Source organism: Pseudophryne corroboree, chromosome 6 (genome assembly GCF_028390025.1).
Source record: "Pseudophryne corroboree isolate aPseCor3 chromosome 6, aPseCor3.hap2, whole genome shotgun sequence".
Lineage (NCBI taxonomy): Eukaryota > Metazoa > Chordata > Amphibia > Anura > Myobatrachidae > Pseudophryne > Pseudophryne corroboree.
The window spans coordinates 40,155,511-40,227,599 of record NC_086449.1 but is presented as its reverse complement, the minus strand read 5'-3'; the positions used below and the strand labels follow the sequence as shown (position 1 = coordinate 40,227,599).

Here is a 72,089-nt window from a genome sequence, read left to right as displayed (position 1 = left end):
AGTCCAACTTAGTGGCGGATTACCTGAGCAGACACGATGTATTACCAGGAGAATGGGAGCTGAATCCTCAAGTGTTCCACTTAATAACACAGAGGTTTGGGTACCCTCAGATAGACCTGATGGCCACATCCCAGAATACGAAAGTGGAACATTTCTTTTCAAGGTACCGGTCCCCAAAATCCAGCGGGACAGATGCTCTCTCCCAGAGGTGGAACTTCAGTCTCAGTTATGTGTTCCCTCCACTACCAATGATACCTCGAGTTCTACGGAAAATCAGAGAGGAGAAAGCGGTAGTTATAATAGTTCTACCCCATTGGCCAAACAGAGTGTGGTTTCCCACAGTCCTCAGAATGGCGATACAGGGTCCATGGATCTTACCGGTAGAACCAGAGTTACTACGACAAGGACCAGTCTGTCATCCGAACCCACAGAGTCTTCATTTGACGGCGTGGAAGTTGAGAGGTCAATCCTGAAAAGTAAAGGCCTTTCAGAACAGGTTGTCACCTTACTTATGAAAGCAAGGAAGAACATCTCTTCAAAATCCTATTATAGAGTGTGGAGAAAGTTTGGCGATTGGTTGGGAGATTACGCAGAAATCGCTAAGGTTGAAGTTCCGCAGGTACTGCAGTTTCTAAGCGAAGGCTTTGAGATGGGACTTGCAGTATCAACCATCAAGGTGCAAATATCAGCCTTAAGTATATTGCTGGATAGGAAGTTGTCGGAGGATAACCTGGTACAGAGATTCTGTCAAGCCATCAAGAGGGAACGTCCTAGAGTCTGATCAGTCATGCCAACCTGGGATCTGAACCTTGTTCTGAATACGCTGATGGATTCACCTTTCGAACCTCTGCGGGAAATCTCTTTAAAAATGCTTACCTGGAAAGTAGTTTTCCTCACAGCAATAACCTCGGCGAGAAGGGTTGGAGAACTACAGGCTCTCTGGGCTGAGGAGCCCTACCTGAATATTCTTCCAGACAGAATAATATTAAGGAATAATCCTGAATTTCTGCCAAAAGTAGTATCAAACTTCCATATGAGTCAAGAGATCATTCTACCATCTTTCTTTCCGTACCCAACGGATGATTTCGAAGAAAGACTGTATATGCTGGATGTCTTGCGGGCAGTCTCTATATACTTAGAGAGAGTGAAAGACTTCCGGAAAGTTAAGAATCTGTTCGTTCTACACTCTGGAGTCAAAAAAGGTGAATCACCTTCTAAAAACACGATTGCTAGGTAAATCACGAAATTGATTACATTCACCTATCAAGAAAATGGTCGACCAGTTCCAGACCACATTAAGGCACACTCTACGAGGGCTGTGGCTACATCCTGGGCAAGAAGAGCGCAGGTATCGATAAAAGAGATATGTACGGCAGCGACATGGTCGTCCATCCATACATTCACCAGACACTATGGCTTAGATGTCTCTGGTGGTCACTTTGGAGAAGCAGTACTGAAAGAAGCAACTGCATAAATTTTTTTACTTTAAGCATCATTTGGGCTCTGTGTGGTTTATTTCCCTCCCTACTAGGATGCTTTGGTATATCCCAGAGTAATGGCTGCCATGGAGTAGCGTAGAAGAAAGTAGCAAATTATACTTACCGATAATTTCATTTCTTCGAGATACTCCATGGCAGCCTAGTTTTTCCCACCTCAATATATCTTTGTTTTTTCTTAGGCTCCGTTAAGGAGACACTCAAAGACTGGGGAAGCCAGGGGCGGTCGGACCTATATTCCCAGAGGGGCGGAGCCTAAAATAGAAAAAACTTCCTGTCTAAAATCTAGGAGTAGGGATAAATCCCAGAGTAATGGCTGCCATGGAGTATCTCGAAGAAATGAAATTATCGGTAAGTATAATTTGCTACTTTCTTTGAATCCACAGGGGGCACTGGAGTACTCTTGGGATATGGACGGGCGTTAGCAGGACAGGCACTAAATATTTTAATTAGTAACTCTCCTCCCCTCCATACTCCCAGAGTACCGCAGTGTTTTTTACTGAGCCGAACAGGAGCGATAGAGAAGATTAACAATGGAGAATTACATATAACATTATAACATAACGGACAACAATGAAGTTGACACATAACGTAACGGACAACTAAACAGTTGACACAATAATCGATATAACCTGAACATTTGAACAAGTCGGTGAGAATGTGTTACCATAAGATCCACTGAACTTACCACAGGACAGATAAAACTGCTCTGGGTGGGCGTCCAGTGCCTCCTGTGGATTCAAAGAAAAGGATTTATCTGGTAAGTACCAAAATCATATTTTCTTCTTAATCCACTAGGGGTCACTGGAGTACTCTTGGGACGTACCAAAGTTTCCCCCTTGGGCGGGAGAGCTGTTTGGCACCTGTAACACCAGACGGCCAAAGCTAGATGCTGATGCCGCAAACGTATCAAACTTGTAAAAGCGCACAAACGTGTGCAATGATGACCATGTAGCCGCACGGCAAAGCTGCGTCGTAGAAGCCCCATGACCTGCTGCCCATGACGTTCCCACAGAACGTGTAGAATGAGCTGACACTGATGCCGGTGGCTGTAGCCTGGCATGAAGATAAGCCTGACGTATGGTCAGCTTAATCCATCTGGATAAGGTCTGCTTGGAAGCTGGCCAATCCATCTTGGCAGCATCATAGAGAACAAACAATGTATCCGTTTTACGTACTGTAGACGTTCGGGCTACATAAACGCGTAGTGTGCGTACCACGTCCAAAGTAGCTGAAGTTCCTGAACCTTCTGATAACACAGGAACTACGATTGATTGATGTGAAAAGATACTACCTTTGGTAGGAAAGCGGGATTCGTCCGAAGTTCCGCTCTATCATCATGAAACACCAGATAGGGTGGCTTGGATGACAAGGCACCCAATTCTGAAACACGCCTTGCTGAAGCTAAGGCTCGGAGAAAAACTTTTCCAAGTGAGAAACTTAACATCCACTTGTTGTAAGGGTTAAAAATATGAAGACTGTAAAAAATCTAAAACCAGATTCAAGTCCCAAGGCTCTGTAGGTGGTATAAATGGAGGTTGTACTCTGAGGACACCTTGCAGGAAGGTGTGTACAGTTGGCAAAAGAGCCAAACGCCTTTGAAAGTAAATTGACAAGGCAGAAACCTGCACCTTTAGTGTAGAGAAACGTAGTCCTCCATCTCACCCCGTCTGTAAAAATAACAAAAGACGGGATAACTTGAAAGAGGATGTCGGAAACTTCCAAACTTCACACCAACCTATATAGGCACGCCAAATTCTGTGATAATGAGCTGCCGTAACTGGCTTCCTAGCATGTAACATGGTTGGTATAATGGATTCCGGAATACCCTCTCTTCTTAAGAGTGCGGTTTCAACAGCCACCCCGTCAAACGCAGCCGCGCTAAATCGGGGTAAAGGAATGGACCCTGTTGTAACCGGTCCGGACGTAGCGGGAGCAGCCAAGGATCGTCTGCGAGTAGCCCACGGAGATCCGAGAACCATGCTCTCCGTGGCCAATGAGGCGCCACTAGTATGACTGTGGTGGACTCTCGTTCGATCTGCTTTAGCAACAGAGGAAGCAGCGAAAACGGTGGAAACAGATACACAAGGCTGTACGGCCACGCGATCGTGAGAGCATCCACTGCCTTTGGATCTCGTGTTCTGGACACATACTGGGGTGTTTGATGATTTTTTCGAGATGCCATCAGGTCCACCTGTGGGTAACCCCACCTCTGGACCAACATGTGAAACACTTCTGGATTTAATGCCCATTCTCCTGGATGAAAATCCCGACGGCTGAGATAATCCACCTCCCAGTTGTCCACTCCCGGAATGAACTCTGCCGACAATATCACCTGGTGATGGTCGGCCCAATTGAGGATTCGAGCTACTTCCCGCATGGCGATGCGGCTGCTTGTTCCTCCTTGTTTGTTGATGTACGCGACTGCCGTCGTGTTGTCTGACTGTACCTGGACAGTCTGAGACCGGAGCATGTGCACTGCTTGTCGCAGTGCATTGTAAAATGCCCGGAGTTCCAGGACATTTATAGACAGCATCTTTCGCAAACTGTCCAGAGACCCTGAAGCTGACAATTTTGGATCACAGCTCCCCAACCTCTGAGACTCGCGTCCGTTGTTAGAATTATCCAATTCCAGATGCCGAACCTTTTTCCTGCGGTGAGATTGTGTACTTGGAGTCACCAGAGTAGTGATACCCAGAGTAGTGATACTCTGGCCCGTGGAGACAACCGCACCCTCTGGTGAATCTGCAGATGCGAGCCTGACCACTGTGCGAGCACATCCAGTTGAAAAGGACGTGAGTGAAATCTTCCGAACTGGAGCACTTTGAAAGCCGCCACCATTTTTCCTAACAGTCGAATGCACAAATGTACCGAGACTGTGCGTGGCTTGAGCACTAACTGTACCAGATGATGAATACTCTGTACCTTCTATACCTGAGGCGCTGACGAGAGGCCAAACGGTAGAGCCTGAAATTGATAATGGTTTTGCTGTACCGCAAACCTTAAGTACTTCTGATGCGGTGGCCAAATTGGAATGTGTAAGTACGCATCCTTGAGATCGAGCGCAATCATGAATTTCTGTGGCACTGTCCGCAGGGATTCCATCTTGAATCTGTAGTAAGTGACGTACTGATTGAGCCCCTTCAGGTTCAATATTGGTCTGACAAAGCCATCCGGCTTTGGAACTACAAAAAGACTGGAATAAAAACCTTGACCTTGTTGGTGAACTGGGACTGGAATGAACACTGCTGAATCTAGCAGAGATTGAATCGCGATCTGCAGAACTGCCTTCTTGTCTTCTGACACAGGCAGTCCTGTCTTGAAAAAGCGCTCTGGAGGGAGACAATCGAACTCTATTTTGTAACCTTTTAACACTAAATTGCGGACCCACCCATCTGTGGATGTCTGGAACCACGCCAAATGGAATGTCTGAAGGCGTGCCCCCACAACTGAAGATCCGAGATGAGCTGGGAGCCCGTCATGCCACTGGCTTGTCGGTGGTCTTAACGTCCTGACGACGGGTGGTGGTTTGTGGAAACCCACGTCCTCTACCACGTCTACCCTGTGTGGTTGTTGCTCTACCACGGCCTCGAAAGGGCTGAGGTCTAAAGGATTTTTCTCGCCGGCGTAAGGTAACGCTTCTATTCCTCATTTGACCTCTGCCTCCGCCTGCCAAGAACGCAGCCAGAGAGCCTGTCGTGCCGTAACTAGTGACGCCGAAAGGTGAGAAGTGACCTGGCAGACGTCCGTAGAAGCTATACATAGGTATTCAGCAGCTTCACAGATTTGATCATCGAGAAGTATAAGGTGGTCGTCTTGTAGGGCGGACCTGAGCTCTGTTATCCATATAATCATAGCCTTAGTTACCCAAATTCCAACCGAACCAGGTCTAAGCAGCACCCCTGCTGCTGTATACATTGACTTTAGCATAGCTTCTAGCTTACGCTCTGACGGGTCTTTAAGCGTAGTGGCAATTGGTACTGGAATGGTTAACTTTTTAGAAAGTTTTGACACCGACGAATCCACCATTGGAGGATTTTCCCATTTAGATGTCACCGACTCTGGAAACGGGTAACTAGACAGAAACCAGCGAGGTATAGAAAACGTTTATCTGGATTCTTCCATGCCTCTATGAACTGCTTATTAAGAGATTCTGAAAAACGAAAACATACTGGAGATCTCTGTCGTTTAGCAAATACCACCTCATAATTTGTAAGAGGGTCTTCAGTCTCTGTAAAATTCAGAGACTGACGTACCGCCCTGATGAGATTATCAATGTCCGGGCTGTCAATACCCTCACTATCTGACTGCTGGTGCAATTCACCTTCCTCATGTTCATCTTGCGCAGTGAGGTCTGGCATTGAATCGTCAGAATGCAACACAGCAGAAACTGGTGAATTATAAGACAAATGATAACTATCTTTGTGACCTGAACTAGACTTGGACCTTTGCAAGGACTGAGACATTTCCCGAGAACCTTCTGGTATCTCTGGCGGTTTCACCCGAGCCTCAGATCTTGCCGCTTCCTGCTCTTGTCGAGCAGCGGCCAATTCTGATTGCAACCCAGCCATTACATCTGCTAGTATTGCCCATTGAGGATCAGGAGACGAAATCGGAGTAGAAATCGTATTCGTAGCTGAATTTACAAAACATACTGTGCATGTGGTAGATCCATCAGGTAACACACTCTTACAGACATTGCAGTTAAACTGCTTTTTTTATTTTGTCGGTGTCTTACTCATTATGTACACAGACAACACAAATATACAAAAAGACAGACAAGTCCCACGACTCAGTAAAATGTTACTAAGGTGTGTATACGGCCGAAGTGCAATGCACGTGGCCAGACTATATGAAACCTGATCCAAAGTCCTACTAACACCCCTTCGCCATCCGGTGGAGTATTGTTGTAGGACAGCCCTTCCTGGAAGAAAAAGCAGGAAGCATGGTTAAAATGGCCTCCAGCCATGTGCTTACATTGTATAACATGGCAAAACCAGGTTATAAAGACATGCCCTTAACAGTGACAGGTTAACATAAAGCAGCCTTTTCTTCATATAATGCAGTATTTCTCAATATAAGCTTAACAGCCTGCATAGTGCTGCATGGGCATTATCCCCCCCCCCCCCGCAGCTGCGTTGCCTGTAATAGGGACAGACCTCGGCAGCAGTGAGCGCTGTCCGCTGTCTGAGTGAGGGCTTGAGCTGCCGCAGCTTCCCCCTCTGCTCCCCCCCGAATGTGCTACCTTAGTGAGCGATGAGCCAGGGAGCGCTAGCAGCGGCGTCTGGCAGCGAGCACTGCTGTGGCACTATCTCCCCCTGTACAGCGGGCGGGAGTTGGGGAGCGGGGCAGACTGGGGAGCGGCGGCGGACAGCGTGTATTAGCGGCCTGGCGCTGCTCGGAATTTGCCGTTGTCAGCATCCTGACTGCGGGACCGTCGGAGAGGTATGCCGCGGGATGGGGGGGGGGGGGTTAGGGGGCACTGGAGAAAGGAAAGTACTGTATACTTGCCTTGCCCCTGTTGGGCTCCCCAACTTGTATTCTGACTGCCAGTATATCAAACCCAACCCATCTGCACCTGTACTGCTTGCTGCTGTATGCATTGACATGCTTCTGCCACATCACCTGACTGATTTTCGGTTGACATTCACTGGCCCAGGCCCTGCATGGTAGCTTGGCAGAGGGCGGAGCTTAGAGATGCTGGGCTTACCCTAGGACAGGTGAACAGGACTGCATTTGTCGCTTTCCTATTGGTCGCAAGATGAAGGTATTTGTCTCGAGGCAATGATATTTATTTGCCCAAATGGCCTTACAAAAAAAAAAACCCTCCCTTGTTGCCAGGGGTAACAGCATACAAGGATGTTTACAGCAGTTCAATCTCTCTTGATGTCACAGCAGATGTAGCTACACAGGGCCTTCCTTTTATTTTACTCCAGCACACAATACCACAGGGTGGTAGCTCCGTCCTGTTCTCTTTAACCAATCAGTTTAAGTGCATGAGTCGTACATACCTTGGGCGCGTGCACATCTAACATTGTCCCCTATGGACAGTGGGGAGTAGTCACTCCCCTGTGCCTGAGCTTACCTGGAGTTTGTCACCACCCAGGAGTCTGCTCCTCAAGGGTTGGGTCAAGGTTCCCGCCAAAAATACTTCCATGAATCTACTCAGGGACCCAGCTCACCATCTCTAGACTGAATCCAAGCTAAAGAGATGGGCAACCAGGGGCCTTTAGCAGGGTTTCCTGCCTGAGTGGAAGCTCTTAGGAGCTCCTTGAAAACACTTAGCTGGCAGGGTGGCCAGCTCTTTTCTCTGTCTTCCCATGCAACTCCCAAGGGGGAGGCTATAGGGGAAGGCATTCCATTTCCTTGGATTCCCCTAGAACACCAGGAAACCAGGTAAGTGCACTTCACTTTAAATACATTCCATATGTTTAAAAATACACTGAGTCTGTGCCTTGCACCAGGCTCTATACCACACAGCAGTGCAGCTGGGGTGCCCAAGCAGTTGTTGCACCAAACCCTGCAGCTCCTGGGTGAGTCTCCAGGCTCAGCATCACCATGGTCACTCTTCCCTACACTGCCAACTTCCCCGGTCCTCCCAGCGGCAGCTCTGCATTCACTTATAGCCCTGCAGCCTGGTACCAAGTCCCGGATGCAGCAGCTCCCTATACTCTGTAACCTGTTCCACGTACCAGGGGTTAACATTTTTAGCACCTACCGCTGGTAATACAGTATAACAATGGCGCCTGGTGCCGATAGGTCTATTTAAAATTGGTGCCGGCAGCACACCTTCAGTGCCGCGGCCGCACCCGTCTCTGGACACGCCACCTTTCCGGCAATCCTCACTAATCAGGCCCAACCCTGCGCTCTATAGCTAACTGCACTGCCCTCGTCATCTCTGGAATAATAAGTCGTTAGGGTTTTTATTTTCTCTTTCATCCACTAGGGGACACTGGAGCAACGATTACATTAGGGGTGTGAAGCTTGCAACCGGAGGTGTGGCACAATCTAAAATGAGCCTTGTGTGCTCAGCCGGCTCCTCCCCCTTCACATCCCTCCTCCCCCAGTTTGGAAAATTGTGCCAAGGAGGTACAAGCACAAGAAGGGAGCTCTTGCTCCTTGAAGATTTATTTATTTATGTTTATTTATTTTTTTATTTCATTTATACTGGTCCAATTCCTCCTAACTAAAGGGAGGGTGCAGACTTTCAAAGACAAAAATGCCCGATCCCACCTAATGAAAGGGGTGCAGGCTTTACAAAAGAAAAAAGGCTGTGTCCCCCTAATAAAAGGGGGGACTAAGTTAAACATTGAGGGACAAGGATTCCTGCTAAAGGGATCTGCATCTCTCTGAAGACGCCAACTGTGAGTACAGGTTGTTGTTAGACAACAGGAAGAAAGGCTGCGTTTAACATAAGGGGCTAAAAATATTAATTCACTTTCCCAGCACAGAGGCCAGCGGTCACATAGTGTGGGGCGTCCCCTATCAGCAGGCGCCACTACGGGGCTTAGAGAAGATCAATCCCGGAGCGCGCTGACCTGCGGTCACGCTGTGTAGAGCGGGCCGGTATCCTTTAGTCAGCAGGCGCCGCTACGGGACTGAAGGAGAGCAGTCCTGGCGCGAGCGGGCCAGCGGTAACGCAGTGTGGGGTGTCCCCTATCATCAGTCCCGGAGCGCGCTGAACTGCGGTCACGCTCTGTGGAGCGGGCCAGTATCCGTTAGTCAGACGCCGCCGCCCAGTGGTATCGCAGTGTGAGGGCCTGTATCCCCTGTCAGCAGCCGCTACGGGACTAGGAAGAGAGCGGTCCCGGAGAGTGAGTGCCGCACGGCGGGGGTGATTCCTTCGGTCGTGTGCGGGGGCGGATAGCGGGGATCGAGAGTGCACAGTGCGCTCTGTCAACTTCCCTTTGGTCAGCGGCTCAGAGAGTGTTTAGAAACTGTCTCAGGGAAATGAGGTGTACAGAATTTTTTAAAGGTGCCCATCTTTTTATGTACAGTCAGGCGCCAAATATACGGGGCATGGATGAGCCCTCCCCTTCTTTAAAAGAAAGGGATAAACGAGGGATTTTTGTGTAGTTACAACTCCCTCTGCTGGCGAAACTAGATATTAACTCCCTCTGCTGGGGAAATTTATATAAATTCTATGAGGATCTAACCTGAAACATGAGTCTTATTATCAATATTTTCAATGGATTTCTATTGCAAAGATCCTGACGAAAATACGAGGAAGCAAGTGGATTCCAACTCTACCATCGTAACTGACCTACAGTTGGGTGTGTGAGGGTTGCAAGTCGGCTGGTTTAAAAATGTATTTATTTATTTATTTATTGTTTGTTTCTTTTTTGTTCTCTTCCATTTTAGAGAAGCAAAAGTTACCAGCCGGACAATCCAATACCCTTGCTTCCGTCTTCTATCACAGTCTTTCTCTTCCTAGTTTAAAGGGTGAAAGCGCTGCGACACAGTCTGGTACGGGGTTTAGTCAACACGCCAAAGACGGGTTGGCAGCTCCGGGGTGTGCGATTCCTGCTTAAACATGGATGCTCCACCTGGGAGCAGTGCTCCGTCTGGGTCATGAGAAGACAACCTTGCAGATAGATTCTCCAAGGTGATGACAGAATCACGCAAGCAGCAATCGGATGGGCTGCGGGATTCTCAAAAAAGATGGAAGAATTTCTCATCAAAATGACACCGCCCGCACACAAAAAAAAAATGCCCAAGGCAGTTAAAAGACCTCTTCCTATTATGCGGAAAGAGGAGGAGGGTCTTCTCATTAATACAGAGGGTGAGTTAATTAAATCTCACCTGGACGCAGATTTTCCGAAAGAGGACACTGAAATCTCTGGTTTGGATCCCTTAATTGACGCAGTGAAAGAGATCCTAAACTTTCAGGTAGAAGACGTTACGGATCCAGAGGATTTCGAGTGATTCGACTCTCGAACACCGCTTTCAGTAGGATTTCCCATTCCTAAACCTCTTCTATCTCAAATGGAGGAGGTTTAAGGACGAACCCTGATAAATGTCTACAATTTCCGAAGCAGTTTAAGTACTTACGCCTTACCTAAGGGTGTAATGAATAAGTGGGAGACTCCATCAGTAGTGGATGTTTACCTAGGAAGGTGTCAAAGAATACAATCTTACCAATTCCTAAGGTAACGACTTTAAAGGATGCTTCAGATCATAAGGTTGACACAGCTTTAAAGTCGATTTTTATAACAAGGAGTGCAACACAGAGAACTACAATCGTCTATGTTTGGGTAAACAAGGCTATGGGAGCATGGTCTGGAACACAGCTTGGAAGAGATTCCCAACTGGCGGATGACATTCGGGAATCCGCTTCATACTTGCTCAAGCCTCTAAGGATATTAGCACAAGGAGCCTCTGATGCCAAGAAGGCGGTAGAATCCATCCCCTTTTGGGGGTGAGATACCTTTCGGTCCACAGTTGGACAAGTGCATTTCACATGCTACAATGTCCACATTTCTGCCTACTCCTTATACAAGAACCATTCCATAGGTTGAGAGTGGTTATTCGGGACCAGCGTTTAATAAATTGAGATCGCTGTTCTTTCCAGCGGGGTCAGAGGTAGAGACCGCTCATAGGCAGCAAACAGAAAACAGGCTACACCTGACAAAACCGTGGCATGACGACCTACCAACTCACCCGGGGGCCCCCCTGGGTGAGCGCACGTCTGAAAGGTTTTCGGGACATCTAGGCCAAAACCACACCTGAACTTTGAATAACCAACCTTATCTCCCAGGGGTACAAACTGGATTTTCAACAGAGGCCTGACTACCAGTTTTGTTTTGGTTTTTTTTTTACAACGGGTCTGCCTCGGGCTTTCAGAAAGCAAAAGCTTTACGGACAGCAATTCCAGATTTGCTACGGTCAGGGGTCATACTCCAGTTCCCGTCTCTCAGAGAGGAACGGGTTTTCTATTCCGATCTTTTTGTCATGCTGAAAGCCAGACAGAACGGTCAGACCGATACTCAATTTAATGGTTTTAAACCAATTTCTAAGGGTCTATGAATTCCGGATGGAATCATTCCAGTCGGTCATGGCAGGCTTAGAACAAGGCCAGTGCATGGTATCCATGGACATAAAGGATTATCTGCATATCCCAGTCTGGACACCAGGCTTACTTAGGGTTCACACTGGTGACGGATCACTCCCAATTCAGGGTGTTACTGTTCGGTCTATCAGCCCCAAGAATCTTTACGAAAATCAGGGCAGTCATGATTATACGTTATCTAAACGATCTAAGGATTAAAGCAATATCTCAGGAACTGCTCATCAAAGAGGTTCAGACGTTGCATCATTTTCTCATTCAACATGAGTGGATTGTGATGTTACAGTAATCCGACCTCGTGCCAACTCCGTGGATTCAATTCTTCGATTTCATCTTGGCCACGGTACCATTGAGAGTATTCTTACCAGAGCATAAGGTCCAGGTCCTACAAAGATTAGTTGCTCAGGTACTGAGACACAAACGTTTTCTCTACACCTCTGTGTGCAACTTCTCGGGAAGAGGCCGTTCTACGCTATCCAATACGGCAGACTTCATTTTCGACAATTCCAGATAAACCTCATTGCCTAGGGAGCAAGTTCGCACTGGTTTCTATATCGAAGAATCCGGTTTCCACCGCGCATACGAACCTCCTTAAATTGGTGGTTGTTACATAGGAATCTCGCAGCTGGCAAGAGATTCTGCTTTTGGGATTAGAGGATCCTGACAACAGACGACAGGCTCAGAGGTTTGGGTGTCGTCTTAGAGAAACATCAGTTTCAGGGCAGATGGACGTTACTGGAGAGCAAAGAAAAAAACAAAAAAAAAAAACAATTAGCAGCGCTGATAGGTAATATAGTATAAAATATAATAGGAGGATTGGGTGCTGATATGTAGTAATTTAATCAAATTTGATCATTAACACAATAATAAAACAATATAAAATAGATTACATAATAAGTAAAAATATTTGCTAAAAATGGGGGATCACAATAAATCTGCCTGCTTTCTGTGTAGTCCGTTCCCAATAGATATAGACTGGATAGTGCACAAATGAATGAACAGCCCTGGACTGACGGCGCAGTCTAAGGGTTGATGATTAGTTACCACAGTTTTAGCCGCTGGAGGAAATAGAGTCCCTTCAAGTTGTTATTATGGGTCCTCACTGCATCGCGGTGTCTCCTTATTTGCCAAGGAGTGGTGGTAGTTCAAATGGGTGGACTGTTCAAAAAGTCCTACAGTTAGGCACAATGTCCAGTCCTGGTCCGGATACACGTGGCAGCAGGCTTCCAGTAGGTGATGGCCCCCAATGGCTTGGTCCCTGACGCGTTTCGCTGCAGGTCCTGCAGCTTTTTCAAAGGTGGTTTGTGTAGGTGAAAAGACAGGGTTTATATACTGTGTCTAATGATCAGATCAATAACAGCTGTGCACCCAATCCTTCCTATTCTACCAATAACAATATAAAACTAATCGAATATAGCAACAAAATCAAAACCTAGGACAGACTCAATATTATTTATTATAAAACGTATGTTTATCTTAAAGAAAATGATTTTATATTCAAGCCTTAATATCAGTTCAGCTTATCTTGGAATTGCTTCCGGGTCAGAGATTCTTCGTTATACAATTTCTATTTCATATATACATTCAAATCAGAGTACTTCTTAAATCTAACTTAACATAGTACAGTCAGCAATCGCTTTTGTGTTTTGGTTCGATTGAGAATGATGTCATTATAGCGTTACATATGTTGAGAGAGCAAACACTTTAGTATTAGTAATTAGTTCCGGGTTGCGGTTACATCATTTCCGCTTGATGGACCGCAAACCACGGCCTTTCAATAGGTACAAGAGAGGCTGTTTTTCCTCCGTTCTAGCGGAGTTACGTAGCCGGAACTTCCGGGTGCGGCGTAGTATGTCATAGTGCGTCATTTCCGGTAAATGAAACGCAAGCCGCGGTCACTATGAGGAAGTGTCAAATTATTTCTTGTATGCCCCGCTGATAGGTGTAGTGTAAACTATCTATTCTTATGGCGCTTTTGGGGCCAAAATACTGATCTTAACTATATTGCTCTTGAAAGCATTCCTCAGCGTGAGGTGACTATTAATATGTACTGACATTGATCTCATGAAGGTCTGAAAAAGAAAACCCTGTCAAACATTGGTTCAATTGTATTTACAGTTTCTAAAAAATGTTGCATACATAATTATCCATTAGTTAGTGAAAGCTAGAGACAAATCAACCTATTATTTTATAATCTATTAATAAGATAACTATTTCATATTAAATCACAGCATTTAATTCTACAGATTCATTGAGGCCGTCTGGAAAGATCGTATTCATCCGATACATCCAAAATACCTCCTGCTTACATAATTTGATAAATCTATCACCACCTCTTGAGGTATGAGGTACAGATTCGAGCCCTACTACTCTTAAACACTTTGGATCTCCATTGTGAGCTATATCGTAGTGTTTGGAGACACTATGTGTTTGTATTCTTTTTAGGATATTCCTCCTATGTTCTAGAAATCTAGTTTTAAGGGGTCTGGTTGTGCGACCTATATATTTTTTCCCACATCCACATATTAACATGTATATGGCATACGATGTATTACAGTTAATAAAACTGCTAATTTCAAATGAGGTCTCTTCTGTATTATTTGGAGAGATCTTCTTTGTTCGATTTAATATGTGGTTACAAGTTATACATCTATTCATCCCACATTTGTGACAGCCCTTTGTTCTAGGTTGTTGATAATTTTTTAGCCAGTCCCCTTTAGTAGTACCTTCTTCTCCACTTTCTTTGATGTTCTTAAGGTGACTAGGAGCCAGTATATTTTTCAGGGACTTACTCTTGCGGAAAATGAACCTTGGTTCGGAGGTTAATATAGTGGATAATTGAGGATCATGTTTAAGGATCCCAAAATTTTTGGAAACAATCTTCTTAATTTCTGAATGTGACCTATTAAAAGTAGAGATGAATGCTACCTCATCTATTTTATCTCCTTTTATTTCTTCCTTAGTTTTAATTTTTAATAATTCATTCCTGTCTTTATTTCTAACTTCTGCAAGGGATGTTCTAATAAGTTCAGCTGGATAACCTCTGTTAAGAAATGCCTCCGACATGGATCTTGCTTGATTGTCAAAGGAGGTGAGATCTGAACAGTTCCTCCTGAGTCGTAATAGTTGGCTCTTTGGGATGCTTTTTTTCCAGGGTATATAATGACTGCTCTTAAAATGTAAATATGAGTCAGTACCCACATCTTTAATGAAATTAGTAGTCGATATTTGATTATCTCTGATCTCGAGGGAAATATCAAGAAAATTCGTCTTGTGAGGGTGATAAGAGTGAGTGAACGATAAATTATACGAGTTGGAATTTAAGTGAGTGACAAACGATAAAACTGAATCCGCATCACCATCCCAAATAATAAACAAGTCATCTATGTATCGGCCATAGAGAACCAGGCTCGCGCCGAAGCCGCCACCCCACACGAGCAGGTCCTCGACCTCACCCATGTAGAGATTGGCGTAGCTGGGCGCGAACCTGGTTCCCATGGCCGTACCCATCACCTGAAGATAGTGCTCATCCAAAAACAAAAAGTGATTGTGTGTTAATATGAATAGTATTGAGTCCAAAATGAACTGCTGATGTGGAATAGTAAGATCTCCATCGTTGGTGAGTTTATTGGCTATTGCCTTAATACCTAGATCGTGTGGGATATTGGTGTATAGACTTTGAACGTCAAGAGTGAGGAAACCATAAGTGTCTTTCCATTTAACATCTTTAATCAAGTTCAAAAAGTGAGTTGTGTCCTTAATATGTGACTTGAGCATAGAAACTCGTGGCTGTAAAAAAATATCTACGTAGTGAGAAAGATTAGATGTGAGGGAACCTATACCGGAAATTATGGGACGACCAGGGGGTGCAATGAGTGACTTGTGAATTTTAGGAAGGTGATAATAGGTGGGGACTGTTGGGTGTGAATTATATAGAAATCTAAATTCTTCCCTGGAGATCAGATTGTTACAAGCTGCCCCATCAAGAAGGCCGTATAGCTCGGAGAGATATTCAGAGGTAGGATCCTTTGTAAGGATTTTATAAAACTTGACATCCTTTAACTGCCTGTTTGCCTCCTTAATGTAGTCAGATCTATCTTGTAAGACAAGTCCCCCCCCCCTTATCAGCTTGCTTGATTATAATTGAGCTATCTTTCGTTAGCCTATGCAGGGCTTTTCTCTCCCATTTGTTGAGGTTATCTGATTTCTGCGAATTGGTGGTTTTAGAACACAAAATTTTAAAATCTTCCAGGGTCGTTTTATAAAAGCTGTCAATACTTGACCCCTTTGTTTTAATTGGATAGAATTCAGATTTTATCCTCAGTTCTTTTCTCCCATTAATATTAAATAATGGTTGGGTTTTTAAGGGGACATCACTAGTATTTTCTTCTAAAAGGTCTGTAAGGGCCTCTAAAGCTAGAGTATCTTCTCCATCAAGAACAATGGGAAAGGCTTCATCAGCATTCTTCAATAATTTTTGTTTAGCAAAAAACTTTTTTCTGCATAAAGTCCGAACAAAGCGGTTCAGTTCTACAAAAAGGGTAAACATATTAGGAGGTGCTGAAGGGGAGAATTTAAGTCCCTTATTAAGGACTTGAATTTCATTATCTGTCAGTTTCTTTGTAGACAAATTAAAAATGCACTTTTTATGTGTAGCCTTCTTACTCCTTTTTAGTTTCTTACTGGCCTCCTTCTTTCCTCCTCTTCTTCCTCGAAACTGATATTTCTTCTTTTTCTCCCTGTTTCTTTTTGCCACTCCCTGTCCTGATCCTGTAATCTTCTCTTTCGCTGCTCTAAAAAACTGCTAGTAGTCAGGGAGCTGTCAGGATGTGATTTAGGCCTTGCTCCGAGATCACTATTCTTAGGTGTGGGAGAAATTCCTACATCTACTTTCTTAGTGGGTGATCTATGTTCAAATCTTTCTTGGGGATCTTTATTGTAGTATCTCCTCATCCTCTGTTGGGATCTTGGAGTATCTACTCGACCTCTTCTGTCTGGTCTATATTGTGAGACAGATTTATTATAGTTGTTAGGTGGTTCTCTAAAATTAGAGTTTTTAAATTGTTTAAAGGTTCTTACATTGTCTGTTCTATAGTCTTCCACATCTCTCTGGAACTTTTTACACTTGGTCTCTAAAATTGTCTGCTCAAATTTATTTACTCTCTCTGTAACTGCCATGTCTCTCTCTTTAAATTCGCTGCTTTGACTATGTGGCTCAAGTTTCTCCTTTAAGTTTCCAATCTCTGATTCTATTATTTTTAGTTTCTCTGTCCTATAATCAATTACAATTCCCATAAGGGTTAATGAACACCGATCAAGTGTAGAGTCCCATCGTTTTTGGTACTCCACATTATCATGAAAAATAGAGGGTTTAGACAACCTAAGACCCCTCGGTATGATTTTTCTGTCAATGTATTTCTGCATATTGATCGTGTCCAACCAATGTCTTACTTCTGATTTTAGAAGGTCTTCTAATTTAAAGAAGTCTTCCTTTAAATCATCACGGCTTTCCGCTTTATTTGTAAAAGGGGTCTCCCATTTAGAGAGATAACCCTGTCGCCTATTGAGTCTGTCCGAAAAGTTTGAGAAACAGCCCATGCTGCCCAATCGAGACTATGTGTAGTAGCAAAAGGATTGATCTATCAAGTATGATAAATAGATCGGGCGCTCGTAGGTGCTAATCCTCCTATTATATTTTATACTATATTACCTATCAGCGCTGCTAATTGTTTTTTTCTTTGTTATTTATATATTGGGGGTGACTAACCCAATTCTTGTAGCAGCAGCTTTTTGAGCAACAGCACCTACGAGCGCCCGATCTATTTATCATACTTGATAGATCAATCCTTTTGTTACTGGAGAGCAACCTGCCCATAAACATTCTCGAACTGAGAGCGGTGTACTTAGCCGAAGACCTAGTCATGGGTCAACACGTCAGGATACGGTCGGACAATGTCATGACGACGGCTTGCTTAAACCGTCAAGGAGGAACAATGAGCAGGAAGGCGCCAAGGGCTGACACAAGGTTCTTGCTGTCGGCAGAAAGGCGACGCATCATCCTCTCGGCAGTGTTCATTCCAGGGGATGAATACTGGGAAAGCAGATTCTCTCATGTCGCCAGGACATGCATCCGGGAGAGTGGTGCCTACACGGATGTTCGACGTTGTGGTATGGAGATGGGGTCTACCTCAAGTGGACCCAATGACGTCTGGACAAAAACAGCTGCCCAGATAGGTGTCCAGGACAAGGGATCCAGCAGCAGACGCAGTGGACGCATTAACGCTTCCTTGGTGTTGCAGGAGGGTTTACATTTTTCCTCCTTTCCCACTCATACCCAGGTTTCTGAAAGGGTTGAAAAAAGAACGAATGTGGGCGATCCTGATCGCACCAGACTGATCCCGCAGGAGTTGTACTCGGAACTGCAAGGATTACTAGGGGCAGATCCTTGGCGGTGGCCTCGGAGGGAGGACCTGTTATCTCAGGGACCGTTTCATCACCAGTCCTGCACAGGTCGCGTTTAACGGCGTGGCTCTTGAAACCCGGATCTTAAGAGACAGAGGTATACCAAGAACGGCCATTTCTACGATGTTTGTCGCTAGGTACTACTACATAGATTGGAAGAGATATATGGCCTGGTGTCAAGTACGTGGGTGGAATTCGACGAACTTCCACTTATCCAGACTTCTAATTTTCCTTCAGGCCGGTCTAGAGGTAGAACTGATACTGGGCGTTCTGAAGGTTCAACTTTCGGCTTTCTCCATCCGGCATCCTTGCCAGAGGTCAAACCTTTTTACTGGGGGTTCTGAGCATACGTTCCCCTTTTCGTCCTCCCACTGCGCCGGAGGACTTAATTTTGGAGTTGGAGTTTTTGAGAACTCCAACTTTTGAGCCGTTTGCAAGAAAGACCTGAAATATCTCTCTTGGGAGATCACATTATTGCTTGCCTTGATTTCGGCCAGGCGGGTTCATGAGTTGGGAGCCCTATAGGGTAGACGTCCTTTTTTAATTTTTCAGGCGGATAGGACGGAATTCCGTACAGGAACAGATTTCCTTCCAGAGTTTGTTTCGGGGGTTCACGTAAACCAGCCATGCATGGTCCCCTCTTCCTAGGGTCTTGCAGATGGGTCTTGCAAATGGGGACGTGTCTTTGCATGTTGTCCGAGCTTTTAGGGGTATACGTGTAGGTTACATCGACTTTTCCAAAGGTCGGACCATTTGTTTTGTTTTTAGATGGGCCAAAGAAGTTTTGGCATGCACCTATGCAGTCTTTTGTCTAGACGGATTTGACTTGCCATTCGGCAAGCTTATATTTCCTGTAACACAGGTTTCGGTTCAGGCGGGTGCTTCTACCACCCGATCAGTGGGGGCCTCATGGGCGGATGCCAGAGGTGTTTCCACTACTCAGCTTTGCAGAGTGGCAACGTAGTCTTTAGCCCAAACGTTCACAAAATGTTACAGGTTTGATAACTTTGCGTCCGGAGACTCTAAGTTCGGACGTTTAGTTTTGCAGGCCACCGACAGCACTCCCTCCCTTGGGGATAACTTTGGGACGTCCCCTAATGTAATGGTTGCTCCAGTGTCCCCTAGTGGATGAAAGAGAAAAGAGGATTTTGGTACTTACCGATAAATCCATTTCTCTGAATCCTCTAGGGTACACTGGAAGCCCGCCTCGGTGCTCTCAGCCTGCTGTGTTCGAAGTTCTTGTTTAAACAGTTCGTACAAACAGCATTCGTTTTTCGGTTAACCGTTTCTTGGATACTGTTTGACATGTTGTACGGTTCGGTTCCTCGCCAGGTGCTATAGTATCATGTCCTATTCTCTCAGTCAAATTTTCCAAACTGAGGGAGGAGGGATGTGAAGGGGGAGGAGCCGGCTGTGCACACAAGGCTAATTTTAGATTGTGCCACACCTCCGGTTGCAAGCTTCACACCCCTAATGTAATGGTTGCTCCAGTGTCCCCTAGAGGATTCAGAGAAATGGATTTATCTGTAAGTACCAAAATCCTCTTTTCTTAAGTTTATTTTTCTTAAGTATATTTTTGTGTTTAATTGCAGTTTGGGCAAGCGGGAACCTTATGTACACTAGGTGGCCATACATATTAGATGTATTTTAAAACACTGGTAAAATACAAAGACATTTCATGATGCCTTCAGTGTACTCCACCTCTCCAGCAACCCGTGATGAATCCACCATGCTTCTTTCCCTTACACCATACATGCCATTTTATTGTTCCTTCTACTTTCCCAACTTCCAAGTAGCTCAGCGGTATGGCTAAGCCTCTGAGTGGGGACAGCTCGATGACAACTGGGTGGGGGTCTACGGCTATCGCCGCTGATACAAGCAGGAGACTGACACTGCTGGCGCAGCACATATCTTTTGCGGGGGTGGATTGATACCTAAAGTAGCAGCAGCGGGAGATCTCATTAAATGACTTCTTGATATGGACTCTCCCTGGTTAATGAGAGAAGAGCAAGCTATCATTAGACAGGAGGAGGCACCCACCTACTGCGATTACTGGTGCAGTGGCAGCACAGCTGGAAAGCATATGGTGGCAGGCTCTGCGGTACACCGTCTGCAGAGCAAGTGAAGAGCAATGTGAAGATGTGCATAATACACCAGATCGAGCCTCCAAAACTGCACCCGTTATCCCGGCCGGTTACATCTGCATAACGGAACGTTGCACAAGGTCATGGTCAGAGAACACTTTAATTATTCTATCTCCTAAAGTAACAATTACATAGAGCTCAGGTCGGTGGGTTTGTTTGCTCACTAAAGTCCTTTTATACAAAAGAAGGTTGTGCCGGTGCAGTAGGTGTAGCCTCCGCTTTCAGAAGAAGAGGCCTCTCATCCTCCGCCCGATTCCCTGGCGGTCATACAGGATGTTGAACTTGTTGACGAATTGGTTCATGGTGTTGCAGGTCTTGGTGATGGTGCCCAGGTAAGACATTAAGCCGACGTCATTGCATTGCTGCCATGAAAGGGAGAAGAGAACATCGAGAGGGTGATGAGAGCGAAGTTGGAAATAGTACGTGGGGAGGGGGGGGAATGGACTGCACACCCTAATTTTTAACATAATAAGAGGCGCTATCATGCTGAGATTTGTGGTGCCACACAGAAATAAAGAGAAAATGCAGGCTCACACACTAAACACTAAGAACATTGGCAATATCAACAATATTAGAATAAACTCTGCAGTTTAACATGGAGTGAAATTAAGGCTCTTAGCATAATTGTGCTTGTCGGGGGATCCCGTGCTCTGGACTTGAACCTTAGGAATTTTAGGGATCTACCTGGTGAGGTCTCCTGGACTTGGTAGGTGGGCCCATATTTTTTGGCCAAAATTTATGCTAAGAACCTCCATTTTACTCCACGTTAAATTGCAGAGTTTATTTTAATTGTTTAGATTATTTAGAGTGTGCACCTGCATTTTCTCTTTTTTTCGAGGTTGGAAAGAGGATCTAATACGGACAGATGGATGATGAGGGCAAATCATTTTCCTACTTACATCGTAGAAGTCCATCTTAAACTTGTCAGTGCTGAGTACAGGGAGACAGTGGCACAGAGCGGAGGCCTCGCGCAGAATTTCATGATTAAAGGGAACCTCTCCTGTACAGAGAGGAACAGAGGTGGTCACATGGGCACTACATGAGGAGGTACAGAGAAGGACATGTGGCACCAGATGTCTACTTACCAGCCTCAGCCGCTCTAACATACTCCAGAATGAGCCGGACCCGACTGTGCAGCATCTTTATGGCGCTGTGCTGCGCAATAAGATGCTCCGCTACTAGAAGGAGAAATTGCACACGGTCACTGGACAGTTCATGTGCACATTGCACCCAAGACGGCTCGGTTTCCATCTCTTACCTGTCGAGTTCTCCCCGCTGCCAGTCGCTGTCATTCGAGCTACATGGTCTACACCGATTCTCTCTGCCTCTTCTGTGGCCAACGTGTACGGTAACTCCGCCAACAGCATGGTGGCCTGGAAGAGACAAATACACAGTGAGATTACAAGGAACCATGAAAGATTCATGCAGCCAAGGGTTGGTTAATACAAAAAACCATCATGGCCCATCAGAGACATTTAAATCAGGAAAGAGAGGACTACAATCATCAGACACAACTAGGATTGGGAGAGAGACAATCGTGGATATCTAGTCAAGGAGGCGAGGGATGATCAGTATCATCAGAGACAACAACTAAGATTGGGAGAAGACAGAAGACTAGTATAAGAGACAACGAAGAGTAAGAGGAAAGAGAAGAAAGGACTAGAGAGACCATAAGGATTGAGAGTAGCGAGAGTGTTACAGAATTATCTGAGCTGTCAATGGAGGAATTTTGCTCCATACTAGGGTGGCCAATCCTGGGATAGGCAGGTTACCGGGATTTGTGGCCCAAATTACCAGGATCTGAATCCCTGGATTGGAGGTTCCAATCCCAGGATTTGGGGATTGCCAAAATGTTTGTTCTTTCTGCTGGGCAGCACTGAGCACCTAATCACTCAGCGCAGATGCTGCTTAGCTGTACGCTGTGCCGCGTGATGACCGGGGGGGAGGGCAACTCAATCCGGGTTTGAGAGTTTTTCAATCCCAAATCCCGGAATTGAAAAAACAGGCCAGAATTTACTTCATACAGAGATGCATTTAAAAAAAAACCAACCTTCCTGTATCAGTGTGATAGAATACTCACATCAATGCTCCATGCTGCTGGGGACCCTGCGCATTCCACTATATAACTCTCAGTCTGTGGCTTCCTGCTGCCTCCATTCCCCTCCTCACATCATGTCACTGCCCCTGTCACATGCAGCCCTGTCCTCACTGACACATTACTCATCTCCTGATATACTCTGTGCTGCTGGGGACCCTGCGCATTCCACTATATAAAACTCTCAGTCTGTGGCTTCCTGCTGCCTCCATTCCTCTCTTCACATCATGTCACTGCCCCTGTCACATGCAGCCCTGTCCTCACTGACACATCACTCATCTCCTGATATACTCTGTGCTGCTGGGGACACTGCTCCTTCCACTATATAACTCTCAGTCTGTGGCTTCCTGCTGCCTCCATTCCCCTCCTCACATCATGTCACTGCCCCTGTCACATGCAGCCCTGTCCCCACTGACACATCACTCATCTCCTGATATACTCTGTGCTGCTGGGGACCCTGCTCCTGCCACTATATAACTCTCAGTCTGTGTCTTCCTGCTGCCTCCATTCCTCTCTTCACATCATGTCACTGCCCCTGTCACATGCAGCCCTGTCCTCACTAACACATCACTCATCTCCTGATATACTCTGTGCTGCTGGGGACCCTGCTGCCTCCAATTCCCCTCCTCACATCATGTCACTGCCCCTGTCACATGCAGCCCTGTCCTCACTAATACATCACTCATCTCCTGATATACTCTGTGCTGCTGGGGACCCTGCTCCTCCCACTATATAACTCTCTGTGGCTTCCTGCTGCCTCCATTCCCCTCCTCACATCATGTCACTGCCCCGTCACATGCAGCCCTGTCCTCACCGACACATCACTCATCTCCTGATAATAGGATTTTGGTACTTACCAGGTAAATCCTTTTCTTTGAATCCATAGGGGGCACTGGAGTACTCTTGGGATATGGACGGCTTTAGCAGGAACAGGGCACTGAATATTTAAATTTAGAACTCTCCTCCCCTCCATATCCCAGAGTACCTCAGTGCTTTTTACTGAGCTGAACAGGAGCGATAGAGAGGTTGACAATGGAGTATTACATATAACATAACGGACAACAACAAAGTTGACACATAACGTTACTGACAACTAAACAGTTGACACCATAACCGATAGAACTTGAAACTTTGAAGCCGGTCGGTGAGAATGTGTTACCATAAGATCCCCTGAACTTACCACAAACCAGGTAAAACTGCTCTGGGTGGGCGTCCAGTGCCCCCTATGGATTCAAAGAAAAGGATTTACCTGGTAAGTACCAAAATCCTATTTTCTTTTTCATCCACTAGGGGTCACTGGAGTACTCTTGGGACGTACCAAAGCTTCCCCTGTGGGCGGGAGAGCTGTTTGGCAACTGTAACACTAGGCGGCCAAAGCTAGAAGCTGATGCCGCAAACGTATCAAACTTGTAAAAGTGCACAAACGTGTGCACTGATGACCATGTAGCTGCACGGCAAAGCTGCGTCGTAGGAGCCCCACGACCAGCTGCCCATGAAGTTCCCACAGAACGTGTGGAATGAGCTGTTACTGATGTAGGCGGCCGTAACCCAGCATGAAGGTAAGCCTGACGTATGGTCACTTTAATCCATCTGGATAAGGTCTGCTTAAAAGCTGGCCAACCCATCTTGGCAGCATCATAGAGAACAAACAACGTATCCGTCTTACGAACTGTAGACGTTCGGGATACATAAACGCGTAGTGCGCATACCACATCCACAGTTCCAGAATCTTCTGTTAACACTGGAACTACTATTGGTTGATTGATGTGAAAAGATGACACTATCTTTGGTAAGAAAGCGGGATTCGTCCGAAGTTCCGCTCTGTCATCATGAAACACCAAATACGGTGGCTTGCATGACAAGGCACCCAAATCTGAAACACGCCTTGCCGAAGCTAAGGCTAGGAGAAAAAATAAGATTTTAAACCTACCAGTAAATCTATTTCTCCTAGTCCGTAGAGGATGCTGGGGACTCCGTAAGGACCATGGGGTATAGAAGGGCTCCGCTGGAGATAGGGCACCTAAAAAGAATTTTGACTATGGGTGTGCACTGGCTCCTCCCTCTATGCCCCTCCTCCAGACCTCAGTTAGAGAACTGTGCCCAGAGAAGATGGACAATACAAGGTAGGATTTAGCAATCCAAGGGCAAGATTCATACCAGCCCACACCAAGCATACCACGTAACCTGGAACATACATAACCAGTTAACAGTATGAACAAAACAACAGTAATGGTCCAAGACCTATTCCAACTGTAACATAACCCTTATGTAAGCAACAACTATATATAAGTCTTGCAGAGTTTCCGCACTGGGACGAGCGCCCAGCATCCTCTACGGACTAGGAGAAATAGATTTACCGGTAGGTTTAAAATCTTATTTTCTCTTACGTCCTAGAGGATGCTGGGGACTCCGTAAGGACCATGGGGTTTATACCAAAGCATCCAATCGGGCGGGAGAATGCGTATGACTCTGCAGCACCGATTGAGCAAACATGAGGTCCTCATCAGCCAGGGTATCAAACTTGTAAAATTTAGCAAAAGTGTTTGACCCCGACCAAGTCGCCGCTCGGCAAAGCTGTAATGCCGAGACGCCTCGGGCAGCCGCCCAAGAAGAGCCCACCTTCCTAGTGGAATGGGCTTTAACCGAATTTGGTATCGGCAATCCAGCCGTAGAATGAGCCTGCTGAATCGTATTACAGATCCATCGAGCAATAGTCTGCTTCGAAGCAGGTGCGCCAATCTTATTAGCAGCATACAGGACAAACAGAGCCTCTGTTTTCCTAATTATAGCCGTTCTGGCTACATAAATTTTTAAGGCCCTGACTACATCCAGGGATCTGGAATCCTCCAGGTCACTTGTAGCCACAGGCACCACAATAGGTTGATTCATATGGAATGAAGAAACCACTTTAGGCAAAAATTGCGGACGTGTCCTCAATTCAGCTCGATCCACATGAAAAATCAAATAGGGGCTCTTGTGTGACAAAGCCGCCAATTAAGACACTCGCCTTGCTGATGCCAAGGCCAACAGCATGACCACCTTCCAGGTAAGAAATTTCAACTTCACCTTGTTAAGCGGTTCAAACCAGTGTGATTTTAGGAACTGCAACACCACGTTCAGGTCCCATGGAGCCACTGGAGGCACAAAAGGGGGCTGGATATGCAGCACTCCCTTTACAAATGTCTGGACTTCTGGAAGAGAAGCCAATTCCTTCTGAAAGAAAATCGAGAGGGACGAAATCTGTACCTTAACAGAGCCTAATTTCAGGCCCATATCCACTCCTGTCTGTAGGAAGTGGAGAAAACGACCCAGATGAAAATCTTCCGTAGGTGCATTCTTGGTCTCACACCAAGACACATACTTTCGCCAGATACGGTGATAATGCTTAACCGTCACCTCCTTCCTAGCCTTTATTAAAGTAGGGATGACCTCTTCTGGAATCCCCTTTTTCGCTAGGATTCGGCGTTCAACCGCCATGCCGTCAAACGTAACCGCGGTAAGTCTTGAAATACCCAGGGCCCCTGTTGCAACAGGTCTTCCCTCAGAGGAAGAGGCCAGGGATCTCCTGTGAGCATCTCTTGTAGATCTGAGTACCAGGCCCTTCGAGGCCAGTCTGGGACAATGAGTATTGTCTGTACGTTTCTTTGCCTTATGATCCTCAACACTTTTGTGATGAGAGGAAGTGATGAGAGGAAGAGGAGGAAACACGTAGACCGATTTGAACAGCCACGGTGTTATCAGAGCATCTACTGCCACTGCCTGAGGGTCCCGAGACCTGGCGCAATACCTCCGAAGCTTTTTATTGAGGCGTGACGCCATCATGTCTATTTGAGGAGTTCCCCAAAGACGTGTTATGTCTGCAAAGACTTCTTGATGAAGTCCCCACTCTCCTGGATGGAGATCGTGTCTGCTGAGGAAGTCTGCTTCCCAGTTGTCCACTCCCGGAATGAAGACAGCCGACAGAGCGCTTACATGATTTTCCGCCCAGCGAAGAATCCTTGTGGCCTTGGCGGTTCACATGAGCCACTACTGTGACATTGTCTGATTGAATCAGAACCGGTAGGTTTCGAAGAAGACTCTCCGCTTGTCGAAGGCCGTTGTAAATGGCCCTGAGTTCCAACACATTGATGTGTAGACAGGACTCCTGGTCTGACCAAAGACCCTGACATTTTTTTCCCTGTGTGACCGCTCCCCATCCTCGGAGGCTCGCGTCCGTGGTAACCAGGATCCAATCCTGAATTCCGAACCTGCGACCCTCCAGCAGGTGAGCACTTTGCAACCACCACAGGAGAGACACTCTGGCCCCTGGGGACAGAGTTATTTTCCGATGTAAGTGCAGATGGGACCCGGACCACTTGTCCAGAAGGTCCCATTGAAAAGTCCTTGCATGGAACCTTCCGAAGGGAATGGCCTCGTAGGCCGCCACCATTTTTCCCAGAACTCGAGTGCATTGATGAACTGACACCCTTTTCGGTTTTAGCAGGTCTCTGACCATGTTCTGGATGTCCTGGGCTTTCTCTATTGGGAGGAAGACCTTCATTTGTTCCGTATCCAGTATCATACCTAGGAACGGTAGTCGAGTTGTCGGAATCAACTGTGACTTTGGTAGATTTAGAATCCAACCGTGTTGCTGGAGCACTCTCAGAGAGAGCGCCACACTGCTCAGCAATTTGTCCCTTGATCTCGCTTTTATCAGGAGATCGTCCAAGTATGGGATAATTGTGACTCCATGCTTGCGCAGGACCACCATCATTTCCGCCATTATCTTGGTGAAAATCCTCGGGGCCGTGGAAAGTCCAAACGGCAACGTCTGAAATTGGTAATGACAATCCTGTACAGCGAATCTCAGGTATTCCTGATAGGGGGCATATATGGGGACATGAAGGTACGCATCCTTTATGTCCAGAGCTACCATAAACTCTCCCTCCTCCATGTTGGCTATTATCGCTCTGAGTGATTCCATTTTGAATTTGAATCTTTTTATGTACAGGTTTAGGGATTTCAGATTCAAAATAGGTCTGACCGAACCGTCCGGTTTCGGGACCACAAATAGGGTTGAGTAGTAACCTCTTCCCTGCTGGTGCAGGGGAACCTTGATTATCACTTGCTGTATACACAGCGTTTGAATTGCAGCTAACACTATATCCCTTTCCGATGTGGAAGCTGGTAGGGCCGATTTGAAAAATCGGCGCGGGGGCACCTCCTCGAATTCCAATTTGTAACCTTGTGAAACTATTTCCAACACCCAGGGATTCAGGTCTGAACTGACCTAGGCCTGACTGAAAAGTCGAAGACGTGCCCCCACCGATGCGGACTCCCTCAGGGGAGCCCCAGCGTCATGCTGTGGGTTTTGGAGCAGCCGGGGAGGACTTTTGTTCCTGGGCACCTGCCGAAGCAGGTGCTCTTTTGGCTCTGCCCTTACCTCTGGCGAGGAAAGAGGATCCCCGACCTCTTCTGGACTTGTGCGACCGAAAGGACTGCATCTGATAGGGTGTTACTTTCTTTTGCTGTTGGGGAACATATGGTAAAAAATTTGATTTACCTGCTGTAGCTGTGGAAACCAGGTCCGTCAGCCCATCCCCAAACAATACATCACCCTTATAGGGTAGTACTTCCATATGTTTTTTGGAATCCGCATCACCCGTCCATTGGCGAGTCCATAAGGATCTTCTCGCTGAGATAGACATGGCATTGGCCCTAGAAGCTAGCAATCCAATGTCCCTTTGAGCATCCCTCATAAATAAGACTGCGTCTTTTATATGGGCTAGAGTAAGAATATAGTATCTTTATCCATATTATCAAATTGATCTGTCAGCTCATCTGTCCAAGCTGCAATTGCGCTACACACCCATGCAGACGCAATTGTCGGTCTTAGCACAGCACCCGTATGAGAATAAATACACTTTAAGGTAGTTTCTTGCCTGCGATCTGCAGGGTCCTTAAGGGCCGCTGTGTCAGGAGACGGTAGCGCCACTTTCTTGGACAAGCGCGTCAGGGCCTTGTCCACAGTGGGGGATGATTCCCAAATCTCCCTGTCCTGCTTAGGGAAGGGGTATGCCATATATAAAAAAAATTGGGGGGGGGGGGGGGGGGATCTGCGGTCTCTTTTCCGGAGTCTCCCAAGCTTTTCCAAAGAAATCATTTAATTCTTGGGCTGAGGGAAAATTAATAATCTGTTTCTTTCCCTTAAACATGTGTACCCTTGTGTCGGGGACCGAGGGTTCATCCTCAATATGCAACACATCCCTTATTGCCACAATCATACACTGAATGGTTTTAGTCACCCTAGGGTGCAATTTTACTTCGTCATAGTCAACACTGGAGTCAGAATCCGTGTCGGTAGTAGTGTCTTGTGTTAAGGGACGCTTTTGAGACCCCGACGGGCCCTGTGAGTCGGTCCAATCCGAGGATTGACCCCCTGATGTCACCCCTAAGTCAGCCTTATCAAGCCTTTTATGTAAAGATGCCACACTTGCATTCAACATATGCCACATGTCCATCCAATCTGGAGTCGGCACAACCGACGGGGACACACCACTCATTTGCTCCACCTCCTCCTTGGAGAAGCCTTCCGCCTCAGACATGTCGACACACACGTACCGACACCCCACACACACAGGTATTAACCTACTTGGGGACATAACCCCAACCAGGCCCTTAGGAGAGACAGAGAGAGAGTATGCCAGCACACACCAGCGCCTAAAAACACTGGAAAAAATATGACCAGATAGCGCTTTTTTATATATAATATACCAATTCCCACTCACTGCGTCGCTAATGTGCCCCCCTCCTCTTTTTTCCAGCCTGTGAAGTTCAGCAGGGGAGAGACCAGGGAGCCAGCGTTCATGTATGCAGCTTCTGGCGCTGGTTAGTGCTGAGGATGAAGCCCCCCCTCCCCCCTTCAGTGCTGCTGTGTGTGTGTGACTGGGAGCAATGGCGCGCACCTCATGAAGATCTGATGTCTTCTGCCTTCTCATACTCACCCGGCTTCTATCTTCGGCATCTGTGAGGAGGACGGCGGCGCGGCTCCGGGACGAACCCCAGGTGAGACCTGTGTTCCGACACCCTCTGGAGCTAATGGTGTCCAGCAGCCTTAGAAGCAGTGCCCAACTTGACAAGCCAGCTCTGCTTCTCTCTCCTCGGTCCCACGATGTAGGGAGCCTGTTGCCAACAGGACTCCCTGAAAATAAAAAACCTAACAAAATTCTTTTTCAAACAGAAAACTCTGGAGAGCTCTCTGCAGTGCACCCATTCTCCTCTGGGCACAAGATCTAACTGAGGTCTGGAGGAGGGGCATAGAGGGAGGAGCCAGTGCACACCCATGGTAAAAGTTCTTTTTAGGTGCCCTATCTCCTGCGGAGCCCGTCTATACCCCATGGTCCTTACGGAGTCCCCAGCATCCTCTAGGACGTAAGAGAAATTGTTTTCCAAGTGAGAAACTTAATATCCACTTGTTGTAAGGGTTCAAAATATGAAGACTGTAAAAAATCTAAAACCAGATTCAAGTCCCATGGTGCTGTAGGTGGAATGAATGGAGGCTGTACTCGGAGGACACCTTGCAGAAAAGTGTGTACAGACGGCAATAGAGCCAATCGTCTTTGAAAGTAAATTGACAAAGCAGATACCTCCACCTTTAGTGTAGATAAACGCAGTCCTCCATCTAACCCCGTCTGTAGAAATAACAAAAGACGGGATAACTTAAAAGATGTCGGAAACTTCCGAGCTTCACACCAACCTATATAGGCACGCCAAATTCTGTAATAATGAGCTGCCGTAACTGGCTTCCTAGCACGTAACATGGTTGGTATAACCGATTCTGGAATGCCCTCTCTTCTTAAGAGGGCGGTCTCAACAGCCACCCCGTCAAACGCAGCCGCGCTAAATCGGGGTAAAGGAACGGACCCTGTTGTAACAGGTCCGGACGTAGTGGGAGCGGCCAAGGATCGTCTGCAAGTAGTCCGCGGAGATCCGAGAACCAAGCTCTCCGAGGCCAATGAGGCGCCACTAGTATGACTGTGGCCGGACTCTCTTTTGATCCGTTTTAGCAACAGAGGGAGCAGAGGAAACGGTGGAAACAGATACACGAGGCTGTACGGCCACGCGATTGTGAGAGCATCTACCGCCACTGCCTTTGGATCTCGCGTTCTGGACACATACTGGGGCGTTTGGTGATTGTGGCGAGATGCCATCAGGTCCACTTGAGGGTAACCCCACCTCTGGACCAACATGTGAAACACTTCTGGATTTAATGCCCATTCTCCTGGATGAAAATCCCGACGGCTGAGATAATCCGCCTTCCAGTTGTCCACTCCCGGAATGAACACTGCCGACAATATCACTTGGTGATGCTCGGCCCAATTGAGGATTCAAGCTACTTCCCGCATTGCCATGCGGCTTCTCGTTCCTCCTTGTTTGTTGATGTACGCGACCGCCGTCGCGTTGTCGGACTGCATCTGGACAGTCTGCGACTGAAGCATGTGCACTGCTTGTCGTAGCGTTGCCCGGAGTTCCAGGACATTTATAGACAGCAATCTTTCGTGATCCGCCCAGAGACCCTGGAGCTGACAATTTTGAACGACAGCTCCTCAACATCTGAGACTCGCGTCGTCATTAGAATTATCCAATTCCAGGCGCCGAACCGTTTCCCTGCGGTTAGATTGTGTACTTTGAGCCACCAGAGTAGAGATACTCTGGCCCGTGGTGACAACCTCACCCTGTGGTGAATCTGCAGATGCGAGCCCGACCACTGTGCGAGCACATCCAGTTGAAAAGGACGTGAGTGAAATCTTCCGAACTGAAGCGCTTCGAAAGCCGCCACCATTGTGCCTAAGAGGCAAATGCACAAATGTACCGAGACTGTGCGTGGCTTGAGCACTAATTGTACCAGATGACGAATAATCTGTACTTTCTGTTCTGATAGGTAAATTCTTTGATTTACCGTATCGAGAATCATACCTAGGAATTGAAGTCGTTGAGACGGAATTAAATGTGATTTCTTGAAGTTGACAATCCAACCGTGCTGAACTAGTACATTGTACGTTAGCAACGCATGTTGGAGGAGCATCTGTTGAGACGGACTTTGATGAGCAGATCGTCCAAGTACGGAACTATTATCACTCCCAGGGATCTGAGATGAGCTATCATCACAGACATCACTTTGGTGAATACCCGAGGCGCTGACGAGAGGCCAAACGGTAGAGTCTGAAACTGGTAATGGTTCTGCCGTATTGCAAAACGCAAGAACCTCTGATGAGGTGGCCAAATCGGAATGTGTAAGTACGCATCCTTAAGATCTAGCGCAATCATGAATTCCTGTGGCTCTAAACCTGCAATTACTGACCACAGAGATTCCATCTTGAATCTGTAGTAAGTGACGTACTGATTGAGACCCTTTAAGTTCAATATTGGCCTGACGGAGCCATCCGGCTTTGGTACCACAAACAGACTGGAATAATAACCCTGACCTTGTTGGTGTACAGCAACCGGAATCAAAACTGCTGAATCCAGCAGGGACTGAATGGCAATTTGCAGAACCGCCCTCTTGTCGTCCGACAGAGGCAGTCTGTCTTGAAAAACCGCAGTGGCGGGAGACAGTCGAACTCTATTTTGTAACCTTTTAACACTAAATTGCGGATCCACCCATCTGTGGATGTCTGGAACCACGCCAAATGGAACGTCTGAAGGCGTGCTCCCACAATTGGAGATCCGAGATGGGCTGGGAGCCCGTCATGCCACTGGCTTGTCGGTGACTTTAGCATCCTGACGACTGGTGTTGGTTTGTTGTAAACCACGTCCTCGACCTCATCTACCAGGCGTGGCTGTTCCTCTACCACGGCCTCGAAAGGGCTGAGGTCTAAAGGATTTGAACGCCAGGCCAGAGTATTTCCGTCTAGGTACCGTTGGAGGCAATGGTAGGAAAACAGACTTTCCTCCCGTGGCCTCAGAAATCCATTTGTCCAATTCAGGACCAAACAACTTCTCGCCACCGTAAGGTAACGCCTCTATACCTCTTTTGACCTCTGCCTCCGCTTGCCAAGAACGCAGCCAGAGTGCTCGTTGTGCTGTAACTAGCGACGATGAAAGGCGAGAAGTGAGCTGACAGACGTCAGTAGAAGCTGTACATAGATAATCAGCAGCTTCACAGATTTGATCAGCGAGAAGTATACGGTGATCGTCATGTAGGGCAGACTTGAGTTCTGTTATCCATACCATTAGCGCCTTAGTTACCCAAATGCCAACCAGGTCTAAGCAACACTCCTGCTGCTATATACATGGACTTTAGCATAGCTTCTATTTTACGGTCTGAAGGGTCTTTAAGCGTAGTAGCAGTTGGTACTGGTATGGTTAATTTCTTTGTAAGTTTTGACACAGACGAATCCACCAATGGCGGATTCTCCCTTGTAGCTGTCACAGACTCTGGAAACGGGTAGCTAGACTTAAATCTACGAGGTATAGAAAACCGTTTATCTGGATTCTTTCGTGTTTCTACTAACATCTTATTAAGAGATTCCGAAACAGGAAAACACATTGGAGTTCTCTGTCGTTTAGTAAAGACGACTTCATCATTTGTCAGAGGCTCCTCGGTTTCTGTAAACTTCAGAGACTGACGCACCGCTCTGATGAGATTATCAATGCCTGGGCTGTCAAAATCTTCACTATCTGACTGCTGGTCCACTTCGCCCTCCTCACCCTCATCTTGCGCAGTGAGGTCTGGCATGGAATCGTCAGAATGCAACATAGCAGAAACTGGTAAATCATAAGACAAATGAAATTTATCCCTTCTACCCAAAATGGACTTGGACTTTTGGCAAGGCTGAGACGCCTCCGGTAGTTCTGGCGGTCTCACCCTAGACTCAGATCTTGCCGCTTCCCGCTCCTGTCGAGCGGCGGCCAATTCTGATTGCAATCCAGCCATGACATCTGTTAGCATAGCCCATGGAGGGTCCGGAAATGAAACCGGCTTTGAAACCGGAGCGGAAATCGTATTCGTAGCTGAATTCACAAAACATACTGTACATGTGGTAGATCCATCCGGTAACACACTCTTACAGACATTGCAGTGAAACTGCTTTTTAGTTTTTGCTGGTGCCTTACTCATTATGCAGACAGACAATACAATATACAAAGACAGACAACTTGCACGACTCAGTAAAATAGTACTAAGGTGTGTCTATATATATATATATATATATATATATATATATCTGGCCAAGTGCAGTGCACGTGGCCAGTACTATATGAAATCTGATCTCAAAGTCCCACTAACACCCGTGCACCTCCGGTGGAGTAGAGATGTAGGACAGGAACGTTCTGGAATCACAACAGGAAGAATGGTTAAAATGGCCCCCATGCCATGCTTACAGTTATAATCACAGTACAGGTTATAATTTGAGAAAAACATATATAACCTGAAAATAATAAGATTTTACTTACCGATAAATCTATTTCTCGTAGTCCGTAGTGGATGCTGGGACTCCGTAAGGACCATGGGGAATAGCGGCTCCGCAGGAGACAGGGCACAAAATAAAAGCTTGAGATATCAGGTGGTGTGCACTGGCTCCTCCCGCTATGACCCTCCTCCAAGCCAGTTAGGATACTGTGCCCGGACGAGCGTACATAATAAGGAAGGATATTGAATCCCGGGTAAGACTCATACCAGCCACACCAATCACACCGTACAACTCGTGATCTTAACCCAGTTAACAGTATGATAAATTTAAAGGAGCCTCTGAAAAGATGGCTCAACAATAATAACCCGAATTTTTTGTAACAATAACTATATACAAGTATTGCAGACAATCCGCACTAGGGATGGGCGCCCAGCATCCACTACGGACTACGAGAAATAGATTTATCGGTAAGTAAAATCTTATTTTCTCTAACGTCCTAAGTGGATGCTGGGACTCCGTAAGGACCATGGGGATTATACCAAAGCTCCCAAACGGGCGGGAGAGTGCGGATGACTCTGCAGCACCGAATGAGAGAACTCCAGGTCCTCCTCAGCCAGGGTATCAAATTTGTAGAATTTAGCAAACGTGTTTGCCCCTGACCAAGTAGCTGCTCGGCAAAGTTGTAAAGCCGAGACCCCTCGGGCAGCCGCCCAAGATGAGCCCACTTTCCTTGTGGAATGGGCTTTTACTGATTTTGGCTGTGGCAATCCTGCCACGGAATGTGCAAGCTGAATTGTACTACAAATCCAACGAGCAATCGTCTGCTTTGAAGCAGGAGCACCCAGCTTGTTGGGTGCATACAGGATAAACAGCGAGTCAGTTTTCCTGACTCCAGCCGTCCTGGAAACATATATTTTCAAGGCCCTGACAACGTCCAGCAACTTAGAGTCCTCTAAGTCCCTAGTAGCCGCAGGTACCACAATAGGTTGGTTCATGTGAAATGCAGAAACCACCTTAGGTAGAAATTGAGGACGAGTCCTCAATTCCGCCCTGTCAGAATGAAAATTTAGGTAAGGGCTTTTACATGATAAAGCCGCCAATTCTGACACACGCCTAGCTGAAGCCAAGGCCAACAGCATCGACACCTTCCACGTGAGATATTTTAAATCTACCGTAGACAATGGTTCAAACCAGTGTGATTTTAGAAATCTCAACACAACATTGAGATCCCAAGGTGCCACTGGAGGCACAAAAGGAGGCTGTATGTGCAGCACCCCTTTCACAAATGTCTGAACTTCAGGTACTGAAGCCAGTTCTTTCTGGAAGAATATCGACAGGGCCGAAATTTGAACCTTAATGGACCCTAATTTTAGGCCCATAGACAGTCCTGTTTGCAGGAAATGCAAGAAACGACCCAGTTGAAATTCCTGTGTAGGGGCCTTCTTGGCCTCACACCACGCAACATATTTACGCCAAATGCGGTGATAATGTTTTGCGGTTACTTCCTTTCTGGCTTTTACCAGAGTAGGGATGACTTCTTCTGGAATGCCCTTGTCCTTCAGGATCCGGCGTTCAACCGCCATGCCGTCAAACGCAGCCGCGGTAAGTCTTGGAACAGACAAGGCCCCTGCAGTAGCAGGTCCTGTCTTAGAGGTAGAGGCCACGGTTCGTCCGTGAGCATCTCTTGAAATTCCGGGTACCAAGACCTTCTTGGCCAATCCGGAACCACGAGTATAGTTCTTACTCCTCTCCTTCTTATGATTCTCAATACTTTCGGTATGAGGGGCAGAGGAGGGAATACATACACTGACTGGTACACCCACGGCGTTACCAGAGCGTCCACTGCTATTGCCTGAGGGTCCCTTGATCTGGCGCAATATCTGTCCAGTTTTTTGTTTAGACGTGACGCCATCATGTCCACCTTTGGTCTTTCCCAACGGTTTACAATTTGGTGGAAGACTTCTGGGTGAAGTCCCCACTCTCCCGGGTGAAGGTCGTGTCTGCTGAGGAAGTCTGCTTCCCAGTTGTCCACTCCCGGAATGAACACTGCTGACAGTGCTATCACATGATTTTCCACCCAGCGAAGAATCCTTGCAGTTTCTGCCATTGCCCTCCTGCTTCTCGTGCCGCCCTGTCTGTTTATGTGGGCGACTGACGTGATGTTGTCCGACTGGATCAACACCGCCTGACCCTGAAGCAGAGGTTTTGCTTGAATTAAGGCATTGTAAATGGCCCTTAGTTCTAGAATGTTTATATGAAGAGATGTTTCCATGCTTGACCACAAGCCCTGGAAATTCCTTCCCTGTGTGACTGCTCCCCAGCCTCTCAGGCTGGCATCCGTGGTTACCAGGATCCAATCCTGAATGCCAAATCTGCGGCCCTCTAGTAGATGAGCCCTCTGAAGCCACCACAGGAGAGACACCCTTGTCCTTGGCGACAGGGTTATCCGTTGATGCATCTGAAGATGCGATCCGGACCATTTTCCCAGTAGATCCCACTGAAAAGTTCTTGCATGGAATCTTCCGAATGGAATCGCTTCGTAAGAAGCCACCATTTTTCCCAGGACCCTTGTGCACTGATGCACTGAGACCTGTCCTGGTTTTAGGAGGTTCCTGACTAGCTCGGATAACTCCCTGGCCTTCTCCTCCGGGAGAAACACCTTCTTCTGGACTGTGTCCAGAATCATTCCTAAGAACAGTAGACGTGTCGTTGGAATCAGCTGCGATTTTGGAATATTTAGAATCCATCCGTGCTGACTTAGCACTACCTGAGATAGTGCCACTCCGACTTCTAACTGTTCCTTGGTTCTTGCCCTTATCAGGAGATCGTCCAAGTAAGGGATAATTAAGATGCCTTTTCTTCGTAGAAGAATCATCATTTCGGCCATTACCTTGGTAAAGACCCGAGGCGCCGTGGACAATCCAAACGGCAGCGTCTGAAACTGATAATGACAGTTTTGTACTACAAACCTGAGGTACCCTTGGTGAGAAGGATATATTGGGACGTGGAGATAAGCATCCTTGATGTCCAGCGACACCATATAGTCCCCCTCTTCCAGGTTCGCTATCACCGCTCTGAGTGACTCCATCTTGAATTTGAACCTTTTTATGTAAGTGTTCAAAGATTTTAGATTTAATATTGGTCTCACCGAGCCGTCCGGCTTCGGTACCACAAATAGTGTGGAATAATACCCCTTCCCCTGTTGTAAGAGGGGTACCTTGATTATCACCTGCTGGGAGTACAGCTTGTGAAAGGCTTCCAGAACTGCCTCCCTGTCGGAGGGAGACTTTGGTAAAGCAGACTTCAGGAACCGATGAGGAGGAAACGCCTCGAATTCCAGTTTGTACCCCTGTGATACTACCTGTAGAATCCAGGGATCCACTTGCGAGTGAGCCCACTGCGCGTTGAAATTCTTGAGACGGGCCCCCACCGTGTCTGAGTCTGCTTGTAAAGCCCCAGCGTCATGCTGAAGACTTGGCAGAAGCAGGGGAGGGCTTCTGCTCCTGGGAAGCGGCTGCATGGTGCTGCCTTTTTCCTCTTCCTCTGCCCTTGGGCAGAAAAGAGTGACCTTTTGCTCGCTTGTACTTATGGGAACGAAAGGACTGAGTTTGAAAAGACTGTGTCTTTTTCTGTTGATGTGAAGTAACCTGGGGTAAAAAGGTGGATTTTCCAGCCGTTGCCGTGGCCACCAGGTCTGTTAGACCAGCCCCAAATAACTCCTCCCCCTTATACGGCAATACTTCCATGTGCCGTTTGGAATCTGCGTCCCCTGACCACTGTCTGGTCCATAATGCTCTTCTGGCAGAGATGGACATTGCGCTTACTCTTGATGCCAGGGTACAAATATCCCTCTGCGCATCACGCATATATAGCAATGCATCCTTTAAATGTTAACAGAATATTGTCCCTATCCAGGGTATCAATATTCTCAGTCAGGGAATCCGCCCATGCGACTCCAGCACTGCACATCCAGGCTGATGCGATTGCTGGTCGCAGTATAACACCAGTATGTGTGTATATACTTTTCAGGATATTTTCCAGCCTCCTATCAGCTGGTTCTTTGAGGGTGGCCGTATCAGGGGACGGTAACGCTACTTGTTTAGATAAACGTGTGAGCGCCTTATCTACCCTAGGGGGTGTTTCCCACCGTGCCCTAACCTCTGGCGGGAAAGGGTATAGTGCTAATAACTTATTAGAAATTAGCTGTTTTTTATCGGGGGAAACCCACGCTTTATCACACACCTCATTTATTTCCTCAGACTCAGGAAAAACTATTGGCAGTTTTTTCACACCCCACATAATACCCGCCTTTGAGGTATTTGTAGTGTCAGAAAGGTTCAATGCCTCTTTCATTGCCGTGATCATGTAACGTGTGGCCCTACTGGACATTACGTTTGTCTCGTCACCGTCGACACTAGATTCAGTATCTGGATCTGGATCCGTGTCGACCCACTGAGGTAGCGGCCGTTTTAAGGCCCCTGAGGGTGTCTGAGACGCCTGAACAGGCACTAATTGATTTGCCGGCTTTCTCATGTCGTCAACAGTTTTTTGTAAATTGCTGACATTATCACTTAATTGCTTAAACACAATCATCCAGTCAGGTGTCGACTCCCTAGGGGGTGACATCACTAACACAGGCAACTGCTCCGCCTCCACCTCATTTTCCTCCTCATACATGTCGACACACGCGTACCGACACACAGCACACACACCGGGAATGCTCTGATAGAGGACAGGACCCTACTTAGCCCTTTGGAGAGACAGAGGGAGAGTCTGCCAGCACACACCCAGCGCTATATATATACAGGGATAACCTTATATAAGTGTTAATCCCTTATAGCTGCTGTTAATCTAGTTATTTGCTGCCAAAATGCCCCCCCTTCTCTTTTTTACCCTGAATCAGATGCAGTACTGCAGGGGAGAATCAGGGAGCCGTCCTTCCAGCGGAGCTGTGAGGGAATAATGGCGCCAGTGTGCTGAGGAGATAGGCCCCGCCCCTTCACGACGTCCTTAACTCCCGCTTTTTTGTGTAAAATGGCAGGGGAAAAAATACATCCATATAGCCCTGGAGCTATATGTGATGTATTCCTTTTGCCAGCTAAGGTATATGTGTGTTATATTGCGTCTCAGGGCGCTCCCCCCCAGCGCCCTGCACCCTCAGTGACCGGAGTGTGAAGTGTGCTGAGAGCAATGGCGCACAGCTGCGGTGCTGTGCGCTACCTTAGTCTTGAAGACAGGATGTCTTCTGCCGCCGCTTTCACCGGACCTTCGTCTCTTCTGGCTCTGTAAGGGGGACGGCGGCGCGGCTCCGGTGACCCATCCAGGCTGAACCTGTGATCGTCCCTCTGGAGCTAACGTCCAGTAGCCTAAGAAGCCCAATCCACTCTGCACTCAGGTGAGTTCGCTTCTTCTCCCCTTAGTCCCACGATGCAGTGAGCCTGTTGCCAGCAGGACTCACTGAAAATAAAAAAACCTAACTAAACTTTTATTCTAAGCAGCTCTGGAGAGCTACCTAGTTTGCACCCTTCTCGGCCGGGCACAAAAATCTAACTGGCTTGGAGGAGGGTCATAGGGGGAGGAGCCAGTGCACACCACCTGATATCTCAAGCTTTTATTTTGTGCCCTGTCTCCTGCGGAGCCGCTATTCCCCATGGTCCTTACGGAGTCCCAGCATCCACTTAGGACGTTAGAGAAATGCTGTTTAACAAATCCTGTTAATAAAGGCTTAATAGCCTATGCATTCTTATAACCCATGCAGCCTTGTATACTGCCGCTGCTATGGGTATTATACACCTCTCCCCCCCTGTGCAGCTGCGCTGCCTGAGAGACTTTCCCCCCCCCCCCCTCCCTCCCGTGCTCCGTGTACCGCTGTCTATTCTAGCGGGGAGCGGGTACACGGAGCCGGGGAACGTTACAGGGAGCCGGTGCGCGGGTAGAGGGAGCCGGGGAGCGCGCTCCATAGAGCCTTGGACCGGTGGCTATGGAGTGAAGAAAGTGTCGCCGGCGGCGGCTCTGTGCGGCGGGGCTGAGCGGCTCTGGCATCTGCTTACAAGACTAAGCAGCGGCGGTGTCCTGTTAGCGGCGGGCGGCGCACATAACGAAAAGTATCCCCACACAGCGGGGCGACAGCGTTAGCTGACCGCCCCGTCCCCAAACCTACCTGGACGCCTGTGGTGAGGGGCTATGACGGGGCTTCTTCTGCAAGCTCCGTCCAGCCTTTCCTGCAGGTTGACTGCTCTTGGCTGTGAGGGTGCTCTGTAGTGAGGACCGACACGCCAGTAGCTGCTTGTAGCAGCTTCCACTATCCCGGACCCACGCCTTTTGGAAGGGGGGGAAGGGATGTGGATAAAGTTTAGTAAAAATTAAAATTAAAATAAAATATTCAAAATAAGTGTTGGAGCTCCACACAAGCCTTGTTATTGCTGTGAGCACAGAAAAAACACTGAGGTACTCTGGGATATGGAGGGGAGGAGAGTTCTAAATTTAAATATTCAGTGCCCTGTTCCTGCTAAAGCCGTCCATATCCCAAGAGTACTCCAGTGACCCCTAGTGGATGAAAAAGAAATACTCTGTGCTGCTGGGGACCCTGCTCCTCCCACTATATATCTCAGTCTGTGGTTTCCTGCTGCCTCCATTCCCCTCCTCACATCATGTCACTGCCCCCGTTACATGCAGCCCTGTCCTCACTGACATATCATTCATCTCCTGATATACTCTGTGCTGCTGGGGACCCTGCTCCTACCACTATATAACTCTCAGTCTGTGGCTTCCTGCTGCCTCCATTCCCCTCCTCACATCATGTCACTGCCCCTGTCACATGCAGTCCTGTCCTCGCTGAGATAATCACACACTGATCTGGTTGGACATTACAGGACACACCGGGATGACAACGGAATCTGACAGGATGCTGAGATGACAGTGATACCCTGCTTATAAACCCTTGTAGTATATGAGACAAGGTGACAACAAGGAGCCGGACTCACCTCTCCATTCACGATGTCTATCACCGATTCGTACACACTGACTGGAAGCTGTGGGAGAAGGAAGAGCGTTAGACGTACAGGGCAGCTGGTAATAGAGACAGAGGTGGAATCTGCCCCAGGTCAGGGTACTTACATCAGTGTGCTTTGTCATGGGGTTTAACTTCAGGAAAAGCGGGGACTCAATAATCTCACACACCTGGGGAAGGAGGAAAAGGCGTGTTATTAGGAGGACCTGGGATCACATCAGCCATTGACCAGGGGGAGGACGAAAACCTGGTCTCATTGGTCTAGATTCATAGGATGACCCCGCCCTCAGCTGGCGCCCCCAGACACACTCATCCCCGTTGACCCCACGGAAGGTATTATACCTGTTTGTGGACGTGAATGTCGGACGGGTCCGGGGGTCCTCCTGTTGTGTACCAGCCCAGGAACTCCATGTCTTTAAACACCTGCTTAACTACAGAGAAACAGTCACATGTTACACCCGATCCCCAATATCTAATCTTCCACTGGTAAATACATGGAAATAACCCCCCAGACAGATGCACAGCACCACTTACCTGCATGGTGATTCTCAGTATGTGTTCCTATTCTCTATGTATGCAGCGGTGCACAGTACCACTACTCGTTTCTGTATGCTGGAAGTAATTCTCGGAATGCATGGAGGGCTGCACAGTAGGAGCACTCTCTCTGTATGTGTTCTCATTCTGGGTGTATGGGGAGCTGCACAGTACAACTTCTCTGGGCACAATTCTCAGTAAATGTATGCAGTAACCCGGGGTTTAGTTGGCTTATTATTATGCATTACTGGACTCCTGTGCAACATCCCTCATACTAACAAATGCTGAGCAGACCAATGCGCTGGTCATTACTCACACTGCTCCTTCCTGGTGTAATAATACTCTATATCACAGGTAGTGCGCTGGTCATTACTCACACTGCTCCTTCCTGGTGTAATAATACTCTATATCACAGGTAGCGTGCTGGTCATTGCTCACACTGCTCCTTCCTGGTGTAATAATACTCTATATCACAGGTAGTGCGCTGGTCATTACTCACACTGCTCCTTCCTGGTGTAATAATACTCTGTATATCACAGGTAGCGTGCTGGTCATTGCTCACACTGCTCCTCCTTGGTGTAATAATACTCTGTATATCACAGGTAGCGTGCTGGTCATTACTCACACTGCTCCTTCCTGGTGTAATAATACTCTATATCACAGGTAGCGTGCTGGTCATTACTCACACTGCTCCTCCTTGTGTAATAATACTCTGTATATCACAGGTAGCGTGCTGGTCATTACTCACACTGCTCCTTCCTGGAGTAATAATACTCTATATCACAGGTAGTGCGCTGGTCATTACTCACACTGCTCCTCCTTGGTGTAATAATACTCTGTATATCACAGGTAGTGCGCTGGTCATTACTCACACTGCTCCTTCCTGGTGTAATAATACTCTGTATATCACAGGTAGTGCGCTGGTCATTACTCCCACTGCTCCTTCCTGGTGTAATAATACTCTGTATATCACAGGTAGCGTGCTGGTCATTACTCACACTGCTCCTTCCTGGTGTAATAATACTGTATATCACAGGTAGCGTGCTGGTCATTACTCACACTGCTCCTTCCTGGTGTAATAATACTCTATATCACAGGTAGCGTGCTGGTCATTACTCACACTGCTCCTTCCTAATGTAATAATACTCTATATCACAGGTAGCGTGCTGGTCATTGCTCACACTGCTCCTCCTTGGTGTAATAATACTGTATATCACAGGTAGCGTGCTGATCATTACTCACACTGCTCCTTCCTGGTGTAATGATACTCTGTATATCACAGGTAGCGTGCTGGTCATTGCTCACACTGCTCCTCCTTGGTGTAATAATACTGTATATCACAGGTAGCGTGCTGATCATTACTCACACTGCTCCTTCCTGGTGTAATGATACTCTGTATATCACAGGTAGCGTGCTGGTCATTGCTCACACTGCTCCTCCTTGGTGTAATAATACTCTGTATATCACAGGTAGCGTGCTGGTCATTACTCACACTGCTCCTTCCTGGTGTAATGATACTCTGTATATCACAGGTAGCGTGCTGGTCATTACTCACACTGCTCCTTCCTGGTGTAATGATACTCTGTATATCACAGGTAGCGTGCTGGTCATTACTCACACTGCTCCTTCCTGGTGTAATGATACTCTGTATATCACAGGTAGCGTGCTGGTCATTACTCACACTGCTCCTTCCTGGTGTAATGATACTCTGTATATCACAGGTAGCGTGCTGGTCATTACTCACACTGCTCCTCCTAGGTGTAATAATACTCTGTATATCACAGGTAGCGTGCTGGTCATTGCTCACACTGCTCCTTCCTGGTGTAATAATACTCTGTATATCACAGGTAGCGTGCTGGTCATTGCTCACACTGCTCCTCCTGGTGTAATGATACTGTATATCACAGGTAGCGTGCTGGTCATTGCTCACACTGCTCCTCCTTGGTGTAATGATACTGTATATCACAGGTAGCGTGCTGGTCATTACTCACACTGCTCCTCCTAGGTGTAATGATACTGTATATCACAGGTAGCGTGCTGGTCATTGCTCACACTGCTCCTCCTTGGTGTAATAATACTCTGTATATCACAGGTAGCGTGCTGGTCATTACTCACACTGCTCCTTCCTGGTGTAATAATACTCTATATCACAGGTAGTGCGCTGGTCATTGCTCACACTGCTCCTCCTTGTGTAATAATACTCTGTATATCACAGGTAGCGTGCTGGTCATTACTCACACTGCTCCTTCCTGGTGTAATGATACTGTATATCACAGGTAGCGTGCTGGTCATTACTCACACTGCTCCTTCCTGGTGTAATGATACTGTATATCACAGGTAGCGTGCTGGTCATTACTCACACTGCTCCTTCCTGGTGTAATGATACTGTATATCACAGGTAGCGTGCTGGTCATTACTCACACTGCTCCTTCCTGGTGTAATGATACTGTATATCACAGGTAGCGTGCTGGTCATTACTCACACTGTTCCTTCCTGGTGTAATGATACTGTATATCACAGGTAGCGTGCTGGTCATTGCTCACACTGCTCCTCATTGGTGTAATAATACTCTATATCACAGGTAGCGTGCTGGTCATTACTCACACTGCTCCTCCTTGGTGTAATAATACTCTGTATATCACAGGTAGCGTGCTGGTCATTACTCACACTGCTCCTCCTTGGTGTAATAATACTCTGTATATCACAGGTAGCGTGCTGGTCATTACTCACACTGCTCCTCCTTGGTGTAATAATACTCTATATCACAGTTAGTGCGCTGGTCATTACTCACACTGCTCCTCCTTGGTGTAATAATACTCTATATCACAGGTAGCGTGCTGGTCATTACTCACACTGCTCCTTCCTGGTGTAATAATACTCTGTATATCACAGGTAGCGTGCTGGTCATTACTCACACTGCACCTTCCTGATGTAATAATACTCTGTATATCACAGGTAGCGTGCTGGTCATTGCTCACACTGCTCCTTCCTGGTGTAATAATACTCTATATCACAGGTAGCGTGCTGGTCATTACTCACACTGCTCCTTCCTGGTGTAATGATACTGTATATCACAGGTAGCGTGCTGGTCATTACTCACACTGCTCCACCTTGGTGTAATAATACTGTATATCACAGGTAGCATGCTGGTCATTACTCACACTGCTCCTCCTTGGTGTAATAATACTCTTTATTGATTGTGATTTTTTCATCGTTGATCTGCGACAGGAGCTCAAATGAGTTCATCACCTCGATGTTCCTTCCCTCCTGCTTGCCGATGAGCGCTCCGATCACTGGGGAGAAGGCAGGACACAGACAGTGATATACCGGGAGCTGTGACGGTGGCCTGGGAGGGACATAGGGGTGATGGTACCAGGATTCTGAGCAGGGGCAGAAGGCAATGTCTTACCTTGCACCGGTCGTCCCTCTTGTGATCTCATACGGATCCAGTGGTCAGAGATGTTTAAGATCACGAGGGGATGAAGTGCGACAGCCACACTCCCGGTTACCCCTTGTGCCATTACCGTGGGGAGGACTGGGGAGAAGAAGGCAAAACACTTATATCACATTCACAAGCTCACCATCACTGTCATCCAACACCAACCCCTTCATATCTCAGAGACATGTGTGTAATAGGTGCGGGTGATGCGGGGCGCAGGCTGGCAGCGTGTGCGGGTGATGCGGGGCGCAGGCTTGCAGTGTGTGCGGGTGATGCGGGGCGCAGGCTGGCAGTGTGTGCGGGTGATGCGGGGCGCAGGCTGGCAGCGTGTGCGGGTGATGCGGGGCGCAGGCTGGCAGCCTGTGCGGGTGATGCGGGGCGCAGGCTGGCTGCGTGTGTGGGTGATGCGGGGCGCAGGCTGGCAGCGTGTGGGTGATGCGGGGCGCAGGCTGGCAGCGTGTGTGGGTGATGCGGGGCGCAGGCTGGCAGCCTGTGCGGGTGAAGCGGGGCGCAGGCTGGCAGCCTGTGCGGGTGAAGCGGGGCGCACGCTGGCAGTGTGTGTGGGTGATGCGGGGCGCAGGCTGGCAGTGTGTGTGGGTGATGCGGGGCGCAGGCTGGCAGCCTGTGCGGGTAAAGCGGGGCGCAGGCTGGCAGCCTGTGCAGGTGATGCGGGGCGCAGGCTGGCAGCCTGTGCGGGTGATGCAGGGCGCAGGCTGGCAGCCTGTGCGGGTGATGCAGGGCGCAGGCTGGCAGCCTGTGCGGGTGAAGCGGGGCGCAGGGTGGCAGTGTGTGTGGGTGATGCGGGGCGCAGGCTGGTAACATGTGCGGGTGATGCGGGGCGCAGGCTGGCAGTGTGTGTGGGTGATGCGGGGCACAGGCTGGTAACATGTGCGGGTGATGCGGGGCGCAGGCTGGCAGCGTGTGTGGGTGATGGAGGGCGCAGGCTGGTAGCGTGTGCGGGTGATGCGGGTCGCGGGCTGGCAGCGCGTGCGGGTGATGCGGGGAACAAGCTGGTAGCGTGTGCGGGTGATGCGGGGCACAAGCTGGTAGCTTGTGCGGGTAATGCGGGGCGCAGGCTGGCAGTATGTGCAGGTGATGCAGGGCGCCGGCTGGCAGTGTGTGCGGGTGATGCGGGGTGCAGGCTGGCAGTGTGTGCGGGTGATGGGAGGCGCAGGTTGGCAGTGTGTGGATGACACAGGCTGGCAAAGTTAGGGTGATTTGGGGACGCAGGCTGGCAGCGCGTGTGGGTGATTTGGGGGTGCAGGCTGGCAGCGCGTGCGGGTGATTTGGGGGCACAGGCTGGCAGCGCGTGCGGGTGATTTGGAGGTGCAGGCTAGCAGTGCGTGTGGGTGATTTGGGGGTGCACATGGGTGATTTGGGGGTGCAGGCTGGCAGTGCGTGTGGGTGATATGTGGGTGATTTGGGGGTGCAGGCTGGCAGTGCGTGTGGGTGATTTGGGGGTGCAGGCTGGCAGTGCGTGTGGGTGATTTGGGGGTGCGTGTGGGTGATTTGGGGGTGCGTGTGTGGGTGATTTGGGGGTGCAGGCGGGCAGTGCGTGTGGGTGATTTGGGGGTGCAGGCTGGCAGTGCGTGTGGGTGATTTGGAGGTGCAGGCTGGCAATGCGTGTGGGTGATTTGGGGGTGCAGGCTGGCAGTGCGTGTGATTTGGGGGTGCAGGCTGGCAGTGCGTGTGATTTGGGGGTGCAGGCTGGCAGTGCGTGTGGGTGATTTGGGGGTGCAGGCTGGCAGTGCGTGTGGGTGATTTGGGGGTGCAGGCTGGCAGTGCGTGTGGGTGATTTGGGGGTGCAGGTTGGCAGTGCGTGTGGGTGATTTGGGTTGCGTGTGGGTGATTTGGGGGTGCAGGCTGGCAGTGCGTGTGGGTGATTTGGGGGTGCAGGCTGGCAGTGTGTGTGGGTGATTTGGGGTGCGTGTGGGAGATTTGGGGGTGCAGGCTGGCAGTGCGTGTGGGAGATTTGGGGGTGCAGGCTGGCAGTGCGTGTGGGAGATTTGGGGGTGCAGGCTGGCAGTGCGTGTGGGAGATTTGGGGGTGCAGGCTGGCAGTGCGTGTGGGAGATTTGGGGGTGCAGGCTGGCAGTGCGTGTGGGGGATTTGGGGGTGCAGGCTGGCAGTGCGTGTGGGTGATTTGGGGGTGCAGGCTGGCAGTGCGTGTGGGTGATTTGGGCGTGCAGGCTGGCAGTGCGTGTGGGAGATTTGGGGGTGCAGGCTGGCAGTGCGTGTGGGCGATTTGGGGGTGCAGGCTGGCAGTGCGAGATTTGGGGGTGCAGGCTGGCAGTGCGTGTGGGTGATTTGGGGGTGCAGGCTGGCAGTGCGTGTGGGAGATTTGGGGGTGCAGGCTGGCAGTGCGTGTGGGAGATTTGGGGGTGCAGGTTGGCAGTGTGTATTTCTACAATTACATATTTAATACGGATGTCATCCACCTATAACTCCTCAGCTGTCAGTCACACTCTGGGCGTGCCTCTCTATAGGGGACAATCACACCCGTCACACTCCCAGCATCAGAGCAGGTGCTGAGGAGCATTCCACGGCAGCAGCCATCTGTTTATTGGGCCCCATGGTATGAGAGCCGCAAACCCTCCATGCCATGGCCCCAGAAGCACCCCCTGTACTGCCACAGGAGAGGTGACACTGATACAGCGGTACCCATCACAGGGGGCTGCCAGCTGTGCTTTATTCCGTATTAATTCCAGTACTACTGGTTGTGATTATTAGTCAGATGTGGATAAATAATAAGAATAACAACAACTATAATATCCACTAAAAATAACATTGAATTACGTCACTTCCTGCCGTCTAATGACTGACGCCTCTGAGAGCCAATGACAGCGCAGACATCGGTTCCCGCCCAGCGCGGGATGCCCACAGTCTCCACCACCCGAGCACCATGGTGGCTCATCAACGTAACCTCAAGCGGGTCACCCTGCATCACTCAAGACGGCAGCTCCCCGTCTCTTCTGGAGACCTTGTGACCGCGAGGCGGTACTCACCGGCACCGTCCACCTCCATTCCACTACCATTCGGAGCCGCCACAGCTGCCGCCATCTTGCTCCACCCGGCTTGCCTCACACTGCGCCTGCGCAAACTTCGCACACTGCCCTTTTTTTACGCATGCGCGGCCTGTAATGCTGCTGCGCGTGCGCGCTGCCTGTCTTCTTATCGCGCATGCGTGATGTGTATCCCCATGCAACCTCTGGGGGCGCTGTGGTACCGTGAAAAACCATCTCTTTATTACGGTTTATACGGCAGTAGTGCGCATGCGCTTCCCACTGTCACCTGCTTTTCACACTTGTTCCCCAGCTACAGAGTGCAGGGCTGGGCTCATCCTATAGATTCAATTGGACAGCCAGTGTGAAAAGCAGAAGCAGGGTTTTATCTCATCTCAGAGTCAGATGGGCAGTTTATATAGCCTATAGTAATACTCAGTCTTGTTTTATTACTGCACTTCTTCCTAATTTTAAATGGTCATGGATTAATGCGCAGAATAGACTCAAGAAAATGCCGCCTTTCCCATGTTTGGTGTTCGCGAGGCAATCCAGAGGCTGGTGGGGGCATGATAAACCGGGTATGGGTCATTAGGTCGACAGCACTTAGGGCGACAGTCATTAGGTCGACCACTTTTGATCAACATGGTCAATAGGTCGACCTGAGTTTTTTTTTACTGTTTTTGGTGTCGTTTTCTTCGTACAGTGACGGGGAACCCCAATTAGTGCACCGTGTCCCCTCACATGGATCATTTCGCTCGCCATGCTTCAGGCAAGGAACCTCGCTCCGCTACCGCTGCGGTTCCCGTTCCCAATTGTAGTCCACGTGGATCGTAAAGTATGAAAAAGTTCAAAGAATGATTTTTTTTTAAAAACCCTCATGTTGACCTTTTCCATGTCGACCTAATGACTGTCGACCTAAGTGCTGTCGACCTAATGAACGTAACCCGATAAACCAAGAAAGGGGGTAACTATATACAGCATGGGTGAATCAGGGTGTGGAGTTGGGCACAACCCCAAGGGTGTAGCTGCCATAGGTACAGGGAGTGCAGCTGCTATGGGGCCCAGAGCTGAGAGGGGCCCATCTTCCCTGTCACAGTTACATGTGTTATATACAGGGTGTAGCTACCATATGTGCAGGCAGTGCAGCTGCTATGGGGCCCAGAGCTGGGAGGGGCCACCTTCCCTGCCACAGTTACATGTGTCATATACAGGGTGTAGCTACCATAGGTGCAGGGAGTGCAGCTGCTATGGGGCCCAGAGCTGAGAGGGCCCGCCTTCCCTGTCACAGTTACATGTGTTATATACAGGGTGTAGCTACCATAGGTGCAGGGAGTGCAGCTGCTATGGGGCCCAGAGCTGAGAGGGGCCACCTTCACTGTCACAGTTACATGTGTTATATACAGGGTGTAGCTACCATAGGTGCAGGGAGTGCAGCTGCTATGGGGCCCAGAACTGAGAGGGGCCCACCTTCCCTGTCACAGTTACATGTGTTATATACAGGGTGTAGCTACCATAGGTGCAGGGAGTGCAGCTGCTATGGGGCCCAGAGCTGAGAGGGGCCCACCTTCCCTGTCACAGTTACATGTGTTATATACAGGGTGTAGCTACCATAGGTGCAGGGAGTGCAGCTGCTATGGGGCCCAGAGCTGAGAGGGGCCCTCCTTCCCTGTCACAGTTACATGTGTTATATACAGGGTGTAGCTACCATAGGTGCAGGGAGTGCAGCTGCTATGGGGCCCAGAGCTGAGAGGGGCCACCTTCACTGTCACAGTTACATGTGTTATATACAGGGTGTAGCTACCATAGGTGCAGGCAGTGCAGCTGCTATGGGGCCCAGAACTGAGAGGGGCCCACCTTCCCTGTCACAGTTACATGTGTTATATACAGGGTGTAGCTACCATAGGTGCAGGGAGTGCAGCTGCTATGGGGCCCAGAGCTGAGAGGGGCCCACCTTCCCTGTCACAGTTACATGTGTTATATACAGGGTGTAGCTACCATAGGTGCAGGGAGTGCAGCTGCTATGGGGCCCCCGAGCTGAAAGGGGCCATCTTCCCTGTCACAGTTACATGTGTTATATACAGGGTGTAGCTACCATAGGTGCAGGGAGTGCAGCTGCTATGGGCCCAGAGCTGAGAGGGGCCACCTTCCCTGTCACAGTTACATGTGTTATATACAGGGTGTAGCTACCATAGGTGCAGGGAGTGCAGCTGCTATGGGGCCCAGAGCTGAGAGGGGCCACCTTCCCTGTCACAGTTACATATGTTATATACAGGGTGTAGCTACCATAGGTGCAGGCAGTGCAGCTACTATGCGGCCCAGAGCTGAGAGGGGCCCACCTTCCCTGTCACAGTTACATGTGTTATATACAGGGGTGTAGCTACCATAGGTGCAGGGAGTGCAGCTGCTATGGGGCCCAGAGCTGAGAGGGGCCACCTTCCCTGTCACAGTTACGTGTGTTATATACAGGGGTGCAGCTACCATAGGTGCAGGGAGTGCAGCTGCTATGGGGCCCAGAGCTGAGAGGGGCCACCTTCCCTGTCACAGTTACATGTGTTATATACAGGGTGTAGCTACCATATGTGCAGGCAGTGCAGCTACTATGGGGCCCAGAGCTAAGAGGGGCCCACCTTCCCTGTCACAGTTACATGTGTTATATACAGGGTGTAGCTACCATAGGTGCAGGGAGTGCAGCTGCTATGGGGCCCAGAGCTGAAAGGGGCCATCTTCCCTGTCACAGTTACATGTGTTATATACAGGGTGTAGCTACCATAGGTGCAGGGAGTGCAGCTGCTATGGGCCCAGAGCTGAGAGGGGCCACCTTCCCTGTCACAGTTACATGTGTTATATACAGGGTGTAGCTACCATAGGTGCAGGCAGTGCAGCTGCTATGGGGCCCAGAACTGAGAGGGGCCCACCTTCCCTGTCACAGTTACATGTGTTATATACAGGGTGTAGCTACCATAGGTGCAGGGAGTGCAGCTGCTATGGGGAGCTGAGAGGGGCCACCTTCCCTGTCACAGTTACATGTGTTATATACAGGGTGTAGCTACCATAGGTGCAGGCAGTGCAGCTGCTATGGGGCCCAGAACTGAGAGGGGCCCACCTTCCCTGTCACAGTTACATGTGTTATATACAGGGTGTAGCTACCATAGGTGCAGGGAGTGCAGCTGCTATGGGGCCCAGAGCTGAGAGGGGCCCACCTTCCCTGTCACAGTTACATGTGTTATATACAGGGTGTAGCTACCATAGGTGCAGGGAGTGCAGCTGCTATGGGCCCAGAGCTGAGAGGGGCCACCTTCCCTGTCACAGTTACATGTGTTATATACAGGGTGTATCTACCATAGGTGCAGGGAGTGCAGCTGCTATGGGGCCCAGAGCTGAAAGGGGCCACCTTCCCTGTCACAGTTACATGTGTTATATACAGGGTGTAGCTACCATAGGTGCAGGGAGTGCAGCTGCTATGGGGCCCAGAGCTGAGAGGGGCCACCTTCCCTGTCACAGTTACATATGTTATATACAGGGTGTAGCTACCATAGGTGCAGGCAGTGCAGCTACTATGCGGCCCAGAGCTGAGAGGGGCCCACCTTCCCTGTCACAGTTACATGTGTTATATACAGGGGTGTAGCTACCATAGGTGCAGGGAGTGCAGCTGCTATGGGGCCCAGAGCTGAGAGGGGCCACCTTCCCTGTCACAGTTACGTGTGTTATATACAGGGGTGCAGCTACCATAGGTGCAGGGAGTGCAGCTGCTATGGGGCCCAGAGCTGAGAGGGGCCACCTTCCCTGTCACAGTTACATGTGTTATATACAGGATGTAGCTACCATAGGTGCAGGGAGTGCAGCTGCTATGGGGCCCAGAGCTGAGAGGGGCCCACCTTCCCTGTCACAGTTACATGTGTTATATACAGGGTGTAGCTACCATAGGTGCAGGGAGTGCAGCTGCTATGGGGCCCAGAGCTTAGAGGGGCCACCTTCCCTGTCACAGTTACATGTGTTATATACAGGGTGTAGCTACCATAGGTGCAGGGAGTGCAGCTGCTATGGGCCCAGAGCTGAGAGGGGCCACCTTACCTGTCACAGTTACATGTGTTATATACAGGGTGTAGCTACCATAGGTGCAGGGAGTGCAGCTGCTATGGGGCCCAGAGCTGAGAGGGGCCACCTTCCCTGTCACAGTTACATGTGTTATATACAGGGTGTAGCTACCATAGGTGCAGGCAGTGCAGCTACTATGGGGCCCAGAGCTGAGAGGGGGCCCACCTTCCCTGTCACAGTTACATGTGTTATATACAGGGGTGTAGCTACCATAGGTGCAGGGAGTGCAGCTGCTATGGGGCCCAGAGCTGAGAGGGGCCACCTTCCCTGTCACAGTTACATGTGTTATATACAGGGGTGCAGCTACCATAGGTGCAGGGAGTGCAGCTGCTATGGGGACCAGAGCTGAGAGGGGCCACCTTCCCTGTCACAGTTACATGTGTTATATATAGGGGTGCAGCTACCATAGGTGCAGGGAGTGCAGCTGCTATGGGGCCCAGAGCTGAGAGGGGCCACCTTCCCTGTCACAGTTACATGTGTTATATACAGGGTGTAGCTACCATATGTGCAGGCAGTGCAGCTACTATGGGGCCCAGAGCTGAGAGGGGCCCACCTTCCCTGTCACAGTTACATGTGTTATATACAGGGGTGTAGCTACCATAGGTGCAGGGAGTGCAGCTGCTATGGGGCCCAGAGCTGAGAGGGGCCACCTTCCCTGTCACAGTTACATGTGTTATATACAGGGTGTAGCTACCATAGGTGCAGGGAGTGCAGCTGCTATGGGGCCCAGAGCTGAGAGGGGCCACCTTCCCTGTCACAGTTACATGTGTTATAAACAGGGTGTAGCTACCATAGGTGCAGGGAGTGCAGCTGCTATGGGGCCCAGAGCTGAGAGGGGCCACCTTCCCTGTCACAGTTACATGTGTTATATACAGGGTGTAGCTACCATATGTGCAGGCAGTGCAGCTACTATGGGGCCCAGAGCTGAGAGGGGCCCACCTTCCCTGTCACAGTTACATGTGTTATATACAGGGGTGTAGCTACCATAGGTGCAGGGAGTGCAGCTGCTATGGGGCCCAGAGCTGAGAGGGGCCACCTTCCCTGGCACAGTTACATGTGTCATATACAGGGGTGTAGCTACCATAGGTGCAGGGAGTGCAGCTGCTATGGGGCCCAGAGCTGAGGGGGGCCACCTTCCCTGTCACAGTTACATGTGTTATATACAGGGTGTAGCTACCATAGGTGCAGGGAGTGCAGCTGCTATGGGGCCCAGAGCTGAGAGGGGCCACCTTCCCTGTCACAGTTACATGTGTTATATACAGGGTGTAGCTACCATAAGTGCAGGGAGTGCAGCTGCTATGGGCCCAGAGCTGAGAGGGGCCACCTTCCCTGTCACAGTTGCATGTGTTATATACAGGGGTGTAGCTACCATAGATGCAGGGAGTGCAGCTGCTATGGGGCCAGAGCTGAGAGGGGCCACATTCCCTGTCACAGTTACATGTGTTATATACAGGGTGTAGCTACCATAGGTGCAGGGAGTGCAGCTGCTATGGGGCCAGAGCTGAGAGGGGCACACCTTCCCTGTCACAGTTACATGTGTTATATACAGGGTGTAGCTACCATAGGTGCAGGGAGTGCAGCTGCTATGGGGCCAGAGCTGAGAGGGGCCACGTTCCCTGTCACAGTTACATGTGTTATATACAGGGTGTAGCTACCATAGGTGCAGGGAGTGCAGCTACTATGGGGCCAGAGCTGAGAGGGGCCACCTTCCCTGTCACAGTTACATGTGTTATATACAGGGGTGTAGCTACCATAGGTGCAGGGAGTGCAGCTGCTATGGGCCCAGAGCTGAGAGGGGCCACCTTCCCTGTCACAGTTACATGTGTTATATACAGGGTGTAGCTACCATAGGTGCAGGGAGTGCAGCTGCTATGGGCCCAGAGCTGAGAGGGGCCACCTTCCCTGTCACAGTTACATGTGTTATATACAGGGGTGTAGCTACCATAGGTGCAGGCAGTGCAGCTACTATGGGGCCAGAGCTGAGAGGGGCCACCTTCCCTGTCACAGTTACATGTGTTATATACAGGGGTGTAGCTACCATAGGTGCAGGGAGTGCAGCTGCTATGGGGCCAGAGCTGAGAGGGGCCACCTTCCCTGTCACAGTTACATGTGTTATATACAGGGGTGTAGCTACCATAGGTGCAGGGAGTGCAGCTGCTATGGGCCCAGAGCTGAGAGGGGCCACCTTCCCTGTCACAGTTACATGTGTTATATACAGGGTGTAGCTACCATAGGTGCAGGGAGTGCAGCTGCTATGGGCCCAGAGCTGAGAGGGGCCATCTTCCCTGTCACAGTTACATGTGTTATATACAGGGGTGTAGCTACCATAGGTGCAGGCAGTGCAGCTACTATGGGGCCCAGAGCTGAGAGGGGCCACCTTCCCTGTCACAGTTACATGTGTTATATACAGGGGTGTAGCTACCATAGGTGCAGGGAGTGCAGCTGCTATGGGGCCCAGAGCTGAGAGGGGCCACCTTCCCTGTCACAGTTGCATGTGTTATATACAGGGTGTAGCTACCATAGGTGCAGGGAGTGCAGCTGCCATGGGCCCAGAGCTGAGAGGGGCCACCTTCCCTGTCACAGTTACATGTGTTATATACAGGGGTGTAGCTACCATAGATGCAGGGAGTGCAGCTGCTATGGGGCCCAGAGCTGAGAGGGGCCACCTTCCCTGTCACAGTTACATGTGTTACATACAGTGGTGTAGCTACCATAGGTGCAGGGAGTGCAGCTGCTATGGGGCCAGAGCTGAGAGGGGCCCATCTTCCCTGTTACATTTACATGTGTTATATACAGGGTGTAGCTACCATAGGTGCAGGGTGTACAGCTGCTATGGGGCCAGAGCTGAGAGGGGCCCATCTTCCCTGTTACATTTACATGTGTTATATACAGGGTGTAGCTACCATAGGTGCAGGGTGTGCAGCTGCTATGGGGCCCAGAGCTGAGAGGGGCCACCTTCCCTGGCACAGTTACATGTGTTGATGTGCATCGGACATTTTTCGGGTTTTGTGTTTTGGTTTTGGATTCGGTTCCGCTGCCGTGTTTTGGATTCGGACGCGTTTTGGCAAAACCTCACCGAAATTTTTTTGTCGGATTCGGGTGTTTTTTTCAAAAAACCCTAAAAAGCAGCTTAAATCATAGAATTGGGGGTCATTTTGATCCCATAGTATTATTAACCTCAATAACCATAATTTCCACTCATTTCCAGTCTATTCTGAACACCTCACACCTCACAATATTATTTTTAGTCCTAAAATTTGCACCAAGGTCGCTGGATGGCTAAGCTAAGCGACACAAGTGGCCGACACAAACACCTGGCCCATCTAGGAGTGGCACTGCAGTGTCAGGCAGGATGGCACTTCAAAAAAAATTGTCCCCAAACAGCACATGATGCAAAGAAAAATGAAAGAAAAAAGAGGTGCAAGATGGAATTGTCCTTGGGCCCTCCCACCCACCCTTATGTTGTATAAACAGGACATGCACACTTTAACGAACCCATAATTTCAGCGACAGGGTCTGCCACACGACTGTGACTGAAATGACTGGTTGGTTTGGGCCCCCACCAAAAAAAGAAGCAATCAATCTCTCCTTGCACAAACTGGCTCTACAGAGGCAAGATGTCCACCTCATCATCATCCTCCGATTCCTCACCCCTTTCACTGTGTACATCCCCCTCCTCACAGATTATTAATTCGTCCCCACTGGAATCCACCATCTCAGGTCCCTGTGTACTTTCTGGAGGCAATTGCTGCTGGTGAATGTCTCCACGGAGGAATTGATTATAATTAATTTTGATGAACATCATCTTCTCCACATTTTCTGGAAGTAACCTCGTACGCCGATTGCTGACAAGGTGAGCGGCTGCACTAAACACTCTTTCGGAGTACACACTGGAGGGAGGGCAACTTAGGTAGAATAAATCCAGTTTGTGCAAGGGCCTCCAAATTGCCTCTTTTTCCTGCCAGTATACATACAGACTGTCTGACGTGCCTACTTGGATGCGGTCACTCATATAATCCTCCACCATTCTTTCAATGGTGAGAGAATCATATGCAGTGACAGTAGACGACATGTCAGTAATCGTTGGCAGGTCCTTCAGTCCGGACCAGATGTCAGCACTCGCTCCAGACTGCCCTGCATCACCGCCAGCGGGTGGGCTCGGAATTCTTAGCCTTTTCCTCGCACCCCCAGTTGCGGGAGAATGTGAAGGAGGAGATGTTGACGGGTCACGTTCCGCTTGACTTGACAATTTTCTCACCAGCAGGTCTTTGAACCTCTGCAGACTTGTGTCTGCCGGAAAGAGAGATACAACGTAGGTTTTAAATCTAGGATCGAGCACGGTGGCCAAAATGTAGTGCTTTGATTTTAACAGATTGACCACCCGTGAATCCTGGTTAAGCGAATTAAGGGCTCCATCCACAATTCCCACATGCCTAGCGGAATCGCTCTGTTTTAGCTCCTACTTCAATGTCTCCAGCTTCTTCTGCAAAAGCCTGATGAGGGGAATAACCTGACTCAGGCTGGCAGTGTCTGAACTGACTTCACGTGAGGCAAGTTCAAAGGGTTGCAGAACCTTGCACAACGTTGAAATCATTCTCCACTGCGCTTGAGTCAGGTGCATTCCCCCTCCTTTGCCTATATCGTGGCCAGATGTATAGGCTTGAATGGCCTTTTGCTGCTCCTCCATCCTCTGAAGCATATAGAGGGTTGAATTCCACCTCGTTACCACCTCTTGCTTCAGATGATGGCAGGGCAGGTTCAGGAATGTTTGGTGGTGCTCCAGACTTCGGCACGCGGTGGCTGAATGCCGAAAGTGGCCCGCAATGCTTCGGGCCACCGACAGCATCTCTTGCACGCCCCTGTCGTTTTTTAAATAATTCTGCACCACCAAATTCAATGTATGTGCAAAACATGGGACGTGCTAGAATTTGCCCAGATGTAATGCACGCACAATATTGCTGGCGTTGTCCGATGTCACAAATCCCCAGGAGAGTCCAATTGGGGTAAGCCATTCTGCGATGATCTTCCTCAGTTTCCGTAAGAGGTTGTCAGCTGTGTGCCTCTTCTGGAAAGCGGTGATACAAAGCGTAGCCTGCCTAGAAACGAGTTGGCATTTGCGAGATGCTGCTACTGGTGCCGCCGCTGCTGTTATTGCTGCGGGAGGCAATACATCTACCCAGTGGGCTGTCACAGTCATATAGTCCTGAGTCTGCCCTGCTCCACTTGTCCACATGTCCGTGGTTAAGTGGACATTGGGTACAACTGCATTTTTTAGGACACTGGTGACTCTTTTTCTGAGGTCTGTGTACATTTTCGGTATCGCCTGCCTAGAGAAATGGAACCTAGATGGTATTTGGTACCAGGGACACAGTACCTCAATCAAGTCTCTAGTTGCCTCTGAATTAACGGTGGATACCGGAACCACGTTTCTCACCGCCCAGGCTGCCAAGGCCTGAGTTATCTGCTTTGCAGCAGGATGACTGCTGTGATATTTCATCTTCCTCGCAAAGGACTGTTGGACAGTCAATTGCTTACTGGAAGTAGTACAAGTGGTCTTCCGACTTCCCCTCTGGGATGACGATCGACTCCCAGCAGCAACAACAGCAGCGCCAGCAGCAGTAGGCGTTACACTCAAGGATGCATCGGAGGAATCCCAGGCAGGAGAGGACTCGTCAGACTTGCCAGTGACATGGCCTGCAGGACTATTGGCTTTCCTGGGTAAGGAGGAAATTGACACTGAGGGAGTTGGTGGTGTGGTTTGCAGGAGCTCGGTTACAAGAGGAGGGGATTTAGTGGTCAGTGGACTCCTTCCGCTGTCACCCAAAGTTTTTGAACTTGTCACTGACTTCTGATGAATGTGGTCCAGGTGACGTATAAGGGAGGATGTTCCTAGGTGGTTAACATCCTTACCCCTACTTATTACAGCTTGACAAAGGCAACAAACGGCTTGACACCTGTTGTCCGCATTTGTGTTGAAATAATTCCACACCGAAGAGCTGATTTTTTTTGTATTTTGACCAGGCATGTCAATGGCCATATTCGTCCCACGGACAACAGGTGTCTCCCCGGGTGCCTGACTTAAACAAACCACCTCACCATCAGAATCCTCCTTGTCAATTTCCTCCCCAGCGCCAGCAACACCCATATCCTCATCCTGGTGTACTTCAACAGTGACATCTTCAATTTGACTATCAGGAACTTGACTGCGGGTGCTCCTTCCAGCACTTGCAGGGGGCGTGCAAATGGTGGAAGGCGCAAGCTCTTCCCGTCCAGTGTTGGGAAGGTCAGGCATCGCAACCGACACAATTGGACTCTCCTTGGGGATTTGTGATTTAGAAGAACGCACAGTTCTTTGCTGTGCTTTTGCCAGCTTAAGTCTTTTCATTTTTCTAGCGAGAGGATGAGTGCTTCCATCCTCATGTGAATCTGAACCACTAGCCATGAACATAGGCCAGGGCCTCAGCCGTTCCTTGCCACTCCGTGTCGTAAATGGCATATTGGCAAGTTTACGCTTCTCATCAGACGCTTTCAATTTTGATTTTTGGGTCATTTTACTGAACTTTTGTTTTTTGGATTTTACATGCTCTCTACTATGACATTGGGCATCGGCCTTGACAGACGACGTTGATGGCATTTCATCGTCTCGGCCATGACTAATGGCAGCAGCTTCAGCACGAGGTGGAAGTGGATCTTGATCTTTCCCTATTTTAACCTCCACATTTTTGTTCTCCATTTTTTAATGTGTGGAATTATATGCCAGTATCAATAGCAATGGCCTACTACTATATATACTGCGCACAACTGAAATGCACCACAGGTATGGATGGATAGTATACTTGACGACACAGAGGTAGGTACAGCAGTGGCCTTCCGTACCGTACTGCTATATATACTGGTGGTCACTGTGTCAGCAAACTGCACAACTGAAATGCACCACAGGTATAGAATGTAGATGGATAGTATACTTGACGACACAGAGGTAGGTACAGCAGTGGCCTTCCGTACCGTACTGCTATATATACTGGTGGTCACTGTCAGCAAACTGCTAAACTAAAATGCACCACAGGTATAGAATGTAGATGGATAGTATACTTGACGACACAGAGGTAGGTACAGCAGTGGCCTTCCGTACCGTACTGCTATATATACTGGTGGTCACTGTGTCAGCAAACTGCACAACTGAAATGCACCACAGGTATAGAATCTAGATGGATAGTATACTTGACGACACAGAGGTAGGTACAGCAGTGGCCTTCCGTACCGTACTGCTATATTTACTGGTGGTCACTGTCAGCAAACTGCAAAACTAAAATGCACCACAGGTATAGCATGTAGATGGATAGTATACTTGACGACACAGAGGTAGGTACAGCAGTGGCCTTCCGTACCGTACTGCTATATATACTGGTGGTCACTGTCAGCAAACTGCAAAACTAAAATGCACCACAGGTATAGAATGTAGATGGATAGTATACTTGACGACACAGAGGTAGGTACAGCAGTGGCCTTCCGTACCGTACTGCTATATATACTGGTGGTCACTGTGTCAGCAAACTGCACAACTGAAATGCACCACAGGTATAGAATCTAGATGGATAGTATACTTGATGACACAGAGGTAGGTACAGCAGTGGCCTTCCGTACCGTACTGCTATATATACTGGTGGTCACTGTCAGCAAACTGCAAAACTAAAACGCACCACAGTTATAGAATGTAGATGGATAGTATACTTGACGACACAGAGGTAGGTACAGCAGTGGCCTTCCGTACCGTACTGCTATATATACTGGTGGTCACTGTCAGCAAACTGCAAAACTAAAAAGCACCACAGGTATAGAATGTAGATGGATAGTATACTTGAAGACACAGAGGTAGGTACAGCAGTGGCCTTCCGTACCATACTGCTATATATACTGGTGGTCACTGTGTCAGCAAACTGCACAACTGAAATGCACCACAGGTATAGAATCTAGATGGATAGTATACTTGACGACACAGAGGTAGGTACAGCAGTGGCCTTCTGTACCGTACTCCTATATATTATATACTGCTGGTCAGCAAAATTATGCACTGTACTACTATATACTACACAATGCAGCACAGATATGGAGTGTTTTTCAGGCAGACAACGTATACTGGTGGTCACTGGTCAGCAAAACTCTGCACTGTACTCCTCCTATATAATATTATACTGGTGGTCCCCAGTCCCCACAATAAAGCAGTGTGAGCACAGATATATGCAGCACACTGAGCACAGATATGGAGTGTTTTTCAGGCAGACAACGTATACTGGTGGTCACTGTCAGCAAAACTCTGCACTGTACTCCTCCTATATAATACAGCTGCTCCCCAGTCCCCACAATTAAGCAGTGTGAGCACAGATATATGCAGCACACTGAGCACAGATAAGGAGCGTTTTTTTCAGGCAGAGAACGGATAAAACTGGTGGTCACTGATCAGCAAAACTCTGCACTGTACTCCTCCTATATTAATATAAAGCTGCTCCACAGTCCCCACAATGATATAAGCAAGCACAAATATTTGCATCAACTCAACAATGAATAAACGGAGAGGACGCCAGCCACGTCCTCTCCCTAACATATCCAATGCACGAGTGAAAATGGCGGCGACGCGCGGCTGCTTATATAGAATCCGAATCTCGCGAGAATCCGACAGCGGGATGATGACGTTCGGGCACGCTCGGGTTAACCGAGCCATACGGGAGAATCCGAGTATACCTCGGACCCGTGTAAAATGGGTGAAGTTCGGGGGGGTTCGGTTTCCGAGGAACCGAACCCGCTCATCACTAGTTATGTACAGGGTGTAGCTACCATAGGTGCAGGGAGTGCAGCTGCTATGGGGCCCAGAGCTGAGAGGGGCCACCTTCCCTGTCACAGTTACATGTGTTATATACAGGGGTGTAGCTACCATAGGTGCAGGGAGTGCAGCTGCTATGGGGCCCAGAGCTGAGAGGGGCCACCCTCCCTGTCACAGTTACATGTGTTATATACAGGGTGTAGCTACCATAGGTGCAGGCAGTGCAGATGCTATGGGGCCCAGAGCTGAGAGGGGCCACCTTCCCTGTCACAGTTACATGTGATACACATGATAGGGCTTACTACACCACTCCTAGGGATTCCCTATCACCGTCAGTAACCACCTGCTACTGACTACTCCCAATGCGCAATGAGCGAGTAACTCGCTATCACCACCAAGATTATGCACCTACAACTGGTAGTACTCGTTCCACACAGGCCCCTACCCCCGGCACCTGTAGTCCCCTATTTCTGGGTATATGTGGGCACGCTGCTGCAAATTATTCTGGGTAGCGGTGGTTACGTCCTGCTGGACCCTCGGTATGGACCACTCTGCACGGAGTAGCTGGCGGAAGGTTTCAGCTTGGAGATCTAGAAGGGAATAACTTTTTGCGCTATTCTGGTGGTCACAGGGTGCGAGCAGATACAGGCGTCATGAAGCAAGATGTTTATTGCTCCACTGCATACGAGACGTTACAGAACCACGAGAGAAGGGGTACCACGAGAGAAGGGGGTGAAAGGACTAAGAGGAGCTGAGGGGGAAGAGGTGAGCAACATATGAAGTGGTGGGAGGTGAGAAGGGCACAGGGATGGTCCCAGAGGAGGGGCCAGCCCACAGTAACTAGCCACACACTGTAGGGGTGGGAGCGGGGTGAGGAGGGAGTAGGGCCTGCAGGCAGGCGAGAAGGGCTGTGGGGAGGAAGGAGGTGGAGGGTTTTAACTATCCGTATTAACTATAGATGGCAGCCGTACTGTGACCCAATATTTGGCACCTCTCAAATATTTTCAGGGGGCCAGCCGCCCCCAATCCAGAGCCTTTGCTAACAAGTGATGTCACAATACACATGTCATAAAATACAGAGCGGCCTATTTTCTAAGTGTTGGCGAGAGATAAAGTAGAGAGAGAAAGATAAAGTACCAGCCTATCCGCTCCTAACTGTCAGGTTACAGACTGGGTTTGAAAAATGACAGTTAGGAGCTGATTGGTTAGTACTTTATCTCCGTCCACTTTATCTCTCTACAAAGCTTAGTATATAGACCCCTCTGTATTTTATAACGTGTAATGTGACATTTCGGTTGCGGCACCGATATCCTGTAAATAATTTGCCAGTTGCATTCCATGGAGTTACCCTACATCCTCTTCACTTCCTTTTTTTGTATAAAAACATGTTTATATATAGTTATATTGCAGCTGTGTATGTTGCAATTGTTTTTGTTGATGAATCCAAATTGTTATGATAGTAGTATATATCTGGTAGGAAAAAAAATTGTGCAGGATTCCGAGCATCAATGTTGTATATGTAGTATCATCTGTCGTGGGTTACTCTTGTAGGTTGTGTGAATAGATTATAGGGATTCTTCAATATAGAATAAAATAACCTAAATGGGAAGATGCAAACCCAATGAGGGCCACATGACGTCCCCAACCTCCTCTTGCCCACCGCTGGTCTAGGTCTATTGACAGATATTTTTTACTATAAAATGTGATAATACAATTGGAAAGATGGAGCTGGACTAAGGAAATTGTCCCTGGTACAGTGTTATGAACAATGCATATGAGGGAGCCAAATTGACGCCCATGGTAGTTCCATACACTTGTTACGGTGAAAAAATTTGAGACCGTAAATCAAAGAATGATAAAACTAAATCAAGAGTTTAGAAATGAACTTTAGTTCGTAGTGACTACAATCTCAGGTTATGTAGCATTTAAGAGATAAATTATTTTATAACAGTTTTAACTGGCAGAGAGATAACCTTTCTTGAAAATACTACAGTATATGGGTGTATTATAGTTTATCTTGAAGACATAGTAACATAGTATCTAAGGTTGAAAAAAGACAATTTGCCCATCAAGTTCAACCTATTTGTGGTCTCCTATGCAGGATTATTTTGGTCTAAATTTTGTCCGATGCTGATGTCAGCCGTTGTGTTTTATTCCTCTTTTCATTGTAAGTATAGTGCACGACTACGCACCATAACCCTGGATATCCTTATCCATTAGGAATTTATCTAACCCATTCTTAAAGGTGTTGACTGAGTCCGCCATTACAACTCCCTCAGGCAGGGAATTACAAACAAGTATTGTCCTTACTGTGAAAAAACCTTTACGCCGCATTGTGCGGAATCTCCTCTCCTCTAACCTAAGCGAGTGTCCATGTTTCCTCTGTGGTGATCTTACCAAAAACAGGTCCCGCGCAAGCTCTGTGTATTGTCCCCTTATATATTTGTAGATGTTGATCATGTCCCCTCTTAGTCTCCTCTTTTCCAGTGTAAACATGCCCAGCCTTGCAAGCCTTTCCTCGTATTCCAGCGTCTCCATGCCCTTAATTAGTTTGGTCGCCCGCCTCTGAACCTTTTCTAGCGAAGACAAATCTGGCTTTTGAAGTTCTAATCAGAGACTGCAGTCATTTGAGCTGCTTTGATGTCACTTTGTCTTCTTGTGTATGAGCCTAGCAATCCACAAAGTTTATGTCTGCTAAGCAGGCCTGCACTCTCTTCCCACCACTCTAATGCCAGATAACGTTTCTCCACAATAGAAGACCAAGTCGAGTTAACTTCAGACAATACTGAACAGCCGACATTAAATTGGTTTTAGTTTAGGTTCAAGCAGCAAGAGGACACTTTATGCTGATAAATTGTAGTATATGCAAGTTTCACATTTGTTAATCTAGATCAGTGGTTCTCAAACTCGGTCCTCAGGACCCCACACGGTTCACGTTTTCCATGTCACCCAGCAGCTGCACTGTACATCACCAACTGCCACATTTTGAAAATCTATAGGTGACCTGCAAAACATGAACCGTGTGGGGTCCTGAGGACCGAGTTTGAGAACCTGTGATCTAGATAATTTCCTGAGTATTTATATATACAGTATATATGCGGTTTGCACTGTTTATGCAGAATGGAAGTTGTGTGGTTTCCTCTCTAGATGACTGTTCTATAGATCTTCAGTTTTTCAACCTGACCTCCTCCTCTTCCCTATTGGTAAACAGGCAATGTGTAACCGTGTCGCCTGGATTTCCAGCTGTTGTAGTTCTAAATAGATCTATGGAATGGAATAGGAGAAAAACACTGAGGTAAATTACTAAGGTGGGAGGTTTTTTTAGAACGGGTGATGTTGCTCCTGGCAACCATTCAGATTCTACTTAAAATGTATCTAGCTGCTTCTAGAAGATAATAGATAGAATCTGATTGGTTGCTATGGGTAACATCACCAGATCTGGTCTCCGTCATCTCCCAGGGGTCTCTGTCACCTCCCACCTCCCGGGAGGTGGCACAGCAGTCAGTCCCGGTCTCCTCCTCCCTGCAGCCGGTAGGACCTCCGGCTGTGTTGCTGGGGGAGGAGGGGTTTGGGTTCCGGGACCACAGGTATGCTGGGGGGAGGGGTTGGCGTGAGCGGCAGGATGCGGTAAGAAGCCCATAGGATTCTATGGGGTATCGCCATAAATTGATTGCAATACCAGGCGGCCGGGGGTTAGTACATATGAAAATGCAGTAAAACCCCTGGGGGTTTTACTGCATTATCCCTTTAGTACATTGCGCCATTTGTCAGACGTGTGTGTTCACTTTGGACATTAATTTGAACCCTGATGTCTTTGGGTGTCTTTGATGTTCGTACAGGGATGGCCTCACGTTTTGGGGAGCAAATGACGGATTGAGAGGGTTATGTAGAATCTGTACAGTATTCCCTTATTTATAGATCTGGGGCAATATGTAATAGTCTGCGAGTCTGCTCGTATTTTTAAAGCAGCAATGATTTACCAGGCAAAACAAGGTTGGTTTTGCCTTGTAAATAACTGCTGCTTTAAAAATTAGTGATGAGCGGGTTCGGTTTCTCGGAAACCGAACCCCCCCCGAACTTCAGCCTTTTTACACGGGTCCGAGCCATACTCGGATTCTCCCGTATGGCTCGGGTAACCCGAGCGCGCCCGAACGTCATCATCCCGCTGTTGGATTCTCGCGAGATTCGGATTCTATATAAGGAGCCGCGCATCGCCGCCATTTTCACACGTGCATTGAGATTGATAGGGAGAGGACGTGGCTGGCGTCCTCTCCGTTATAGTCATAATAGAAAAGACTAAGAGTGACATTGTTATAATTGTGGGGAGGATTGGGGAAGGGGAGCAGCTGTTAGGAGTACAGTGCAGGGTTTTGCTGATAGTAGTGAGTGTGACCACCAGTTTAATCCGTTCTCTGCCTGAAAAAAACGCTCCATACCATATCTGTGCTCAGTGTGCTGCATGATATATCTGTGCTGAGTGCACTGCTCACACTGCCTAATTGTGGGGACTGGGGAGCAGTTATAGCAGGAGTACAGTGCACAGTTTTGCTGACAGTGACCACCAGTCCAGTATACGTTTGTCTGCCTGAAAAACACTCCTGTGGTGGCTTTTTTTCTTTATACTAGTAGTTTAGCAGTCTGCTGACAGTGTCCCCCAGGTCCATTTATTATACAGTATATTATATATATAGCAGTACGGTAGGCCACGGCTGTACCTACCTCTGTGTCGTCACTCGTCGTCCATAAGTAATAATAGTATACTATCCATCCATCTACATTGTATACCTGTGGTGGCTTTTTTTTCTTCATACTAGTTTAGCAGTCTGCTGACAGTGTCCACCAGGTCCGTTATTATTATTCTGTATATATTATATATATAGCAGTACGGTAGGCCACGGCTGTACCTAGCTCTGTGTCGTCACTCGTCGTCCATAAGTAATAATAGTATACTATCCATCCATCTACATTGTATACCTGTGGTGGCTTTTTTTTCTTCATACTAGTTTAGCAGTCTGCTGACAGTGTCCACCAGGTCCGTTATTATTATTCTGTATATATTATATATATAGCAGTACGGTAGGCCACGGCTGTACCTACCTCTGTGTCGTCACTCGTCGTCCATAAGTAATAATACTATACTATCCATCCATCTACATTGTATACCTGTGGTGGCTTTTAGTTGTGCGCAAAATATGGAGAACAAAAATGTGGAGGTTAAAAAAATAGGGAAAGATCAAGATCCACTTCCACCTCGTGCTGAAGCTGCTGCCACTAGTCATGGCCGAGACGATGAAATGCCATCAACGTCGTCTGCCAAGGCCGATGCCCAATGTCATAGTAGAGAGCATGTAAAATCCTAAACACAAAAGTTCAGTAAAATGACCCAAAAATCAAAATTAAAAGCGTCTGAGGAGAAGCGTAAACTTGCCAATATGCCATTTACGACACGGAGTGGCAAGGAACGGCTGAGGCCCTGGTCTATGTTCATGGCTAGTGGTTCAGCTTCACATGAGGATGGAAGCACTCAGCCTCTCGCTAGAAAAAAGAAAAGACTTAAGCTGGCAAAAGCACAGCAAAGAACTGTGCGTTCTTCGAAATCACAAATCCCCAAGGAGAGTCCAATTGTGTCGGTTGCAATGCCTGACCTTCCCAACACTGGACGGGAAGAGCTTGCGCCTTCCACCATTTGCACGCCCCCTGCAAGTGCTGGAAGGAGCACCCGCAGTCCAGTTCCTGATAGTCAAATTGAAGATGTCAGTGTTGAAGTACACCAGGATGAGGATATGGGTGTTGCTGGTGCTGGGGAGGAAATTGACAAGGAGGATTCTGATGGTGAGGTGGTTTGTTTAAGTCAGGCACCCGGAGAGACACCTGTTGTCCGTGGGAGGAATATGGCCATTGACATGACTGGTCAAAATACAAAAAAAATCAGCTTTTCGGTGTGGAATTATTTCAACAGAAACGCTGACAACAGGTGTCAAGCCGTGTGTTGCCTTTGTCAAGCTGTAATAAGTAGGGGTAAGGACATTAACCACCTCGGAACATCCTCCCTTATACGTCACCTGCAGCGCATTCATCATAAGTCAGTGACAAGTTCAAAAACTTTGGGCGACAGCGGAAGCAGTCCACTGACCAGTAAATCCCTTCCTCTTGTAACCAAGCTCACGCAAACCACACCACCAACTCCCTCAGTGTCAATTTCCTCCTTACCCAGGAAAGCCAATAGTCCTGCAGGCCATGTCACTGGCAAGTCTGACGAGTCCTCTCCTGCCTGGGATTCCTCCGATGCATCCTTGAGTGTAACGCCTACTGCTGCTGGCGCTGCTGTTGTTGCTGCTGGGAGTCAATGGTCATCCCAGAGGGGAAGTCGGAAGACCACTTGTACTACTTCCAGTAAGCAATTGACTGTCCAACAGTCCTTTGCGAGGAAGATGAAATATCACAGCAGTCATCCTGCTGCAAAGCGGATAACTGAGGCCTTGGCAGCCTGGGCGGTGAGAAACGTGGTTCCGGTATCCATCGTTACTTCAGAGCCAACTATAGACTTGATTGAGGTACTGTGTCCCCGGTACCAAATACCATCTAGGTTCCATTTCTCTAGGCAGGCGATACAGAGAATGTACACAGACCTCAGAAAAAGAGTCACCAGTGTCCTAAAAAATGCAGTTGTACCCAATGTCCACTTAACCACGGACATGTGGACAAGTGGAGCGGGGCAGACTCAGGACTACATGACTGTGACAGCCCACTGGGTAGATGTATTGCCTCCCGCTGCAAGAACAGCAGCGGCGGCACCAGTAGCAGCATCTCGCAAACGCCAACTCGTTCCTAGGCAGGCTACGCTTTGTATCACCGCTTTCCAGAATACACACACAGCTGAAAACCTCTTACGGCAACTGAGGAAGATCATCGCAGAATGGCTTACCCCAATTGGACTCTCCTGGGGATTTGTGGCATCGGACAATGCCAGCAATATTGTGCGTGCATTACATCTGGGCAAATTCCAGCACGTCCCATGTTTTGCACATACCTTGAATTTGGTGGTGCAGAATTATTTAAAAAACGACAGGGGCGTGCAAGAGATGCTGTCGGTGGCCAGAAGAATTGCGGGCCACTTTCGGCGTACAGGCACCGTGTACAGAAGACTGGAGCACCACCAAAAACACCTGAACCTGCCCTGCCATCATCTGAAGCAAGAGGTGGTAACGAGGTGGAATTCAACCCTCTATAAGCTTCAGAGGATGGAGGAGCAGCAAAAGGCCATTCAAGCCTATACATCTGCCCACGATATAGGCAAAGGAGGTGGAATGCACCTGTCTCAAGCGCAGTGGAGAATGATTTCAACGTTGTGCAAGGTTCTGCAACCTTTTGAACTTGCCACACGTGAAGTCAGTTCAGACACTGCCAGCCTGAGTCAGGTCATTCCCCTCATCAGGCTTTTGCAGAAGAAGCTGGAGGCATTGAAGGAGGAGCTAAAACAGAGCGATTCCGCTAGGCATGTGGGAATTGTGGATGGAGCCCTTAATTCGCTTAACCAGGATTCACGGGTGGTCAATCTGTTAAAATCAAAGCACTACATTTTGGCCACCGTGCTCGATCCTAGATTTAAAACCTACGTTGTATCTCTCTTTCCGGCAGACACAAGTCTGCAGAGGTTCAAAGACCTGCTGGTGAGAAAATTGTCAAGTCAAGCGGAACGTGACCCGTCAACATCTCCTCCTTCACATTCTCCCGCAACTGGGGGTGCGAGGAAAAGGCTAAGAATTCCGAGCCCACCCGCTGGCGGTGATGCAGGGCAGTCTGGAGCGAGTGCTGACATCTGGTCCGGACTGAAGGACCTGCCAACGATTACTGACATGTCGTCTACTGTCACTGCATATGATTCTGTCACCATTGAAAGAATGGTGGAGGATTATATGAGTGACCGCATCCAAGTAGGCACGTCAGACAGTCCGTACGTATACTGGCAGGAAAAAGAGGCAATTTGGAGGCCCTTGCAGAAACTGGCTTCATTCTACCTAAGTTGCCCTCCCTCCAGTGTGTACTCCGAAAGAGTGTTTAGTGCAGCCGCTCACCTTGTCAGCAATCGGCGTACGAGGTTACTTCCAGAAAATGTGGAGAAGATGATGTTCATTAAAATGAATTATAATCAATTCCTCCGTGGAGACATTCACCAGCAGCAATTGCCTCCAGAAAGTACACGGGGACCTGAGATGGTGGATTCCAGTGGGGACGAATAAATAATCTGTGAGGAGGGGGATGTACACAGTGAAAGGGGTGATGAATCGGACGATGATGATGAGGTGGACATCTTGCCTCCGTAGAGCCAGTTTGTGCAAAAAGAGATTGATTGCTTCTTTTTTGGTGGGGGCCCAAACCAACCAGTCATTTCAGTCACAGTCGTGTGGCAGACCCTGTCGCTGAAATGATGGGTTCGTTAAAGTGTGCATGTCCTGTTTATACAACATAAGGGTGGGTGGGAGGGCCCAAGGACAATTCCATCTTGCACCTCTTTTTTCTTTCATTTTTCTTTGCGTCATGTGCTGTTTGGGGAGTGTTTTTTGGAAGGGCCATCCTGCGTGACACTGCAGTGCCACTCCTAGATGGGCCAGGTGTTTGTGTCGGCCACTAGGGTCGCTTAGCTTAGTCACACAGCTACCTCATTGCGCCTCTTTTTTCTTTGCGTCATGTGCTGTTTGGGGAGTATTTTTTTGAAGGGCCATCCTGCGTGACACTGCAGTGCCACTCCTAGATAGGCCAGGTGTTTGTGTCGGCCACTAGGGTCGCTTAGCTTAGTCACACAGCTACCTCATTGCGCCTCTTTTTTTCTTTGCGTCATGTGCTGTTTGGGGAGTATTTTTTTGAAGGGCCATCCTGCGTGACACTGCAGTGACACTCCTAGATGGGCCAGGTGTTTGTGTTGGCCACTAGGGTCGCTTAGCTTAGTCACACAGCTACCTCATTGCGCCTCTTTTTTTCTTTGCGTCATGTGCTGTTTGGGGAGTATTTTTTTGAAGGGCCATCCTGCGTGACACTGCAGTGCCACTCCTAGATGGGCCAGGTGTTTGTGTCGGCCACTTGGGTCGCTTATCTTAGTCACACAGCTACCTCATTGCGCCTCTTTTTTTCTTTGCGTCATGTGCTGTTTGGGGAGTATTTTTTTGAAGGGCCATCCTGCGTGACACTGCAGTGCCACTCCTAGATGGGCCAGGTGTTTGTGTCGGCCACTAGGGTCGCTTAGCTTAGTCACACAGCTACCTCATTGCGCCTCTTTTTTTCTTTGCGTCATGTGCTGTTTGGGGAGTATTTTTTTGAAGGGCCATCCTGCGTGACACTGCAGTGCCACTCCTAGATGGGCCAGGTGTTTGTGTCGGCCACTTGGGTCGCTTATCTTAGTCACACAGCTACCTCATTGCGCCTCTTTTTTTCTTTGCGTCATGTGCTGTTTGGGGAGTATTTTTTTGAAGGGCCATCCTGCGTGACACTGCAGTGCCACTCCTAGATGGGCCAGGTGTTTGTGTCGGCCACTTGGGTCGCTTAGCTTAGTCATCCAGCGACCTCGGTGCAAATTTTAGGACTAAAAATAATATTGTGAGGTGTGAGGTGTTCAGAATAGACTGAAAATGAGTGGAAATTATGGTTATTGAGGTTAATAATACTATGGGATCAAAATGACCCCCAAATTCTATGATTTAAGCAGTTTTTTAGGGTTTTTTGAAAAAAACACCCGAATCCAAAACACACCCGAATCCGACAAAAAAATTTCGGTGAGGTTTTGCCAAAACGCGTTCGAACCCAAAACACGGCCACGGAACCGAACCCAAAACCAAAACACAAAACCCGAAAAATTGCCGGTGCACATCACTATTAAAAATACAGGAAAACTCACAGAAATTCTCAAACAGCCGTCACCTTGCAGGCTCGTACATATTGCCCCAGATCTCAAACAGTGAGCTAAGCCTAAAAGGGATATTTAGCTTCAAGATCAGAACATGGGACCCCTGGATTAGCATAATTGAACTGCTTCAGAACATTATTAAACTTGTTCAGAACATTAAAACATGTACCATCTTTGGGCACGGTGCCTTGCTGTGCTCACCACAGGTTACTATTCCCAAGTGGATAGTGTTCTGAGGCAGTTTATTTATGTTAGCTGAGGGGGCCCCATGTTCTGAATTAGTGCCGGATATTAATAAAGTTGTATGCAGTTCAAGTTATAACATGCAAAAAGTTTGAATTGATGGTAAAACAGGAAAATAACAACAAAGATATATATATATATATATATATATATATATATATATATATAAAGAAATTCCCTTTTGGCTGCGCTAACGTCAGATCTGAGCAGCACCTTTCAGGTAATCCCATGCTAGTAGAGGCCAATTAGATAATAGAGAAGAAAAGATACCTCAGGTGTGCTAATATGTTAGTACGGTAGTGTCCTTGATTGGTGGTGGTAAACCTTTCTGCAAATGGTTACTCAATGCTACACAGTGTAATAAAATATTCAGGAAACTGATATCACATTAAATACCTGAAAATGTATTCCTGGTATAACAACAGAGGTTACTAAAATATCTTTTTATAAAACATGATACATAACATATAGTAAATATGAGTTCACAGAAATGGTAACATTTTAAGCTGTCAAATTTCAAAAGGATGCGATGTCAGGCTATCACCTCACCTTTACAGGTGTGAGCTCCTTAGGTGAAAATCGCTTTTGAAGGTACAGGTGAAAAACAAATGATCCAAGAACGACCCTACGCGTTTCATCCTCACAGGACTTCATCAGGGGTATGGTTCAAAATGCTTGGTTAGATATACTTCACAAGACCTGCGTCTCTCATCCACACTCATTACTCGCTCCCACTCACGACTGCAGGACTTTCATCGGGCTGCACCCACTCTGTGGAATGCCCTACCACGCACAATAAGACTCTCCTCTAGTCTCCAAACCTTCAAGCGTTCCCTCAAAACTCACCTCTTTAGGCAAGCGTATCAAATTCCTGAACCGCCCACATAACTTTCATAAACCTTCCTATCAAATTACATCCACTCTGTACAGTCCACACATATCCTCACATGTCTGTTCATTCTATGCAATAGATAGCACCTTTCCTTGTGTACATATGCCTATTTCCCTATAGATTGTAAGCTTGCGAGCAGGGCCTTCCTACCTCTATGACTGTTATCACCCAGTTTGTTATTGTTATTTCAAATTGTAAAGCGCAACGGAATTTGCTGCGCTATATAAGAAACTGTTAATAAATAAATAAAATAAATAAATATACTCTCAGCGAGGATTTGTTATCTACAAAATGGTCAAATCCACAAGTGTGCTTTAATAAGCTGGCCTGATCTTCTTGGGATAATAACCATATATAAATGTCATTAAAAAAATTCCAACTGGCAATATCTGGACCGATTTGATCAATGTGTTGTGTGTTCCTCCCTCTGCTATATATAATATATATAAATATATATATATATATATATATATATATATATATATATAAATAGCAACATTTTTCAAA

The 72,089-nt window shown here is 48.1% G+C and overlaps 1 protein-coding gene across 1 annotated transcript; it reads right to left on the bottom strand.

Moving 5' to 3' along the window:
* Positions 1–20,249: 20,249 nt before the first annotated feature.
* Positions 20,250–47,748, bottom strand: COPS6 (COP9 signalosome subunit 6). Its single transcript, XM_063930895.1, has 10 exons — positions 47,640–47,748; positions 44,606–44,731; positions 44,358–44,489; positions 41,005–41,093; positions 40,770–40,832; positions 40,637–40,684; positions 21,427–21,541; positions 21,254–21,346; positions 21,068–21,168; positions 20,250–20,530 (listed from the first exon to the last, which is right to left on the bottom strand). Exons 1-10 carry the CDS (start codon positions 47,692–47,694, stop codon positions 20,390–20,392), a joined length of 963 nt encoding a protein of 320 aa, XP_063786965.1. The 5' UTR covers positions 47,695–47,748; the 3' UTR covers positions 20,250–20,389.
* Positions 47,749–72,089: the final 24,341 nt, after the last annotated feature.

What these genes read in the sequence shown, in the direction of transcription:
- COPS6 (XM_063930895.1), bottom strand. Translation starts at nt 47,694, where the DNA reads ATGGCGGCAGCTGTGGCGGCTCCGAATGGTAGTGGAATGGAGGTGGAC. An exon ending in AGAGGGACGACCGGTGCAAG is followed by an intron (nt 44,490 to 44,605) that starts GTAAGACATTGC and finishes CCTTCTCCCCAG; the next exon opens with TGATCGGAGCGCTCATCGGC. An exon ending in ACATTCACGTCCACAAACAG is followed by an intron (nt 40,833 to 41,004) that starts GTATAATACCTT and finishes CTCCTTCCCCAG; the next exon opens with GTGTGTGAGATTATTGAGTC.